The sequence below is a fragment of the Saccopteryx bilineata genome, chromosome 4 (assembly GCF_036850765.1).
Source record: "Saccopteryx bilineata isolate mSacBil1 chromosome 4, mSacBil1_pri_phased_curated, whole genome shotgun sequence".
Classification (NCBI taxonomy): Eukaryota; Metazoa; Chordata; class Mammalia; order Chiroptera; family Emballonuridae; genus Saccopteryx; species Saccopteryx bilineata.
In genome coordinates, this window is record NC_089493.1 from 191,770,944 (window position 1) to 191,840,750 (window position 69,807).

Here is a 69,807-nt window from a genome sequence, read left to right on the forward strand (position 1 = left end):
TTGGAAATTAAGAGTCCTAATTGCTCGTGCTTTGCTGTGGTATGTTCTCTAGTAGTTTCTTAATACGATTGAAGTATCCTGAGTCTTTGAATATATGAAAAACATTTTTATTTTTATTTTTGCCATAAAATTCAATGCTACCTTATAAGCCAAGTCTAGAATTTTTCAGTTGTGTACTTTCTTTGGCCTAGTGTTTTCCCATTTTCATGTATTTTTGTATATGATTTTTTGAGAGGTAATTAAGGTAGTTTTATTGCAAGTGTTCTGAGATTTTATGATATGTGTCAGTCTTGTCCTGATCCTTGGCTAGACTGATTCTGTTCTCCAGAGACTTCTAATTTGGGGCCATTTTCTTGGGAGGACTTCAGTCTCCTGCTTTTAACTCCCGTTCATTCTTAGGTCTTCTGTTTGATTCTCTTAGATGTTTCCTCATTCCTTTTTAAACTTCAGGAGAGAGACTTTATTTTTCTATCTTCAAATTTGTGTTGCTTTAATTTTTTAACTTCCAAATGCTCTTTCTTGGTTCTTAGGGGGGTGTAGAGTCAAGTCTGAAGAAACTTCTCTCTTCCTATGCACTTGATTTCGTTATTCCTTCACCTTCTCTGCCTCTTTATTTTTTATCTTATGTTGATTAGGAAGAGGGCACTTGTGAACTGGGCTATGTAGTTGCAGATCTATTTTGATGTGGTCTGCAGACATTAGCCTTTTAATCTGCAAGGCGGTTTTCCAGAGTAACCTCGTGGAGGGTGGGGAAAGGCTGGCGTGGGAATCCGTAGTCTCATCCCAGTGGCCAGGGGTCTGGTGCCTCGTCCATTATTACTGCAGGTTGTAGTTCTCTTCGCTGATGGTTCCGTTCCCTCCAGGACAGTGTCCTTACAGCTTCTCTACACCTTTATTTTAATGAAGGTTCACAGTGTTTGCTTCACTGGACAGTAGTACTTCCATTTTAAAAGACAGTTTATATACTTTAAAAAGATCGCGTACATTAAATGTGATAGGACAATCCCTAGTAAAACACCAAGCCTACCTGCACGGTCATTTAAAAAGGTACCGATTGTCAGAGCCACAGATCTGTGTTCAAGCTGAGTCATTCCTTCCCTAGATGTGTCTCACCGTGTGTGTATGGTAGATGATTTCTAGTATCCGTGACCGAACATGTTCTCAAGTGCTTGCAGTAAAATGTCTTAACCGAAATGTAGGTCTAACTATTTTAGTGTTTGAGTTGCTTTGCATAGATGTTAAACCTTACTATTGGTTTAGCTGATGGAAATGCAGGACCACTCACCATTCTGAGGGAGAGCGGTTAGGCCTTACTGCGTGTCCTGTTCGTGCTCATTTAAAAAACCTAATCAGGTCTATTTTTGAAAACGAGTTCCAGGTAGGATTTTTTTTTTGAACAGCAGAAATTAAAGATTTCCCTGTGCCTCAAAAGTTATTAGACATCAGCCAGGTAAGTGAGGCTGATCTGAAAATTGAACTAGGTTTGTGACTTTGAAAACACCTTTAAAAACTGACTCCGCACAGTGCGAACTGTTAACGGGACACTGGCCATACTTTTGTCAGTATCGGTTTAATTGCTAAAAGCAAATATTAAGGTACTTGTTATGGAAACTCCTAAATGTTTTTGTATATAATTAAAGAAAGAATTTTTGAAGTTTTCTAAGAGCAATAAGAAAAATCTTTTCCCTTTGTTACTAGCATTACTCTTGATTAATAATAGAAGCTGTAAGAGAAGTTGGTTATTCTCAAATTTGGGGATTCACTGTACTTTACATTTACTACACGTAATGGAGTTAAGGTGGGTCTGCAGTTTGCCCTTCAATACTTGCTGGTTGGGCCAACTGTATGTCCCTTAAGCCAGTCTGCTGAACAGGAATGTTTCTTAATGGTTTAGCCCTTAGCAAGTTCATTTGTTATTCTGTAGGCATTTAAAAATTCTCACTGCTTTTCATTTGTACCTAATTTTGGGAAGTATTTTTTATTTTTCTGAAGTGAGGAGCAGGGGAGGCAGACAGACTCCAGCATGCTCCTGATGGAGATCCACCCGGCATGCCCACCAGGGGGCGATGCTCTGCCCATCTGGCCTGTTGCTCCATTGCAATTGAAGCCATTCTAGCACCTGAGGCAGAGACCATGGAGCCACCCATAGCGCCTGGGCCAACTTTGCTCCAGCGGAGCCTTGGCTACAAAGGGGGGGGGGGGAGACACAAAAAGCAGATGGTTGTTTCTCCTGTGTGCCCTGACTGGGAATTGAACCTGGGACTTCCAAATGCTGGGCCGATGCTCTACCGCTGAGACAACCGACCAGGGCCTATATTCTTTTACCAATTTTCAGAATGGTAGATTCATGTCCTAGCAACCTTTGAGTAGTGACTTTTAAGTATCCTGAATTCAGGTGTTTATGTGTTTATATTTCAGTCCCTTGTATTTTGTGGGCAATGGAATCCCCTTCAAGGTTGTTCCTACTTGATGTCAAGCATCTTGTCTTCAAAGAGGAGTGTTTAGAGGCAGTCTGGGTGAGAGTGCTCACTGATTTGGAACTGATGGATAGCCGAATCAGACCCTTTGGGACAGAGCCGAGGTGAACCGGAAGAGCCCTGAGAAGGTAGGGGTGCACTTGGGGCCCGGCTGCCGGAAGCTTCCGTTCATTTGACGCTGGTCACGTAAGGTTAGGTCATGGCTGAGCACGCGCCAGATCTGTCACCTTCCGCCTCAACCAAGGATGGAATAAGGCCACTTGGGGAGAGCAGATGGGGCTGTGTACACTGGATCATGCAAATGATGGGGAACGTTTATAGCTTGCAGAAGCTATTGTGTGCTTGTGACAACTAGCTTAGTGAGGTGAGAGAAACTAATCAAAGACTGGTCTGGGCTCTGGTGATCACAGGGTTAAAGGTGGTTCAGAAAAGGGACGGAGCCCTCCCAGCCAGCTCTCACCAAAGATGCTCCCTGTTCCCTCTCACCTTGGCAGTCAGGGTTCTGTGTTCATGCTGTGAGCTTTCGAGAGCTGATTTTGAGAAAATTTTAGAGCCTCATCCATGAAGGATGTCTTTTTTTTTTTTATTAAACTGCTGGATCCTATTGGAGATTTGAAGGCTGTGTTTGTCTTCTGTTCTTAGGTTGGAGGTCCTTTCCCATCCTTTCTTTACAGCGTTTGTTGTAAGTCTGCAGATGACCTGGCGTTTGTGGAGTCTTGAGATTGGAGAGCAGAAAACAAGAGTCAGATGGCAGTGCTGTTGGTTTACTTCCGCTTCAACATGAGACAAAGAAGCATCCGAATGTTCAGATATATACTGTGCTGCAAAGTTCTCAGTGCTTAGGATGAGGCCGTAAGCAAAGCAGGCGACTGCCCTGCAGGGCTGAGGGCACTGGGCTGGCGGGCTGCGGAAGGACTCCCTCGCCAGCCGAGAGCTGGGGCTGAAACGCAGGGCCGCTGGCTCCGGCACCAGGCTGCCCAGCCTACCCAGCCTTCGCCTGGACTGTCACTAGCTGGCTCACTGACCTCCCTGCAGCCGCTGCTGCACCTGTAGATTTTTGAAAACTGGATGTTGACCTTTAGATTCAAAGCCTTTGATAGACAAGTTGCCAGACAAATTGGTATCTCCACAGTGTTGATCACTGCTCTGCAGTAAAAAGGAACAACTACAGGCACCGGCAGACAAAACATGCTGAGCTAAGTGACCCAAATGCAAGAAAGAGCACGCACTGTGGTTCCATTCACGGAACTAACATCGAGAGCCAAATGAATGGGAACCCGGGACCAGGGATGGGTGAGGGGAGGCCCCTGGAGGGGTGTTCGCATAAACATCTGTCAAACTCCAAGGGCACTTCAAACATGCATATACACTTTTGTGTGTGTGTAAACAGTACCTTTTTAAAAGCCTTTGCCGGTCACCTGTGGGCCTGTGAGGGCCTTCCGAAGGATGATCAAGCCTGTTCGCCCTCCTGCCCCGGCCTGTCACCCAGGCTTTCTCTGCTTGCAGGCCCTTGACATCTTTTACCTGTGGTCTTTATTCCTTTGCACGGCTGGCTCTGCTTATTGGCTGTCTTCTCTAGTGGTGGTGAAGTGGTTCTTAGAGCCAGGGACCTTGTCCATCCTCACCCATGGCCTCATGCACAGTAGGATCTCAAGAAATGGTGATTGAATTACTGAGAAATGACAAGTAGTAGCACATAGTAAGGGCTACTGGAACATGTCATTCAGACAGGGAAGACATTTACATGCATGTGCATGTTAAATAGGTATGTGGAAACTGTTTGAGGGTGTGACTGATGGGAAAAGGAAGAATGTAAAAGGACTGAATTTGGAGTCAAAAGACAGATTCTGGTTCAAAACCTTTTCAACTGTCGATTGAGAATGACCCTGCCTTCCTGCTTCATGAAGTGAAGAAAATAGTATGAAAATAGCCCGGAAGCCATGATAAGCGTTATGAACAGCTAAAAACCATTGGAGCCCTCATTGTGTGCCTGGCTGACTATTCAGTAACTCGCAGATGAGTTGTTAATGTCCTTTGTAGATAGGAAGCAGTCTCAGACTTGCTGGAGTTCATCAGTAAATGTTAGAGGCAATAATACTCAAGTCTAGTGGTCAGTCTTATTTGAGAGAGTCTTATTTGGGAGATGCCCAAATATACTATATCTGAGCATTGAAAAAAAATTGCAAGGATTTTAGAACAGTTATATACAGAGAATATAGTTATATACCTATTCCCTTCAAGAGTAACAGGGAACAGGATAGAAAACTTGAACTATGATTCATAGCAGACACTTCCAGCATGCCACTCGGCCAAAACCACCTCTTGCTGGGTCTGTCAGTTCGTCACATCAAGCAAAGGACCAGGATGGTGGCGATGACGCAGGCCCCTGTGAGGCATTTCTGTCCATCTCTGTGTGGTTGGTCATTGTACCTATCTTGGGATAGGTTTGTTTTTCTCCAGGACTTGAGACTTAACCAGTAACTGCAAGTCCAGTTCTGGCAATGAGAATGCCTAAGAAAATTCACAGCACACAAGAATTTTCCCCATCATTTGGTGGCGAGTTTTGAAAAGGTTTCCTGTACTTGTGCCCAGGGCAAAACAGACTATCTGTTTAAGATAGTGTCAGCTTGGAAAGGGAACTTAAAATAGCTTGCAGAGGGGCCTAGTATTTGGGACAATTGTTCCTATTTCATATTCCATGACTACGAAATAACAGTTTCGATAACACCTACCTCAGTTTACACTCGTGAAATGGGAACACCAACCACAGGCAATGACACAAGGAGGTTTTAAACCCAGCGTGGATCCCTGGGTTTTGTTTTTGAGCTTGTTCTCCAGTTTCTTTTCTACTATGAACTTGTCCCCTTAGCGTCGGACCAAAAAGGGGAACCTGGCGGTTATGGGCTCTAGAGTGAGAAAGTTGCTTGTGAAAGGAACATAACATTTTGAGGTTGGTGGGAAGGAGTAATGCTTCTGAAGGGGCAGAGGCAGTGAGAACAGATGTCCTCAGAAGGGACCTGGTTAAAGGAGTCAAACTGCTTAGCATGCAAAGGGAAGCAAATCTCAGCCCCGAGGCCAGAAGAGGGCCTGGAGTGGTCGCTGACCAGAGTCCTGCTGGCTCTTCCCGGTTGCTAGCCAGTCCGGGCTGGGGTTGCAGTGAAGCCTCGTGACCGCTAGATGGCAGCCGTGCGTTTCCAAAGCTGGCTCGCCAACCCGTGAGCCTAGCTGGGATCCTGAGTACCCAACCCTGAGCCCCGGTGGGGAGAGTAAGAGACATCCTGGAGATCCCTCCCCCTCAACCTCACAAGGTTTTCTGCACTTGTATCCAATTCAGAGAAGGAGATTGGAAGGGGATTACTTAGTGGGGCCAGCTGTCCGAGAAGGCAGCTGGGCTACGCCAGGTCCTGAGTGTACTCACAGGGCGGGTGAAAGCAACCCCCGTTAAGTGGAGCCGCCCCGGGGGCTGGACCTGGCCCGCCCCCTCCTGGCTCCCCTACTCAAGCGCTGGTGGGTGTGAGTGAGTGCAGGGAGCGAATGTGGGCAAGTGAGGATAGGATGTTCCGCACCTAGTTACGTTCTTGGGGACCACCGCCCGCCCAATTCGGGTGGCGTTTGCGCCGCGGCGCGGGTCATTGCTCCCTGGCGCAGAGCTCCGACGGCTTCCAGCGCTTACCAGCTCCAGCCTCGCGGGGCTCTACCCGTTCGGAGCTGCCGGTCCCGTCACCGAGAGTCTGAGCACCTCCCTCCAACCGGAGCCGCCAGGAGAAGGAGGAGGAGGCAGTGGAGAGGCCGCGGCAGGCAGGCAAGCAGGCAGGGCCGCCTTTGATGTGGGCGCGGCGCACCCAGGCGAGCTGAGCGCCCGTCCGGCCGCACCCCGAGGGGGGAGCCCCCGGGCCCCGCATCCTCATTGTGCCGGCTCGGGCCCGGGCCCGCCCCCGGCCCCCCGCCCCCTCGCCGCCCGCGCGTAGAAAACGCCCCGGCCGCCGCCAGTGGTGGGAGGCGGCGATGCGCACGGCCGGAGAGACACGGAGGAGGAGACATGAGCCGGCGGGCGCCCAGACGGAGCGGCCGTGACGCGTTCGTGCTGCAGCCGCGCTCCCCGGCCCCGGAGCGCTGACCCCTGGCCCGGCACAGCCCCGCACCTCTGCGGGAGAGCGAGCCCTAGGTTCCAGCTCCGCCCCGCATGCTGCCCCCGGAGTGAGCCGGGCAGCCAGCCTACCGCGGACGCCCGGACGGCCGGCAGTGAGCAAGCCTCCCCGCACCGGCCGGGCGCTTCCTGCACAGCGGCGGCCGCCCCGCAGCGCCCGCGCCAGCCCGGAGGGCGCAGCGCTCGGGAGGAGCCGCGCGGGGCGCTGATGCCGCAGGGCGCGCCGCGGAGCGCCCCGGAGCAGCAGAGTCTGCAGCAGCAGCAGCCGGCGAGGAGAGAGCAGCAGCAGCGGCGGCGGCGGCGGCGGCGGCGGCGGAGGCGCCCGGTCCCGGCCGCGCGGAGCGGACATGTGCAGGCTGGGCTAGGAGCCGTCGCCTCCTCCCCTCCCAGCGATGTATTCAGCGCCCTCCGCCTGCACTTGCCTGTAAGCGCTCGCATGCGGGGCTGCCCACCCTGCCTGGCCGTCTGTCCGTGTGCCCCTGGCTCTGTCTGCCCATCTGACTTTCCGACTGCCTGTCTGTCCGCGCGCCCCCCTCTTTGACGTCCTACTGACCACCTCTCCATCTCTCACCCGCAGGTGTTTACACTTCCTGCTGCTGTGCTTCCAGGTACAGGTAAGGTGGGCTCCTGACTGTGACCTCCCCCCGCCCCTGCCTGGCGGTGCACGCCGCGCCCCCTCCCTGTGCCCCACCCCTCCTGGGCGCCGAGCCCACTGCACCTGTTCCCAGGGCGCAGAAGGGCGGCTCCGCGCGCCCTGCGCCGGCGGGGGGACCCGCCGAGGAACAGGGGCTCTGCCGCGGGGCGCGTGCTGGCGCGGCCCCTGTCGGCCTCTGCTGGAGGAGATCCCCGGAGCCCGCGGGCTCAGCCGCTGCAATGTGCTGGCTCCAAGTCCCCTGCCCGCAGCATGTGAGCAGTTGGGACCGAGGGATTTTCTCTGTCAGCCGTCCCTGGACATCCCCGTTTGCTCTTCCAAACAAAAAAGGCTTCTTTCAAGCCGAGTGGATTTTAAGTCCAAGGAGAACTAGCTTCAGTTGTAAATTACTCTGTGGTTTCAAAGGCGTTTGCAGCGTCGTGAGAGACTGAGAGAGGAGCGGGACTAGGGGGGATTGGGCTGAGGGAGCGGGGCAGGGCGCCGGGGTCGACGGGCTGTTCCCCGCGAGGCCGCTCCGAACCAGCCGGGCTCGGGCTCCGCACACCCTGGCCGTAGGTGGTGCAGCCCTCGGCTGGTTCCCCTCCTCGGTCCTCGCTCACTCGCTCGCTCGCTCGCTCTCCGTGAATCAGAAGAGGGCTTGGCGCTCAGCCTGGAAAGCACTTGCTAAAATCTGATCTGTTACTTCAGCAGCTTTCAGACTCGGGAAGGTCTTGGCACGCAGACAGTTGGAACACTCCGGCTTCCAAAGCCGTGGAAATGAAGGAAAAGGGGGGGGGGTGGAGAGAAGAGGGAAAGAGGGAGCCGACTTCAGCCCCGATTAGAACCAGACCAGGGCTGCCTCAGCACGGTGGTGGTGGGTGGGGGGCGCACAAAGGGAACAGGACTAGGAAGTGCCAGCTGCCCTAGCCCCCCACCCACCTCGAGTTGCAAGAGAGGGACCCTAGGAGGAGCTGGACTGGGGCCAAAAGAGATGATCCGCCCTGCGCTGTCTGGGTTGAAGGCAGGTGTCCTCACAAGGTTAGGAAGGATGCTTGTGCTTTAGACTTCTGGGTTCCGCAGCGCTGGGGAGGGCCTTGAGCAGGAAAATGGTGCTCCTTCCAGTTCCCAGGACCAGGAGTGCCCGTGTGTTGAGTGCTGTTGATACTCAGCGTCCTCTTGCAGTGTTTGGTGGCCTTGGTCATGGTGGTGGTTCTGCTGTCTCCCTCCCCTCCCACTTCTGAGACAGGATTGTTGGCATCCGGTTGGGCCCTGAGCTGGGGACAGCTAGTTGGGGGCTGGAGGCTGGAAGGATGGATGGATGGATGGATGGACGGACGGATGGATGGACAGACTGATGGGTTCTTCCCTCCTGTTGGCCAGGCTGGGATCCCCAGTGACTCCTTGAATCAATACAACTGGAGTCAGTAACTTAAGACTGGCTGTTTGCCAAAGCAGATGTGACCCTGTGTGGTGGCGGAGGTGGGGGTGGAGGAATGGCTGGTGTCAGAGAGAGAGGCCAGTGCCAGGCCCGGCCTGCCTGCTTTGCAGCCGAATCTCTAAGCAGAGGGCAGGCCCCGGGGTCACTCCAGAGGGTCTGCTTGTCCAACCTGGGCAAGAGCTCTTTCCCCGAGTGCTGAGGACAAGGAAGCAGGCACGCAAGTAGAGAGATGGCTTTGGACTTTGTTACCCACACTTCCTGATGGCGGCTCCCTCTGGGTCCCTGCAGTGGGGCCCAGGAGGGGTTGCTGTGTGGTCTTTGTGTTCTCTGGAGGAGCGTGAGGGAGGAACCTGGCCTCTGCATCCCACCTCCACCTCCTTGGCCAGCGCTAGAGCCAGCCTCTCGGGTAGGAGCTGGGTGGTCTGTCTGGGTTAGGTCCATCTGGGTTAGGGCTTCGAGCAGGTGAGGGAACCCCCTCTCCTCCCTCCCCCTTCCTTTGCAGCCTTTCCCCATTCAAACTGGACTGGGGTTTTAAACCCACACACCCTTAGTGGGGGAGGAGAGTCCCTGAAACATTGCACCCAGATAATATCCAAGAGAGGGTTCCCAGCTCTCCACAGATTTTCAAAGGCACCCAAGATTCCTAAAAAATAAACACTGCCGTAGGGTGTTAGGACAGGGTTGGCAAGCTTGTGCCCCATTCACACTCTAGGGACGAAGGTGGAGTGGCCGCGAGAGGTAGAGCTGAGGGGCGGGGCCTGGCGTTGGTTGTGGCCGTGGGCAGCCTGCTGCCTGCAGCAGCCGTTGGGCAGACCAGATGCAGGAAGAGCTGCTCCTCTCTGGGCGGGGTGCTTCCAGGGTGGTAGTGAGAGGTTGCTCACAGTGGTCAGGTGGCTCAATCCGGGGACTCGGCCTGAGCCCCAGCTTCAGCTCTCCCTGTCTGTAGACCCCTGTGGGACAGCGGTGGCCCTGAGGCTGAAGTGACACGTGATAGGTGTGCGAGAAGTGTCGCAAGTCCTCCTCCACCCAGGAGGGCACGTGGCTGTGCTGGGAACCGGGTCCCCCTATGCACTTCCCTTCCCACCTCCATGTTTTGGAGGATGGCTCCAGACTGAGCAGTGGAGTTTCTGGGCCCCTCCCCTCTTCCCATCCGTCAGCCACCGGGTCCAGGATGGGCCCCCAGTCCCCGGCCACATATCCCTGAGCACAGCCAACGCCAGACACTGCCTTGCCCGCCCCCACCAGGCGAGCCCCGCCCCCCCTGTCGGCCACCCGGGGAAGCGGGAAGCCCGGGATTTAATCAAATCCTTTCTCCGCAAGACCTGGGACACCGCGGACAGCTCAAATCGGAAGAATTTTAAAAATTTCCAAGGGGAGCAAGCGGCGTGACCAGTAAATTGCTTTTCTGCACTTGGCTGAGCGCTGACAATGACACCGGGCTGGGCCTTTCACGCAGCTCGGCGGGCACCTGCCCGACATTGTTCCCGCCGCCAGGCTCGGCTAGGTCCTGGACTTCCCGAGACTGGCGGGCCGGGTAGGGGGCCTCCGCGGCCACCGCCCTCCCGCCGCGCCGCTTCCTCTCTCCCCACGCCCACCGGCCCACCGCGTGCTCAGGTTTGGAGGCTTCCTTCCCCGCCCCTCATCCTCACCCCCCACCCCGCCCCCGGCCTGGCCTGGCCCGTGAGCATCACAGCCTCCCTCCAAGCCGGCCAGGGCCGTCCTCTGGGACGCGAGGAGGGTGGGGGCCGCCCTGCTGGATAAGCCCTTTGAGTTTCTTAACGCCCTGGTATCATCTGTCCGGACGTGGGTCCAGGCAGATCCTCATTCAGGGAGCGGGCTTCCTGTGAGCCCTGCAGACAGGACTGGTCCCTCGCCGGCCTGCAGGGCTGGCTCCCTGTCTCCAGGGGAGATAGATGCCTGACAAACAAGAGCTTTCTTTGATCCCGGGCTGTGAAGTGTGGTGAGGCAGGTGTACGTACCCTCCTGCCTAACTCGGGTGGGAGAACCCACCCGCCCAGGTCCAACGCGCAGCTTGCAAGGATTTCCCAGTGCCTCGCACATCGGGGGCCTGTTTCCCTTTCCCTCCTGAAGTGTGAGAAAGGGTAACGTGCCTTCTTCAACAGATGGGGAAACTGAGGCACAGAGCCGGGAAAGGACTTGTTCAAGGCCGTGGCTGACTCAAGACTCTGGATTCAAGATCTTGTATCCCCCCCCCCCCCACACACACACATACACACTATATACTGGGCAGACGTTTTCAGAAAGGATAGGGAAATTCTTCAGAAAGAACCCTGGTGGGGAAACGGACTTCCAGGGGGCATGCTAGGGGTGAGTGCTCCCAGTGGGTCCCGTGGGAGGGGCTGAGCAGAGCCCGGGTGGGCGTCCCCATCGTGGAGCGCACCTGACTGGAGTGTGCAGGCTCCGCTCCTCCTGGAATGTTCTGGTCCGAGAGGGTCTCAGAGCCAGCGCCGTGGGTATTTTGTGGGGGTTGGAGGAGTTCCCCCAGTGTGGAGGGGGAAGAGGAACCCTGCTAGCATTCCCGCCAGCCACCTGGGAATGTCACTGTCACCTGCTCTGAGATAAGAAGGCGAATTTAAAAAATTTCTTGTGGTTGGCATGGCCAGTGTCAGCAGGCTCGGGGCTGTGTGTCACTGTGTCACTGGCTGCGGCGCTGCCTCCACTGTGTCTTGGGCAGCTCTGGGGGGGGGCGGTGTAGGGTCCCCAGAGGGAGATGCAGGGGCAGGCAGCGGGCTTCCTGTCCTCGGCAGGGCCCTTTGGTCCTGACCTTGTCCTCTAGGAAGAGCATTGTGGCTGTGGGAATCTGAGTGCTAACATGCCGGCAGCCCCCACCCGGGATGGCATGCTCCCTCTGGGACAGGCCGGCGCTTTCTGACAGCCTCTAGGACAGGGGTCCCCAAACTTTTTACACAGGGGGCCAGTTCACTGTCCCTCAGACCATTGGAGGGCTGCCAAATACAGTGCTCCTCTCACTGACCACCAATGAAAGAGGTGCCCCTTCCAGAAGTGCAGTGGGGGCTGGATAAATGGCCTCGGGGCCGCATTGCGGCCCGCGGGCCGTAGTTTGGGGACCCCTGCTCTAGGATATACCTCACAATGGACTGGGGTGAGGGAATCCCACAGATGTAGACAATGAGGCACAGAGGCACGAAATGACCTGCCTTTTGGTCGCGAAGCAAGAGGAGGCAGAGCAGGCTTGTTAAATAGCAGTCTGAGAGCCCTGGAGTCTGCCAGCCTGGCTCAAACTGTTGCTCGACCTTGTCTTTGCTGTGTGACCTTGGACAGGTTAATTAACCTCTCTGGGTCTCAGCTTCTGCACGTGTAAGATAGGAAGAAAACAGCCAACAAAGCAGTCCCTGAGGGGATGGAGCAGAGGGAGTCAGGCCCCTGACCTCTTATCTGTCTTTTCAGACGGAGCCCTGTGCCTCTCGCTCTGGGAGGACTCCCTTGCAACCAGCCCCTGTCTGTGTGGATAGCTCCTCTGCTGGGGCACTGCCAGCTCCTGGTGACAGGGAGAGGGGAGGCGTTGGCTGTTTCCTTTCTGAGGGCAGAAGCTGGCTGACAAACCGCTTGCTGTGTGCTCCATATTTTGTGCTGGGTGGGTCTGTCCCCAGTCGCAAGGACATGACAGAACACTCAAGGAAGGGCAGCGCCAGGCCCCGGCCAATGTGGGTGGAGGCCTACTGTCCACACTTGGGGCCTGAGAGTGGGCATTTGCTCTGGAATGTCAGTGGCTAAGCGGGCCTCTCCGGCTTCAGTCGGGCTTGCTGGGAGGGGCTGAGGTGTCTGCGTGTCATTTGCTCAGACATCAAACGACACAAGGGCTCGGGCCCACTTACAGTACTGCCGTGCTAAGGGTAAGCCTCCTGGGGGCCACAGAGCAGGAGAGCTCTCGGGACCCCAGGGATTCTGGCTCGTTGGATGACCTCCCTCTCCGTGCCTCAGCTTACCCACGTGGGTATTAGCGAGGTGAGCTAGATGGCTTCTGTGGTGCTTGAATGCATGGGCGTTGGCATGGGAAAACCTAGGTTTGAATCGTGTCTGTGTTGCTGAGCGGCTATGCAGCAAATATCTTAACCTTCAGCCCTCCCCACCTCGGTTTTCCCCACCTGGAAAATGGGGTAATGAGAGAGAGGTACCTACTTGTAAGGGTTATTGTGAGGGTTGAATGGGATGATGTCCCCAGAGTAGCTAGCGCCATGGCTGGCCCTCAGTAAATAACTAAGAGCAGTGGCTCAGTCCGGTCTATGTGGGGTATATGACAGGCCGCAGGGCACTGGAGAAAGCTAGGAAGGCCATGCTCCTGTGTCAGGGACATCAGGCCTCTTTGTCTGAGCCTTTGGATTCGATCCTCTCTGCACTACTCGCAAGCTGTTGTGGCCTTGGACAAGATCCTTAGCCTCTCTGAGTTTCTGCCTCCTCATCGTGTGGGTAGACTGCTGAAGACACTCAGGGTGCTTCTCCGCATGAGCACTCAGCAAACATCTGTGGGTTGCCTGTTATATGGCTGGCCCCGGACTGGGTTTTGAGGGGGATGAAGAAGACACGCAAGACTGGGAAGGAGGGTTGGCACTTTGGGCAGCTTCCCTTACCACTCCCCTACCTCCCCCCTCAGCCCACCTCTGCCTTGGAACCCATTAGCACCGGGTCACTGTCCTGTGAACTGTGCGTTCTCCGCTGGGGCTCAGAGGGATGCATAGGAGCTCAGGCTCAGGACGAACACCTGTCACACCCGCTCGGCCCTTGGCGGGGAGCAGTAGCCGTGTGTTGAGGGGATTGCTGGGGTCTGTGTGGCTCACCTTCCACGTGGGCATCTGGAGAGAACCTCCCTCTTGGGGTTGCCGTGAGGGTGAGTTGTGGTCACCTGGGGGATGACTTGGCGTGGTTCCCGGTGCGTTCTAAGTGTGAAGTAAATGGGAGCTGCAATTGCGCAGGGGACTTGGGAGTTTCTGGGGCTGGCTTGCCCGCCAGCTCCCGGCTCCTGGAAGTCAGGGGAGGCCTGCTGCATCCCGCGGGCCTCTGGCCCCTGGCATAGAGCTGGCATGCAGGGGGGAGGGAGCAGCTCCTCTGGGGGCTGGGGGCCTGGAGTGAGCAAACCCCTCCTGCCCATCCTGGTGCCAGGTGTGCGGGACAGGGCGTTCAGGGCCTCTCCTTGCCCCTGGGGACTTGAGAGTAATTTGACAGATCTGTGCAGGGGGACAGGGGCTCGAGGAAACTCTGATTAAGGGCTCCCAAACCAGATGCTGGGGCAAGAGGATCTGGCCAGGGATGGTGCCCCATTTGAATCTTGAAATAGGAGGAAGCCGGTGAAGCCGTGTGTATGTGTGTGCATGTCACAGCCATTGCAGGCACACAGAACATCGACACACAGAGCAGGGGACATCCTGATGTGCTCAGGGGACTCCCAGCGGGCTGGGGTCTCCAGAGTGTCAAGTTCAGGAAAAAAGCCTTGGTGGGCATTGAATGCCGAAATAAAGGGCTTATGTATGAGCTTGTGGGTGTGAGTGACTGTTCTCCTCATCCAAGAGCTTTAAGGGAGAGGGAGTTGAAACAAGGGGGCAAGAGGAAGAGTAGAAAGAAGGAGCTGGTGTCCTGCTCCCGCCCCAGGCCGGCTCCAGAGCTGGCCGCAGCGGCACCCATATTGACGATCTGTACAGAGAAGCCTGATATATGGGGAGAGGGAGCTCCGGTCAGCAGTTGTAGGTGGCAGCGCCCCCTCCACCCCCGTGCTGATGGCTCAGCCCTGCCAATCAATACATTGATAGCCCTGGGAGCTTAATGGACAGGCTGGGGGTGGGGAAGGGCGCTGTGCAGTATCACTCTGTCCTGGCTGGGGTGGGTGTGGGGACTGTAACAGGAGAGAGGGGAGAGGTCTGGGGCTGAGCATTGGGTGGGGACCTCCACCGGGGCCCAGCTCCGACTCAGGAGTGGGCCCTGCCTCCCTCTTCTTTCTGTCCAGGGATGCCGGCTAGGGCAGAATTCGTGGGCTTGAGAGCCAGAGATGGGTTCAGATCTTAGCTCGGTCACTTTCTGTATGGCTTGGGTGAGTCCCGGGGCCTCTCTGTCTCCCTTTGTCCCCGGGGTGGTCATCACCAGACCTGCCCAGGGCCCAGGTCGTTTGAGGAGGTAGGAGACGTGCCTGAAAAGTGCTTAGCTCGGGCCTGGCACCGAGCAGGCGCCCACTAACTGGGAGCCAGCATCAGCCTCTTTCCCCACGATAATAACAACCCATGGAGCCCCGCGGCTGGCAGCCACTCCCGGGCCTGCGTCCAGGCCGCTTGTTCTCGAGGAAGACTGTGGGGAGCTGCGTTTCGGGCTGGGGAGCGGGGCTGACTCCATTGGGGACCACTCCTGGAGTATGGGGTATGGGTCTCAGGTTCGAATCCAGAGTTGGAAGAAGGCCTCGCAGGGACGGCTGGCACAGCTGCCACCAGAGGAGGCTGGCGGTGGTGGAATGTGGCCGTAAGTCTGTGGGCTGCCCCTCTGGGGACCAGGGAGATCCTCCCTTTCTGGGCAGGCTGCCTGGAGACAGGGGCATGGCTTGTGTGAGGCCTCAGGAATGGGGACCAGGACGGGAGGGGGCAGTCTGACCCCAGCCTCCTCTCCTGGGTGGGGGAGGCTGCTCATTGCCTTCTGCCACAGTCCCTGCTCCAGGGGTGGCTTGTGGCCAGAACCTGTGCCATCCCGAACAGGGGAAGAGAACTGGGTGAAGGAGAGAAGCAGATGGAGGCTGGTGAGGGGGAACTGGTAAGCATCTTGGTTTCTGGACCAGGTGGAGGAGGGGCCTGGATTTGAACCTTGATTCCTTTTCCCACCAGTTCTGACTTTGGACAAGCGATGTAACCTCTCAGAGCCCCAGCTGCCTCATCTGTAAAATGGGAACAATAATCATTCCAACTCATAGGGCATTTACCTAACGTGGTTCTTGACACAGAGGACATGCTCAGAAGTGGCTGTTTAGGAAACCAAACGAAAGAAAGCATAAAAGGAAAAGGTTGTGGTATTGCTCCTAGTTTAACCTTTTTTTCCGAGATTAATATTATAAAGAATTCCCATTCTGCCGATGAGAAAACTGAGGGTTACAGAAATCAAAGAAGTTGGTGATTTGGGGTGGGGTCAGGAAGCACCGGAGGTCGATGCTGCCCATTGGGTTGTTAGAGGGGTGAGTGTCCGTGGGTGATGGGTGATGTAGCAGATACCTGTGGGAGGAGGGACTGTGCCTGGGAAGAAGCAGGAAGTCCCAGACGTGCCTTCAGAGCCACGAGTAGGTGGGCGATGCCGAACTCTTCAGGGTAGCTGTGTTGTCCTGGTGGGAGGGGGGAGCTGGCTTGCTGTCTGGAAGCTGGCACTGGCTGGGGGCTCACCCCAGCCTCTCTCCACCTCACAGTAGGTCCCTATCCAGGAGCCTCCGGGAAGAGGCTTAGGAGGTAGGCAGAGGCTCGATCGGAAAGACCGTTCCCACCTGGGGTCGCTGTCCTGTGGGTGGTGGGGGGGCCAGGTGGAGTTCGGACAGGAAAACAGCCTCCTGGTTCATAGAGAGCTGTACTGAGGGGGGTGAGACTGCAGGTGGAGGCGTGGCCCGGTCCCACTCAGCCCCGTATCCCTGTGGGGACAGGGTGGGGCAGCGCTCGGGGGAGAGTTGAACCCGCAGGGCTCTTGTTGCCTCTGGGCAGTTCCTGGATCAGGGAGTTAATATTTCAACCCCCCTCGACAACTATACACCTGCAAGGTTCCGCAGCGGAGTGCCCTGCTGCCGGGCTGGCAGGAAAGGAGGAGGGAGAATGTTCCTGACCCGGCTGCTCTGTGTGAGCCCGCAGGCAGGCCTGGGAGCTCTGAGGGGCCTCGGAGGTCCAATCTGGGCAGTGGGCTCTCACGGGCGCCCCCTCGGTGAGTGGTTGAGGGAGTTAGACAAGCTGCCCTGTCTGCAGGCTTCTTAGCAGAGTGCCTGGAGCAGAGGAAGTTTGGCATGGGTGGCTTTTCAAAGAGCCCTGTCCTCACTGGGTCGGGCACTCTCCCTGTCTGGGCGGGACGTGGGGGCTGATTTTGGTCTAGCCGCAGTCGCTGAGCAAACATTTGCGGGGTACCTCCGGGAGCAGAGCCAGAGATCCAGTATGGGCGAGACGAGCTGGACGCCGGGGACAGTAAGCCACTACAGTGGTGTCCAGTGGCCCTCGCCCCGCCTGGGGTGGGCCGGGCAGGGGAGGCTTCCCGAGGAGCTGCCTGAGGTCAGGTGTCAGGTAGGCCGAGACGGCAGGGTTCCCTGGGCAGAGGAGCCGGCCCGCCCGCCTGTGAAAAGGCTTGGAGCCCCAGAAGTCTTCCCCAGGAAGCCCCGGGGCCTCCTGCCTCTTCAGGAGTCAGGACTCCGTGTCTGGGTCAGAGGCCACCTCGCTGCCTCCCCTGGGACTGATGGGCCCACGGAGTGTGGCCGGAATGGTGGAAGCCGGCCAAGATGGATGGTTCCTCCCACATCCTGGGGAAGGGCCACCGGATAGCCCTCGCTGACCCTGGGTCACCGCGCTGCTCCGTCCAGTGCACCAGGGAGAAAATCGTTAACGGGAGGCTGGCTTCTGGGGCAGGGCAGCTTCCCTCGGGGACCTGGGGTGAGGAGATTGGTTTGACCTCTGGTCGATAAGGTCTCCCGTGAGCAGGAGGAGAGTTGGAGGCCAGGGAGCGAGGTCAGAGGCCTGCCCCTGGGGGAGGGCACAGGGCCAGGCCAGCTAGGGAAGTCACTCCAGGGAGGTCGAGGGCCATGGGTAGGAGGTCTTCAGGACACATGCCCACCAGGATTGGTCCTCAGGGGGCACTGGAGTTCTTTCCTCCCTGAGCGTCAGGATATGAAATGTTCAGATCCTGGCTGTAGATGGTGGTGGTGGTGGTGGTGGGGGCTGGCCACGAGTGTAGCAGGTGTGTGCATGCGGTGTGCCAGCGGCCAGGCTCCACGTTGCCGGAGTGTGTGAGTCCGAGCAACCGACTTACCTTTTCTGAGCCTCAGTTTCTACATCTGTTAAATGGACGCAATAAGCGTTCCCACATTGTAGGGTTGTAGCCTCTTTCCAAACTAACCTATGATTTGCTTGTGGCCCCACGAGGCTTCCGTTCACAAGGCTTCCCCGAGAACCCCTCCCAGGGCGTCCGACATTCTCAGTGGTTTCCTCTGCTGGGCACTTCCTTGGCACTGGGCGCTGTGCCGGGACTTTATATGTTTAACTCCAGCGCCCAGGGGGTGGGTGCCATTATTATTAGCCTTGTTTTATAGGTGAAAACACTGAGGCCTGGAGAGGGTGGTACCTTGCTTGGGGTCCCTTACCTGGGGAGTGGCACACTCTGGGTCCTGCTCCTGACGGCCCTGGTGGGGCAGTCAGGGCCCAGCAAGGTGGGGCCAAAAGCCAGGCTTTGGGGCCGTTGCCTGCTTTGTGACTGACCTTGTCCATTCAGCTTCGGAGCCTCAGTTTTCTCAGCTGTAATGTGGGTTCCGCCCTGAGGATGGTAGTGAAGGGTAAATAATGTGGTTCAGCTCAAGTGCTTCTGGGACCCAGGCTGGGCAGGGGGGGATTAGATTAAGATGAGTGGGGGGCCGAGACCCTGGGCTGGGCGTGGAGTGTAGCCCTGAGGGTAACACGGTCCCTGACTTTTGCAGCTCCCAGCTGAGGGGTCAGACAGGTGCAGCCTGGGTCCCAAGAGCTCTGCCATGGGCTGAGTGGGCTCTGCTTTTGTGGGACTGACGTCCTCTGTGTCCAGCATTGTGCCAGACCTTGTGGGCACAGGGAATAAACCTAGAACACTGTCTGGGCTTTAAGAATTGTTCAGCTTTATGGTTAAGATGAGGTGGGACAGACATATAATTGGCAAGGCATAGAAAACGCTAATTTAATATTAAATGGAACGAAAGGCCTCCTGATCTTTTCAATGTTCATTTTTTCATTTCTTCATTCATTCATTCAACAGATGTTTGAGTTTCTACTGTGCTTTGTGCTGGGAATATATTAGCAAATGACAAAGAGACAGCTCCAGCTTTCATGGTGCTGCCTGTCTAGTCGGAGGGGGAGAGAGACGGAAACCAGATAAACAGATGTTATGTCAGGTGGAGAAATGTTAGAAAGAAAAACAAAGGATGGCTGAGAGATGGATAGTGACAGAGGAGGGGCCTGCCTCAGAAAAGTGGTCAAGGAAGGCTTGTCTCAGGATGTGATACTTGAGCAGAGACTCAAATGAAGTAGAGGAGCCAGCGTGTAAAAATCTGGGAAAGAGCATGGAAGCCGTGGGAGAAACAAGTGCAAAGGCCCTGAGGCAGGTAGGTGTGCACTGCTCTCAGTGTGAAATGCTCAGAGGCAGGATGAGGCAGCCAGGGTCACTGGTGGGAAGGAAGCGGGAGGAGATGAAGGTGGAAAGCAGTCAGGGGCTCCTCCTGCAGTGCCTTGAGGCCACGGTGGGGTTTTTATCTAAAGGTGATGAGGAGCCCTGCAGTACGTGGAGAGGAGGACCACAGGAGGTGACGGGGGTTTGCAGGAGGCCGGTGAGGAGGTGGGTGCGAGTTGTCTGGGTGAGAGGCTGTGCTCAGTGAAGGGAAGCTGGAGAAGTAAGTGTTGGTATAGTCAGGGGCGGCTTCCTGGAGGACGTGTTCGGTCATGAACTGAATGAAGCTCTAGGGATGCAGAGTGAAGGCTTCTCCAACAGGAGACAGGGTGTGAGCAGACGCGTGGTGGTCCATGAGGACCCTGAGGAGCACGGGAGGGGACTCCTTAGCATCAGGCCCCGTAGGAGAGATGACGGTGAACTCTGGCCCGTTCTTTCCCAGGATGAGACTTGCCAGGCCTCCCGCCTCCTCACCGAGCCCCAAACAGCAGTGCCGGGCTCCCTCTCCCTCTCCCTCTCCCACCTCCATATCGATTTGGGGACTTTTCTGCCCACTTGCTCACTTGATCCTCACGGCCGCCCTGGCATGGAGCCAGGGCCGAGGCCGTCCTCTTCCGTTTCACTGGGAAGGAATCCGAGACAGAACGAATCCCGAGCTCAAGGTCGCGAGAGGAACCTCTGCCCCGCGCTTCTTGTTCCAACTTGGGGCCGCGGAGGAAAGAGCGTGAGCTTTGTTGCCAGTAGACCTAGGCCTCATTTCTTGCCATTTCCTGGCTAGGCAACCTGGAGCAACTTGTGTCACTCACCCGGCTGAGCCTCATCTGTGAAATGGGGGTGGTGACAGGGCAGTTACGGTGCATGCTGAGGCCTGGCCCAGAGCTGGCGTAGAAGAAGCCCTGGCACGCAGGGGACCCCGGACGGCCGGGGAGGTGGGGGGCTCACCGTCGCTCCTCTCTCCGTCTAGGTGCTGGCGGCCGAGGAGAACGTGGACTTCCGGATCCACGTGGAGAACCAGACACGGGCTCGGGACGATGTGAGCCGTAAGCAGCTGCGGCTGTACCAGCTCTACAGCCGGACCAGCGGGAAGCACATCCAGGTCCTGGGCCGCAGGATCAGCGCCCGTGGCGAGGACGGGGACAAGTATGGTAGGTGACGGCCCCTCCTCTCTCACCGTGCACACGTTTCCCGGCCTCAGAGATCTCGGGTTCAAATCCCAGCTCTGTCAGGTCCTGGCTGTGTGATCTTGCGCCTGACGCGGAGCCTTTCCGCGCCTCAGTTTTCTCACCTGTGAAATGGGGGCGCGGTGGCGCAGCCCCGAGAGCCCCGTAGGGAGCACTGACTTAAGACGTGAAGGAAAGGTGCTTTTGCTGGTAAACGTCCCATAAATGGCAGTTGTCTGGCTATCAGTGGCTTGCTTGGGGACGGCCTAAACCAGGTGGCTGTGCCCCATGGCATTGCATTGCTTCGCCAGCCCCACCTTCAGGGGCTCAGATGGGTGGGAGCCTCTGAGTAATCATTTCTGGATGTCGCTGGTGGTGGTGAGGATCGGCCTGGTGTGTGAGTGTGTTTGTGTGTTTGTGTGAGCATGTGAGTGTGTGAGCTTCTGAGCTTGAACTTGTGTACCTGAGTCATGGAGACAGTACCTTAGGCCACCATCCTCTTGACCTGGCTTACAACCAGGAATTGTGTATTTGAGAACTATCACCTGCCTTTGCAGAAGGGCTGGGAGGATGAGACACCCCGACTCTCTTCTCTGCCCAAGCCGCCAGCGCACAGAGACCCTTAGCCTTGAGCGACACAGGCGGGACTCCGCCTTCCCAGGGCTGGGAGCGGACTTGGGGACGGATGCTGAGCGGATACTGACCACCCCCTGCCATCCCTGCCTTCTCAGGCCCGCCTGGGTCTGGGAGCTGTTAGGTCTGGGAGGCAGGGGCGGGGGCTGGGGGCCTGCCAGCCCCTGCTTTTTTTCTGGGATGATGCCCCGCCCGCCCCTGCCCATTGCAGTCAAGACGTGACAACAAGACAAATAATTTCTTGGACCTTTTATCTTGGACACCATTTATTTTCCCTCCGCCCCAGGGCAGAACTGACCTCATTGGTAGGGCCCAAGTGTGGCAGCTGCACTGTCACTGGGGGCTGGGCCAGGCCGGGCCAGGCCATGCAGGGCTGGGCCACCCCGGCTCCGCGTCCCCAAGCCAGCTGCCTCCCTCCCTTCTCCCTGCGCCATCGCTCCTTCCGCCTCCATTCCTCTTCCTCCCTCTTCCCCTCCATCCTTTCTCAGTCAGCTGCTCTTCCTCTCATCTGGGTCCCTCTCTCTTTCTCTCTCTCTCTGTCAGTTCTGCCTCCTTCCCTGGACCACAGTTCTCGGTGCCCAGGTCCCCACCTCTGCCAGGCCCTCTGCTGGCCGCCTCTCGGGTCTGGGGCCTCCGTCCCTCCATGCCCCCCCCCTCCCGACGTCTGGCTGTGCTGGGCAGACCCAGGTGGTGCTTTTCCCTGGGATCTGCTGTCCAGTTGCTGCCAGGGAAGGGGCAGCTGGCTGGCTCGGGCGGGAGGGAGGTGCCCTCCTGGGGCGTCCCCGGAGCTCTTACCGGCCCCTCCAGGCTGGGAGAGTACAGGGGGGTCAGACGCTGGTCTGAACCATCTGTCCGCGCCCAGAGACAGGAGGCAGGAACCCTGGAGGGAGAGGATCCCGGCCAATGGTGGGGCGCCCTCCCCCCCCCCCGTTCTGGAAGCCACTTGCCCTCAGTTTCCTCTGCCTGAACTAGAGACTTGGGGTCTTACCTGCTGTGTGACCTCAGGCACGCCCTTTGCCTTCTCTGGGCCTGTGTTTCCCTTCTGGACAACTCAGGGCGTGGCCCAGGGCAGCCCCTCTTACACATTAACCTGCACGGGACTTCGAGGGCTCTCGTTAAAGGGCTGACGTTGGTTTAGCGGGTCCAGGTGGGGCTGAGCTCTCCACGTTTCTCACCGCGGCGCTCAGATGGTACTGACGGTTGGCACTTTGAGTACCCGGGGACTGGCCATCTTGGCTTCCCCTCCAGCTCGACGCACTCTAGATTTAATCATTCTCTCTCAAGGAATATGTTTGTTTCTCTCTCCCAACCCCCCCTCCAGCCCCCGGCACCCGGGGCAGCGTGGGGCCTGGTTGGCACTGCGGCCACTCCATTTAACTGTCACATTAGAAATACAGATGAAGGGACAGGACCCCATCTGTGAACCCTGGGAGAGGAAGTAAGACAATGGAGCCAATTGAGGCTTCCAATCTAGATAATCAATACAAATATTATTGGGAGGGTGATTTATGTGGCCAAGCCATGCTAGGAGGGCGGGGATGTGTCAGGAGCCTGCCCTGCCTGTGGGGGAGGGGCAGCTGGTAGTCCCTGGAGGGTCCCAGAACTGGCTCCCTCCTTCTCAGGGCTTGGTCCGTTTGAGTGAACGATGGCCATCAGAGTATAGTCTGGGAGTCTCAGCGAACACCAAGTATAAACAGAACCCCCGTTAGGGCCCGGAGTCCGGAATCCCACAAACACGCAGCATCTCAGGTTCCACGGGCAGGCACGAGGTGCAGGCCCACCTGGGTGTGCCTGCCTCAGGGCAGCGAGCCGTCCGGTGACATCTGCTTAGAGTCAGCGGGGCTTCTGTACCATGCTGTTCTGCAAGGGGCTCTCCCTGCGGCCCCTAACCCTGCATGCAGCGCTCTGAGGACCCTGAGTATGGACTGCTGCTGGAGCGAGGGGCTCTCTCAGCTGTGGAGAGGGTTCCAGAGGGAGAAGGATGCTGGCCGGAGGGCTGGAGGCTTAGGTGGGTTGTAGGTTACCTGGGGTGGGGGTGGGGGGGCCACTCTGCCCACCTGGGATTATTCTATCAGCTCTTCCCCTTCCGGTCCTGGTTCCTGGCCGCCTCTGTCCTGTGGGCAGTTGCCATTTCCAAGGAAACAGCACGGGACCAGGAGGCCAGTTGCTGGCCTGCCGCTGAGCAGCTCGTAGAGCTTGGGGCAGCACGTCTGGTTCTGGGCTTCAGTTCTCCACGGGTCCGGCCAGGATGAGGAGGCCCCAGTCCACCTGCCTCTAAGCTCCTGCTCTTAGGCCGGGACACGGAGGCGGCAGGAACAGGGGCTGCAGGTGACAGGCCTCGCGTCTTCAAGGGGCACAGCCTGGGCTCTGGCACTGGGATGGTGGTGTGGGGGCAATCCGCTCTTATAATTCTTCTGATTGGGTATTCCTGCCCGCTTTCTTCTGAGCAGAGGGCTATTCTGCTTGATAAAACTTTAAAAAAAATAACCCATAAAAACAAAACCCCAGGTTTTGCCATCAGCCAGCTTCCCAGGCCTGGCAGCGCCCAGGTGGCCCGAGCCAGCCCACTGGAGGCCTGTGCTCAGCAAGGAGGGGGTCTTTGGAGGGATTGAGCGTGTAGGCTCCACCTGGAGACCCGGGCTGGAGACCCGGGGCTGAGTCAGCCTCTGACCCGTTGGCTCCTCTGCAGAGTGGGCAACTGGACCCAGAGAATGTCCTGAGACCGAAGATTCTGTCATTATTAAAGCCAGACTATTAATAACGAGCATGTGCACTCATCGCTGCGGTGCTGGGTGCAGGGGAGCCGTCCTGGGCTCTGGCTGAGGTCCCCCTCTCAGGAGCTGGGTCCTGGGACTTCCGGAAGAAACCCGCCTCTGTCCCCTAAGTGGGCGCAGGCCTGTCAGCTGTGGGTAGATGAGCTTCTCTGTGATTCCAAGTGGCAGAGAATCTGCATACCCTCCCTGCTGTCTCAGGCCATGAGGAAGCATCTTTGGGGCCTCTTGTTGGGTGTGGTTGGGTCTCCTCCCAGTTCACCCTGGGGTCCCTCCCTCCCCTGGCACAGTTACTGAGGCTCGGGGGGGACACATGGTGGAGTAGGACACACCTGGTCCCACCCCTCCAGGAGCTCCTGGGCCAGAGCCCACCTACTCCCAGGTGGAGTAGGACACACCTGGTCCCACCCCTCCAGGAGCTCCTGGGCCAGAGCCCACCTACTCCTAGGTGGAGTAGGACATACCTGGTCCCACCCCTCCAGGAGCTCCCGGGCCAGAGCCCAGGCTAGGCTCCTTTCTTGGGGCCGACTCAGAGTAGGAAGAGCCTCGGTCCCCGAGTTGCTGTGTGACCCGGGGCCCTTCCTGTCCTCGCCCCGTGCCTGGGCTCCCTCACCGTGAACGGGGCCGGGGCGTGGGGGCCGGGGCATGCAGCCAGCGTGTGGCTTCCTAGAGGCCGTGACACCTTAGTCGTGCTGGGGGTTCCCGAGGTGCCTCTACTCCCAGGGTCCCCTGGAGTCCACCCGCCCCGCCGGTCCGCCTTCCTGAGCCTCTGCTCACCCTGCCCCGGCGGGAATGTGAGCTGCTTGAGAGCAGTGACCTCTGTGCATGTCCCCACGTCCAGGACAAGGACGCCCCTCCTCCCTTAAGGGTTGCTGGATGAGTGAATAAAACAATTATGAGGCAACTCAAAGCATCCTCAGGGCTGGCTCGCGTGGCTCTGCAGGAAGGTCTGGGGGCTGTGCCGGGCTTTGGCTGAGCTGGTGACGAGAGTGGCAGGGGTGCTCCCGTCCCCATCACCCTCATTCTGGCACCTGCTGGCGGGCGGTTTGAGCAAGGAGCGAGGAGCGAGGAGCGAGGTGCCTTGGGCGCGCTGGGGTGGCCGAGGCCACGGAGACCCCTGTTCTCAGAGCCTGCCCCCACCGCTCATTCTCCACACAGCGGTCCCCGTGTGAGACCGTGTCTCCTCTCACTTGGAACGAAATCCAGGTCCTGGCGGCCTGTCTCCTGATGGCTGCTCCGACCCCGGGCTCTCCGCCCTGTCCACGCTCACGCTGCTGCAGCCCCAGGGCCTTTGCCTGGGCTGTCCCCCTGACCTGAGAACGTGCTCCCCCCTCCCCCGATGGCCTCATGGCTTCTGTCCAGCTGTCCCCTTGTCAGAGGGTTCCCGCCTCCGTCCCCTCCTGGGTGTGTTTTCCTAGCGCTTCTTGCCACCTGACATTCTGTTACGTGGTCAGTTATTCCCTCTCTGTCTCTCCTGTGACAGTGCAGACTCCTTGAGGGTAGGCCTTTTGTCTGGGTTGTTCACCGCTGTGTCCCCAGGCGCAGAGCCAACCATAAACAGGTGGGCAATATCCGCGTGAGCCGGTGAGTGCCCGGGTGAGCCCCGTGTGCTTCTGGGAGCGCCAAGGGCGCTGTGCTTGGCTCACAGTAGGTCTTCCCTCCACCCTCCCGGCCAGTCAGCCTCTTCCTGTGCTCCAGACTCAGCTTTGCTCGGGGCTTGCTCTCCCAGCTGGGGGTGGGCACTTCTGTCTCAGTCTCAACCCCTGCCTTCTGAGCTCATGTCCCACAAATTCTGTCCCCAGAGGACTAGCCACCCACACCTCGCTGACTCCATAGCTGAAATGGCCACACTAGAGTTACAAGCAAGGATTAAATATAGCTCCGAATCGATTCTATTGATTCTTTCCCTCTTCCTTTCCGGCGAGCCCACGTGGCCAGCCCGCCAAACACCTTGGGGACTTCAAGAGAAGGAGGACCAGGGCACCTCTGGAGAAAGGCACACGCACGCACAGTCAGTGATGCGGAAACGTCTCCAGACCGGGGTTCCTTCTCCCCCACCCCAGCTCTCCCCACCTGGTCCACCTGCAGAGAGGAGGAAGGGAGCACCAGTTCGGTACCACCTCCCACTGCCTTTGTGGCAAGGACGTCTCCTCACTGGAGGATGGCACCTGGAGGGTGGCCAGCAGCACTGTCAGCATTGGGATGGTCTCGGCCAGTGGCAGCCGGGCCGTGCGGGGGGGCCCTGCCCGGCCTCTCACTGGCTCCTAGCCCCCCCCCCCCCCCCGCATGCTCACAGGTCTTGGGGGGGCGGGGCTTTGTGTTCTCAGCTCCCTCTCTCCCGGTCCTATCTCCCGTGTGCTCTTTGTACGGGTCCCTCCAGTTCTCCAGCTGCCGGCTGCTTCTCTGTGTCCTTCCCGGCTGTTTCCGACCCTTCAGACCAAAGTCTTCAAAGCGAGGTCCGGGATCACCTCCTGTGAGGCCCTCTTAGGGACTCACACTGGAACCAGCCCATCAGTCAATCAGGGTGACCTCTCTGTTCCGGGCCGTCACCGGCCTGCCGCACGCCTGTCCTGCTCTGCCTGGCTCAGACTCTGTCTCGGACTAGCTCTGGAGTCACTCAGATGCTGCCCCTACTATGTGACTTTGGCAAATAACTTAACTGTGTAGCCTCAGTTTTGTTTTTGTTTTTTTTCATTTGTAAAATGGGCATCACAGTGCCAACCTCATAGGGTTGTTGTGAGGGGCTAGTGAGACAGTCCCCCTTCGGACTCCAAGCACAGCGCGGGGCTGGCGGGGGGCCAATGCTCAGATAGGTATTCGTGCTATGTTTTACGTGCCCCGTGCGTTTGTTTTTTTATTTTACAGAAAGGGCTTTCTTGCCAGTCCCTTTTCCTTCTACTCTCTTCCCTTGTGTGCTTTCCTCTCTGCAGAAGGGACCGGCTCCTTCGAGCTCCTGGCCCCCAGCCAGAGGCAGGTGCTCAGCCCTGGCTCTGTGCTGAGCCCGGTGAGACCTGTTCTGTGGACTTCCTCTCGGGGCTCTGTACTTACTTCCCATCGGGTTCGTGAGCCTCTTCTTCCCTTGACCAGATCTGAAGCCATTTCTGCCTCTCTGGCTGTGGTTTGGAGCTGTGGGTGTTCCCGAGGGCCCCCCATCTTCCTGTATTAGCTTGAAGGTGTCTTTCTGAGAGCCACCCTAGGGGGACCCCTCCTCCCTCAAGGGCATTTGGAAGTGGAGCCGGGAAGGATGGGCCCTGACCTTTGACTCTGTGAGCTTCTCTGACCACAGCCCTCTATCAGGAGAATGTGAGGTCAAAGCCAAGGCCTTCCCTGAGCGCCCTCAGTGTTCCCTCTCCCCTGTCCCTGCCAGAGGCACTGGTGTGGGGAGGAGGGCGGGGCCGGGGAGATGGTGGAGACCATTCTGGGTTAGCCTGCCCTGACTGGAATCCTCCCTGGGTTTTAACTCCATCACTGTGTGACCTTGGGACTCAGTTTTCTGTCCTATAAAATGGGGACAATAATAGTTCTGACCTCATGAGATTGTTGTAAGGATTAAGTGAAATCAGGCATATAAGGTGTTTTTTTGTTTGTTTTAGTTTTTCTAAGATTTTACTTATTCATTTTAGAGAGGAGAGAGAGAGAGAAGGGGGAAGGGGCAGGAAGCATCAACTCCCATATGTGCCTTGACCAGGCAAGCTCAGGGTTTCGAACCCGCGACCTCAGTGTTCCAGATTGACGCTCTATCCACTGCGCCACCACAGGCCAGGCACATGTAAGGTATTTAGAACAGTGCCCAGCACATCGTAAGCTGTAAATAAATGTAAGTTACGAATACTCCTTAGAAGGGTGGAACTGAAAGAGGGTCACCTCGTCCTGGCCCAGAGAGGGACAGGGTTTTCCCCTCTGTTACACAGCAAGTCAAAATGTGCGATAGTAACCTACGGCTTGGGATGGTGGGTGAGAGATCAGAGCCTAGGGAGCGGCAGGAGTGACCCTCCCAGTGGGGAGCAGAGCGGTGAGGGGCTGTAACTGTGGACTCAGCACTGGGTCAAACCTCTGCCCTTCTTTGACCGGCTGTGTGCCTGGGGCAAGTGTCTTCACCTCCCCGAATCTCGTTTTCTGTAATGTTATGCAGGCCTCCCTCACAAGGCCATTTCTGCAGTTAGTGAAATTTACTGATGGGGCCCTTTACTGTGAGCCAGGGATGGGCTAGTGCTGGAAATCCCAGTGGTGAGCAAAACAGATTCGATCCTGCTCTCATGCAAGTTACCTTCCGGTGAACAAACAGGCAACAAAAAAGGTAGCAAATAGGACAATTTGGAGAAGAGCTCTGAGGACAATGGAGCAGGGGGTGGCTAGTGCTGGACAGGAAGGCTGGTATGACATTGGGCAGCATGGCCAGGTAGGGCCTCTCTGAGGAGGTGACATTTGAGTGGCAACTTAAGAGATGAGAAACCACTCAAGGGAAGCTCTGGGCAAAGCACTCTGTAGGGAGAGGGAATGGCAAGTGCAAAGGCCCTGAGGCACGGGCGTGTGCTGGAGTGGGACAGCTAGGAAGGCTGTGGGCAAGGGTTGGCGGCGGGGATGGTCGGCAGGCACCAGATCACGTGCCCATATGGGTCCCTGTAAAGAGGCTGGCTATTCAGTGGGTCAGAGAGCCCTAGGAGGCTTTCAGCGAGGATCGCTCTGGCTGACGCGTAGGGGGAGAATAGTGAGAGGCCAGAGTGGCAGAGGGAGGAGGTTGTTGAATTGTGAAGACCAGAGGAGCAGCCAGGGTGATGAGGAGGTCTAATGAGGAGTGGAGTGAGATAATGTCATCGCCTCCTGCAGCCCGGCCTGGTCCAGCCTGAGCACAGAGCTGGGCAGGGCTGAGGTGCCCAGGTGCCAGCTGCCTCTGGTGGCCTAGGTCTTGGGTCATGGAGTGGGGGGCAGTGTGATGCTGAGGACCAGGCCGGCTCTGGGGGAATCTTGGCCTGGGTGGGTGGGGTCTCTCTCTCTCTCTCTCTCTCTCTCTCTCTCTCTTTCTGAGAACTGCTGCTGCTATTACTCCCCAAAGACTTTACATAATTCTGGCCAGGCTCCCTCTTCATTACGTCATGCGCTGAGTGGAGTCTAGGTCACTCCATGGCCCGCTGCGGTCGGGGGAGAACAGACTTCTGGCTCCCTTGGCACGGAGGCAGGCGCAGACCCTCCCCACGCTGGGGTGGGGGTGGCGGCTCGTGGGGGCGGAGAAACAGCCCGGCCCCAGTCCCAGGCCCTTTGGGTGCTGCTCAGAGAAGGCCAGGGCTTCCTGTGGCGGGCTGCGGCTGCTGAGCGGTGGAGGGGTGTGCTCTGAGCCGTGTCCCTGGGAGCTGGGGGTCCTCCCCCGGAGCTGGGGGTCCTTCCCGGGAGCTCGGGCTCCAGCAGAAAAGCAGGCAGACCTGATGTCAGCCCTTCCCCTTCCTGCCATGCTGCTCCTCTGAAGCTCGGCATCTTGCACTATACAGCAGGGACAAAGATACTTAGGCTTGTGGAGTGTGACTTCAGTGAGCTCACAGGGGACCAGATCGGGCACTGTCCCCCCCCAGCCCTGAGGCCACATCTCGTTCTTACAGCATCCCATCCCTACCCCTGTCCTAGATCCTGCCCCCAATTTCAGGGACTCAGGATAGAGTCGAGCCCCCACTTGGATAGGTAAGGACGCTGAGGCTCACGGGGGTGTAGAAGTCACAGAGCCCAGGATAGCAACACCAGAAATGGAATCAGACTTCTTAAGTCCCAGCCCAAGGCCTTTTCTGGGTGGGGTGTCCGCAGCCCTGGAGGGTGCTGAGGAATTGAGGTCAGAGGGCACCCAGGCCTCAGAGGCAGGCTCTGCTCCACGCTGGCCCTTCAACACACACATCTGATGTTGTCCGCTGGGTATGATTTGCTTTTAGGAAAACAGTTTGGTTTCACAGTTGTTAGCAGACTTGAACAACAGGTCCCAAGCTTCCCTACCCTGCCCTGAGAACAGGCGCTAGGCTCTTGCCGGCACTATATTCTGTGTAATCCTCAGATTAGCTGAGTTAAAGATCATGGATGATATACCCCATTTTACAGGTGAGGAAACTAAGGCCCAAGGGCATACAGTTGTGCCAGGGATTCAAACCCAGATCTGTGCACTCCCAAGCTCTCACCTATCCTGACATGTGCTACATCCTTCTGAAGTTCCTGGCGTTGCAGACCCTCTTGACCCCACGACCCCATGCCCGAAGGGTCGTGAGCCATGAGGGGAGGTGGAGAGCGAGTCCTAGAGTTGTGGGGAAGTTGGGCCCTGGGTTCCCAGGGACTGAACTCTAAGGGAGAGTTACAGGGCAGTTGAAATAAGGGGAGCAGGGAGGATGGGGGTTTGTAACCTCTATCTTGCTGTTGGTTAATGTTCTTGACTCAGTGTTTACTAGAGATGGGGGAGGGTGAAGAGAAGAATGTGCCCTCCCCCTTGTTTCTAGAGTTACTAAATTCTTGTTAGATCTTTAAATTTTATGTAATTCTTCTTTTTTTTCCGTGGAAAGGTGGGGTATCATATTTTAATTAGCAGTGGTGTCAAAGGAGGGCTAGATTAATTATTGGAAATCCTGCATTCCAGATGGTTTTAATTTTCACAGCAGGGCACCAGGGTATATATTTTTAAAAATTTTTTTTAAATTAAAATCATACCTAGTGTATTTAGGGGCACTGAGGTCTGCTCTTTGTGGCTCCAAGGATACTGTATTTAGGGCTATGATTTTTGTTATGGAGAAGCAAGTCCCTTGTCACCGAAATTAAAGTTTTGTGGCTGAGGGAGGGGCAGGTGCTAGGAAGCAAAGGGTCAGGAAGGGAAGGGTGAGAATGGGCAAAGAAGGCAGGGTGTGGGGATTCAAGACCAGAGAAGAGAGAGCGCTCCGGGAGTGTGCGTGGCCTTCCAAAGTCACACAGGACCCCACTCGGGAGAAAATGGGGATGAGCAGAGGGACAGGGAGGGGTCTGGACACCACATGCCTAATCATGGGACAGTCTTCCTTTGACCATTTGACGTCCTTGTTCATCCAGGGATTTGGGAGATCAGCTCTGGACACCTCCATCCTGAGGACCATGGGTGGGTTAGCGTGAGGTCTCGGACCCAGGACCAGGGGCTATTCCATCCTGATTGGGACTTCTGGGCTCCAGGAAGTTCGTTCCCTTTCAGCCTTGGTGACCTTGACTGAGGAAAATGACATTCTGGAGGTAGCCTCCCCTTCCTGAGCCTTCCTCACTTCAAGTGGCAAAGGCGGGGACGAGGGAGGGGACACGAGTACATTTCCCAAACATTTGCCCTGGAGGAAGAGGCCTCTGATATCCCCCAAGGCAGGTTGTGTGCACGTGTTTGCATGTGTGTGGGCGCGCAAGAGTGTGTGTGCCCGTAAGAACTCGCGTGCATTTGTCTGGGCCCTTATTCCAGAGACGGCTCCTTGTCCGAGGTTATCTGCGTGGCTCTCCGCCCCGCTTTGGGGAAAGGAGTTGAGGGGCTACGGGAGGTGGGTGCTGAAGGGAGGGGAAGAGACCCTGGTAGTTAGCCACAAGGGGCAGAACTGCCCTCTGGCTGGAGCCATCTGGGTCCCAAGTTGCGTCAAGAGAGGCTGAGGGTTGGGGAACAGGTGGGGACTGCTTCCCCCTCCCTGCTTGGGGCAGGTGCTCTAATGGGACCTGGCAGAGGCCTATCCCATGCCCGATTTGGGGGAAGTGGGGGTCCAGGACAGGGTCAGGGATTGTGTCACTGAATCTTTAGGCCAAACCATTGCCCTGGTAAAAAAGCATGTCTTTTTCTGCTTCTGCCTTTCGAAGCCCAGCTCCTAGTGGAGACAGACACCTTCGGAAGTCAAGTCCGGATCAAGGGCAAGGAGACGGAATTCTACCTGTGTATGAACCGGAAAGGCAAGCTTGTGGGGAAGGTGAGTGATGGTCGGTCTGGAATGCCAGGGAACCTGGGCACTGCCCCTTCGGCAGCTCTGGGTAGCTGGGGCAGTGTGTCCATGCCAGGGCCATCCATGACAGCCCCAAATGGCAAACAGGCGGGGGGGGGGGAGTGTGTATGTGACATTCCCACTGTGGTCCCCCTTTCTTCTCTGCCCGGCTCCTGCAGCCCGTGACTGTAACTTTGGGAGAACACAGGGCCCCTGATCTCTCCTGGTGACGTGGAGCTCAGGCTGGCTCAGGAGGGAGGCCCCAGGGAGTGGGGGCTCCCCGCCTGCGCCTGCGTGTACCTGATGTCTGGGAACAGGGAAGCAGCCGGCGGAGGGCCGGGCTGCTGCGTTGTTTTAACAATCGCCAGGCTCCGGAACCCAGCCGCCTCGTCAGCGCTGGGCCTCACGGTTCTAGCGTTTCAGGAAGATTTTATTACTTTGGAACGGGCAAGAGAGCTGCATGTAACAAATTAGGGCAGGGGAGGGGGTGCGGTTGGGTGGACCCGCATGCCAGGGGCTCTGAGCCTCCACGGATGCCGCTTCTCGGCGTCCCCCCTCTTTTCCCGGTGTGCTTGTTTGTGAAGATCACACCCTCACTTATCCTTGGGTGTTCCAGCGGAAGGTGTTACTGGCAGTACCTCCGTGTTGGATCATGCCTGCCACCCCTTCTTTCTGCAGGGACCCTCCTTACCCCCAGATCCAACTTGGATAACCCCTGGGGGGGGTGTCTTCTGCTGGTCCCAGATTCCAAGGAGGATGGTGTCTCCTGCTTGGCTGATTTATTTACATTTATTACACCTTGTTTAGGGGGTTAACCCAGTCTTGTTTAAACCATGTGTTTGATTTCCTGACTCTCCCAACTCCTCCCTCTTTCCATCCACCATATGGGAGTGGCTCGGGACAGTGCAATAGGCCAGGGACCCGAGCCCGCGGATTGTTGTTAATAATGACGTTACTACCAGCCTCCGTTAATTGAGCATCTACTTGCTGCCAGACACTGAGCAAAACAAAACAAAACAAAACAAAAAAACCCCCGAAAAACGCTCCCCAAAAGGAGGTGGGTGCCACTGCCATTCCCATTTCACAGATGCGCAAGCGCAGGCGTGGCGGTGGCGGGCTCTTGTCCCGGGTCCCACCCTAGAGTGGCGGGATACAGAGCCCAGCTCGGCAGGCACAGCTGTGCTGCCCACACCAACTGCAGCTTCTCGGGGCAAACAAAATAATAGTAACCGCGTCGCGCGGCTCCGGGGGATGACGAGTGGTTTCAATTAGTGATTCACTTCCCGCATCCGGAGGCCGGCGGCCGGCGGAGGGGTCCGGGACAGGGGCGGCGGCGGTGGGCGCAGGTCCCCTGGCCTGGCCGTGCGTTTCCTGTGGCGGCGCGGCCGCCCCGCGTCAGGCGCTTTGTTCTCCTGCCCGCCCGGGCCGGCTCCCAGGCCCAACCTGCTCGCAGTTGTAGGCTCGGCCCCTCCTTTTGCTCTGTTGGAAGGAGGGGCGCACGGCAGGCAGCCTGCCGTGCCCAGTGCCCGCGAGCCCCTCCCTCCCGTCTGCGCGGTTCCCGGCATCTTGACCCCAGGAGGGCCGTGGTGGGGTCAAAAGAGCAGCCCCGTCCCCTCGGGCCGTTCCCCGCCGCCCGCCGCCCGCCCGCCGGCTGGCCGCTGAGTCACCGCTTCCACAGGAGCCGGCTCCGATTTCCTGCCCCCTCGCCCTCTCTCCCGTCATTAATATTGGGGACGGTTCAGCTGGAGGCGAGGCAGGCGCAGCGCAGTCCAGGGAGGACCGCCCCCTCGCTGCGGCTCTCCCACCGTCCCCTTCCAGGCTTCCGACTGTTAGGCTGGCCCCGTGGGGGTGGGGGCTCCAAGGGCGTCCCCAAATGCACCTGTCCCGACTTTGCCAGGAGGAGGTCCCCCTGTTGGCATGTGCCCGTCGCAGTACCCCTCACTCTCCTGGCTCCTGCTGGGCCCTTGGGTAGCTGTTTGGCTCTCACAGGCTCCCTGGCCAATCAGGCCTGGGGTCCTGGATTATTCCTTGTCCCCAACTCCTGTCTCTGTTCTGGCCTCTTACCTCCGCAGGGACTGTGGCCTCAGCTGGGTTCCCTCCCGGGTTTAGGCTGCAGCTCCAGACCTGTCCCCACGCCCGGCCTCCTTCAGCTCTGGAAAGCACAAGGGATCAGGTCTCCTCTGCCCTGCGCCCCCAGCCCTCCTCAGAACCTGCCCCTGTGTCCTCAGCACTTGGGGAGAAAGGCCATACTCCTTGGCGGCTGCTCCCTGGCCTCAGACACATGCTACATGGCACCGCCAGCCTCCACTCCCCGGAGGTTTTGTACATGCCAGACCCTCTGCCCCCCTCCCTCTGCCCTGCATCCCTGCTCGTTACCCCGTCGCCCACCCCCCTGGGAGCCCACAGCCCCTTCCCTACAGTCTTCTGTTGCTGGTCTGCTCACGGGGGTCGTCACTGTCTGTCCTCTGACCTACGTTCCCCACTAGAGTGGGAGCTCATTGAGGGCTCATTCTGGATCTTTCCCCTGTGTTCTGTTTGACTTGCCCTAAAGTGTGCCAGGGTACCACAGAAATGGAAATACGGTTATTGCTTTCTGAGGACTGACTCTTAACCTGCGGCCACAATTCTGCACATCAGGCCAGGGAGTCAAAGTGCCTGTAAAATGGGAACAGTAATGCTGGCACTTAGAGACACTTGTTAAATGTTAGTTCCCTTCCACTTTGAAGCCAGAGGACTAAGTCACTCCTTTACCTGTGGGCACCTTGGGCCTCAGCTTAGGCTCGGGCTCCATTGGAGTGGCTTCATAAGACAGCTTTCTCAGGCGGTCTTGACCCTAGGTGCCAACGTGGCCACCGCTGGGCACATCACTGAGCCCCCAACTGAGGCTTTTTAGGTGCTCCAGGCCCTTGGCTGCAGCTCCTCCCTCTGCTGCCTTGTACCAGTCACGTGCCCCGCCCGGGGCTCCTGCTTGCTCAGGCAGCTCCTCTCCCTCTCTCTGGACTCACATCCGACTGGCCCACGAGGTACTGCTCCCTCTCATTCCATAAATAGTTGAGTGTGATACGCTATGTACTAGGCAATTTTTCCCCATTTCTGGAGACTCAGATGGGTTTGTTCCTCATCTGTCCCCTCCTGTGTGATTACTGGTGAGTCCTCTCTGGGGCCTCAGACCCTTCCGGGGTGGGGGTGTCCCTGCCCGCCACCATATCTTTGTGAAGACTGCTTTGGTTGTAAGTGATTGAAACCCAACTCAAAATGCCTTAAGCAAAAAAGGAAAATTCTGCCTGTGTAACTGAAGACGTCCAGAGGGTCGTTCTAGTTGCAAGTAAGACAGGAGGGGCCAGATGATGTCATCAGGATTCAGCCTTCACATTGAATGGAAGGAATAGACTCCCGTTTGGATAGAAGGAGGTTGGAGGTGGTAGTAGGAGGAGATGATTCCAAATCATTGAAGTTCTGGGATGTGATGTTGGCTCGCTCTCTAAATCTTGCTGATCTGTCTGCTTATCTGCACCAGGGGTGTCAGCATTGCTGGGGGTGAGCCCCATCCACAGGTACTTTCAGATCTCCGCAGCTGATAGGGTCCCAGAGCTCATCGAGAGCAGGGGCAAGGGTTGAGCCCAGGTGTGGAGGCCTGTGGCCTGTGTTGGTGTCTTATCCTCTGTGTCTGAGTTCTTGCTGGGGGATTTGTGAGCACAATAGGGCCCCAAGGCTCCTCCCAGGGGCTCCTGAACTCTGGGCTATTGAAAATTTCAGCCCGAAATCCAGCTCTCCAATGCTCTCAGTCAGCGATTTTCAACCAATGTGCCACAAGACTTTTTTAAAACGTGCAATACCTGACTATTTAGTCAGGGGCATTGACCTCTTTTCCCTCAGATTGTCAAAGTAAAAAAAAAAAAAAAAAAAGAAGACAACAGCCAACACAACAATAGCCATCTGGTGTGCATAAATCAAAATTATGCCTAATTATTTTTTGTCAGATCAGCAAAAAGTATGATACGTATTTTTTGGTGTGCGGCAGAATTTTAGTAATTAGTTTATGTGTGCCATGAGATGAAAAAGGTTGAAAATCGCTGCTCTAAGTAAACCCAGACGTGTGTGAACATGTTTGCAAGGCACTGTGCTGGCCCTTGCACACTCAAGAGCTTGCTGCATGCCGAGGTGGCCCTGGCAGGTGCGGGGCTTGGTGGCCCCTGCCCACGCTGCCATACCCATTCTCCCTGTGCGTGTGTCTGGAACTGGACAGGGACAAGTGAGCTGCTGTGGCAAATGCAGGTCCAGATCCTGGCTCTGCCACTGACCTTGGGTAAGCTCCGTGACCTTGGGTAAGCCCTTTTGCCTCTTGGACTCCATTTTCCTCTCCCGGGTAGCGTCCACCTCGGTGAGTTCAGACAATGAAATGGAATGATGTATGTGGAGATACCTGGCCTGTGGTTGGCGATGAATAAATGCCGAATGAACGAGTAGGGAGGTCACGTGGGCCAGGCACAGCGCGCTAGCCCTCTGCTGGCTCTGTCCCCTTCTCAGCATGTCCCCAGGTAGGGCTTCTCCTTGCTCAGAACTGTCTGGGGGATGTTAGTAAGGGATCAGGGGGCAGAGTTTGTTTTCTTGTAGGGGAAAACCCTTCCCAGTGTCACCCCCGCCATTCTGATCCCAGCAGAACTCACAACCATTTGGTCACAAATGCTCTGGGCACCCCCATCTTGGGTTAACGTCTGTGCTGAGCCCTGAGGACAACTGAGAAGCAGTCCTGACCTCCTGACGCTCTCGGGCTGCTGAGGAGGCAGGCAGATACGCTCTGTTGGGAGGTGGAAGGAGAAATGAATTCCAAGGGGGTCTAGAAGATGGAGTATGTGAATCCAATAAAGCTTGATGCTTGAATGGCATCTTGAAGGAAGAGGAGGAAGTAAATACCCAGGGAAGTAGATGGCAGTCAGGGAAGGCTTCCTGGAGGAGACAGTTACTGAACTGAGCCTTGACATGTGAACGCAGTTTTCCAGGCAGGTATTCTAGAGTGAAGAAACAGCATGGTGTGGCCTTTGTTCCATTTGCTCTGACTGTTCCATCAAGACCAGCCAAGGGATCTGGACTCAGGTTGGATAGGCAGCTTCCAGAATTATCCATGGGGAACCCAGTGTCCAGAGACCACTCCCCTCGACCCCCGTTGTACATGTCCTCTGGCTTCCCTCACTGCTCACCCCGCCCATTCTGTTCCTTGGGTCCTGCATCTGTCTCCTAGACCCTCCCCCTGCCTGCTCCACAGCCTCCTCGAAAGATCTCGTCCTCCGGAGAATGTTTTCTTGCCCTGCCTGTCCCTTTCTGCAAAGTTCAGCACTTTGCAGAGCCCAAGCTTGCCCTCCGCTCAAAGGTGAACGTTCCTGGAAGCTCCAGCCGGTTTTCCACTTCAAACAAAAGGCTGGAGCTCGCACCTCAGTCTCCACACACGGCCAGACCGCTGGGCTTCCAACTTGGCTGGGCAGCCGTCCGTAACGAGGAGTGGGCCCGGCCTAAATTTGGAGATGTTCGTTGGAAACTCCAGGGCTGCTAATTCAGGCCTTCCAACTTTGCGTGTCTCCCACTCTTCCACATCCAACGAGTTGGCTGTCTCTGGGCAGAGACTCCAAGCCCCGCTGATCACCACCTTTTATTCAGACCAGACCCATAGAGGAGAGTCAGAGCGTCTGAACCACCTGGTCTTCAGCAATAATTCAGCAGGCTCCTACTGTGCGCCAGGCTACGAGCGTCCTTCGTCATCACAACATTTCTGTGATACAGGGTCGCTGTCCCTGTTTGGTAAGGCACGGACCCGAGGTTTAGAGAGTGGAATGAACTCACCTGAGGTCACACAGGAGGCCTTAGAATTGACTCAGCTCCTGAGTCTGAAACTAGCGCTCCCTGCCGGGCATGGGCTCCCAGGGAGCTCACGCATGCCCAGGAGCCTGAAGTCTCCAAAGCAAGGGCACAGGCTGCGGGGTTTGGCCCTGAGCAAACTCTTATTTTGGGAAGCGCCCACCCCTCTTCACACCAAATGTGAAAACGCACCACATCCCATGTTAAAAGTAACTTATATTTAACTATAGAACAGTGGAGTTGAGCGGCAGTTGAGTAGCTGACGTCGTGTTAGGCTTTCTGCACATCTGTTGGGACTCCTTTCTGTTGCGAGTGCCAGCACACAGTCTCCACTGGTTCAAAGGACATGATGTATTTATTATTGGCCTACCTAACAGTGATGGAACCGGAGCTTCGGATGCAGCTCGGTTCAGAAGGTAAAGGATGTGACCAGGACTTGGTTTCTCTTATTCGCCTGCTTCTTCCAGGCTGGCTTCGTTGTCAGACAGAATGGCTGCGCATGCTTCAGCCTTACGCGTTCCCCAAGTTTAGGACAGCCTATGTTTTTAGGCATTGCTTATACAAAGGTCTCAAGGAACGCCGATTGGATGGCTCAGGTCACATGTCCAGCCCTGCACCAATCACAGGAAATCATATTTTGATTGGCTACGTCTGGGTTTCTTGCTCTCACAGGGTTGAGGTGGGAGCTCCTGGCTACAGGGTGGAGAGCGGGGAAGGGATGGATTCCTGAATGTTCACGGGACTCTGTTACCTAATTGGAAGAGGGGGAAGGATACAGGGGTCAAGCCAAGTTCACTTTGCAGATCCGGAAATTACTGAGGCCAAAGCTTGGTTAGTCCCTCTCCTGTGCTGCCCTAAGCCTCAGCCCCCTGCCCATGCTCTCTCCAGTAGCTGTGCCCCTCTCACCCGCCCTGCCCCTTCTCACCGCCTTCTCCTCTCTCCACCTGCAGCCTGATGGGACCAGTAAGGAGTGTGTGTTCATTGAGAAGGTTCTGGAGAACAACTACACGGCCCTGATGTCAGCCAAGTACTCCGGCTGGTACGTGGGCTTCACCAAGAAGGGGCGGCCGAGGAAGGGCCCCAAGACCCGGGAGAACCAGCAGGACGTGCACTTCATGAAGCGCTACCCCAAGGGGCAGGCAGAGCTGCAGAAGCCCTTCAAGTACACCACGGTGACCAAGAGGTCCCGGCGGATACGGCCCACGCACCCCGGCTAGGCGCCACCCGGCCCGTGCCCACATTCACAGAGAACTGCACCAGAGGAATATTTTTACATGAAAAATAAGGAAGAAGCTCTATTTTTGTACATTGTGTTTCCAAGAAGACAAAAACTGAACTAAGACTCTTGGGGGAGGGGGCACAATAAGGATTTAATTGTTGACTTGAAACCCCCTATGACAAAGACTCACGCAAAGGGACTGTTTTGTCAACGCACAGGTGCTTGTCTCTCTCTCAGAACAGACAACTCTCAACTCGTCCCCAGAGGAGGACTCGAATGAGGAAAACGACACTCTGAGAAACCAAAGTCCTTTTTCCCAAAGGTTCTAAGAGCAAAAGCAAAAAAACAAAAACAAAAACAAAAAAAACATAAAAAAAAATAAAACGCAAAAAAAAAGGTAGTACCCCCTTCCCAAGGGACTCCCCCCCCCTCGCCCAATCTCCTGTCCCCGCCCCAAACTCCAACAAAAATCACTCTCTGGTTTGCAGTCATTTATTTATTGTCCACTGCAAGCTGTCCCGAGACACCGCGCAGGGAAGGCGTGCCCCTCGGAATTCTCGGCGCCTCGACCTCTGACGACAGACGGCCTCGTCCAATCACGGTGACCCTGCCTTGCTCGCAGTCTGCAGGATGCTGCTATCGACCTTCCGTGACTCACGTGACCTAGCACACCAATGATAAGGGAATATTTTAAAACCAGCTATATTATATATATTATATATATAAGCTATTTATTTCACCTCTCTGTATATTGCAGTTTCATGAACCAAGTATTACTGCCTCAACCATTAAAAACAATCGACAAATTATTTAAAAAAACCTTGAGGCATTGAGTGGTGGCTGGGGGTGGGTGTGGGGGGCGGGACAAGGCGGCCCCTTTTGTTTCTTTTTTCTTGGTCTGTGGTCTTTGCAGCTGATTGCTGGGACCTTGCTCATTCATTCATTCCTCCATTCACTCACTAATTCATTCAACCATGCTCTGCTCCAGGCACTGAGAATGCAGCTTGAAACACAGCAAATGGCAGTCTGGCCTTCAGAGAGATTACATTCTAATGAATCATTGATTTGACAGTTGATTCAGTTATACGATCACAAACATGTATTCTCACACACATTTACTTGGCATCTCTTAGGTGCTGAGGCTGTCTATTCAAGGCACTGGGGATTTATCAAAGAACACAAGGGGAAAACATCCCAGCCACAGGGAAGGTCACTTATAGTAATTCATTGCTTCATTCATTGATTTATGGATTCACTTATTCAATAATATTTACTAAGCCCTCACTAAGTGTGAGGCACTCCTCGAGGTACTGGGAATTCATCAGAGAACCAAACAAACTAAAAAAACCACGTCCCATGGAGCGTGCAGTCTAGGGATTAGTGATTAGGTCATTCTTGGCATCCACAATGGCCTTTGCCGGGCACAGGGTGAACAAGGCAATGATGGCCCCTGCTCTCCTCCATCCGGTGGCGGAGGAGGTCAGAGGACCCGGGTCAGGCGGGGACCTGGTGTTTCTCTCTTTAAGAGTGCCAGGGGTCTGTCTGGCCTCCTTGACTTCCAGGACCCGTTCTTCTAGGTCTTCTTTCCCCAGGGCAGGGCTGCTCCAGGATGTCAGGGATGACCCGGTGATTACGTCTGAGATCCTTGGTGGTCATAGTAATGATTGTGGTGGTGGTTTATTGAGCACCTGTTATGTGTTAGTTCCGTTCACTCTCTGTTAATTTTACTTAACATAAACGATAGCCCTGTGAGATGGGTATGAACTCTATTTGGCACTGGAAATGAAATGACTGGCCCCAAACAATGCAGGTTAGAAAACCACGGATCCAGAATTCCATCAGTGGTTCATTCATTCATCCGGTAGATACGTGTTGACTCTGTGCCAGATGCTATTCCAGGGGCTGAGGATACAGCCATGACCCGAGCTTCTGCCCTCATGGAAGTACATCCCCTTGGGGAAGGGCAATAAGAAACCAACTAGTTATAAAATATATTGTCAAGTAGCAGTAAATCGTAAGGAAAAGTAAACGAGGATGAGGGGATAGAGGATAATGAGGCCTTTATCTTAGGTAGGGTGGTCAGAGGAGGCCTCTGGAAGGGGCAGCCATGCAAATGCTGTGGGGAAGAGCATTCCAGGCAGAGGGAACAGAGAGTGATAAGGCCTGCCAGCCCGTCATGGAATAAGGAGGGGCCAGTGGGACCACGGCAGAGTGAATGGAGGCAGGGGCAGAGTTTTGGAGGGGGCCAGAGTGTGACTAGAGCTTTTATTTGGAGTGAGATGGGTCTTCCACCTTAAAGGGATCTCTCTGTGGAGAAGTGCAGGCGGATGTGAGGCCTGGGCTCTTGCCCTGACCTTGGTATCTGCCCACTCCCTCTACCCATCATCTGGCCTCCATTCTCTGCCCACAGACTGCCAGCACCTCCTGCACCCAACACCTTGTCTTTGTCCCACCCAGGGGCCATGGGCCTTGGTGATGTTCATGTCCCTCTAGAGAATTCCTGACTTTGGAAGACGTGGGACTAGTTTTTGTTTGGATGGAACTTTCTGGACATCTCCCGAGCTATGGGAAACATGCTAATGATAAGCACAGTGGGCTGGTGGGAAGGTTCCCACCCACAGGTGATGTCGTCTTAGGACACTTGCTTTGGGGGAGGGGCAAGTGCGGGCTTCCAGGGTCCAGCTGAGGAGGGAGCCTCAGTAGTAACAGCCACCACGTTCGGAGCACCCACTGTGTACCAAGCATGATCTCATCGAATCCTCCCAACTAGCCTTCTGGGGAGGCATTTTTAGCCCCACTTCATAAAATAGACCCAGAGCTGTGGAGTCACTTGCCTGAGGTCACACAGCTGGTAAATAGAGGAGCTGGGATTTGAACCCAGATCTGTTTGTCCCTAGAGCTGTGGCTTGACCTACACGGGGATGCTTGGAGCTCTCGGCATCTGGTCCAGGGTTTTCCTCTTTCCCTCCATCCCCCGATCCTGCCTCGGGGCCCATCATCTCCCAACCCACCAGAGGGAGGAGGCAGGTGTGCCCCATTCCCAGGGGCCTCATGACAGCCCTTTCCCCCTGGGGACCCTCCCCTGGATGTCAGTGTCACAGAGAATACAGGGATCTGGGACCTAAGTCACCCGAGTTTGTTTTTTGGTTGGGGCATTTTGCCAGCTATGTGACCTTGGGCATAATATCATATCTTTTCTGTGTATGGCATTTCTCATCAGTCCGACTGTTCTTACGTTGCGGGGCCGAGGTTCTGCTCAAGAGGGACAGCGGAGCAGATCACTGGGGATGATTCCTGCCCAGTGGGAGCTGGAAGGGACCCACAGTGTTTTATTGTTTTCTCCCTCCCTCTCTCTTCACCCCCATCCTTTAGAGAGGTAGCAACCGGGCCCCAGATGGGGGGAGTGACTTGCTCCAGCGCGCACCATGAGTTAATGACAGAGCCCATCAGATGACCAATGACTAGTGATGATAGTGATAATGATGGGGGGAGTGTGCGGCAAAAGGAGTGAGTCAGGGTCTTCCATGGAGTTCAGCGGCCAGGAAGCCACTTCAGTGGCCAGCCAGGTCCCTCTCAGCACCCTTCCCAAATTTGCTTCTCTGACCCAAAGAAGCAGAGGGCAGGAGAAGAGGGCTGAAGTCTCCTGGTCCCAGACCCCCTGCCCCAACCCCTGGTGATGCCATGACGAGTGCAGAAATGAGCTGACAGGCTCTTGCCCTGGTATTTCAAAGGGCCAGCAGGCAAGAGGGTGACTGGCCCCTGCATCCAGGAGAGCCATGGGTTTGGGTGGGTGGGAGGACATAACAGCTCAGAGAGGCTGCATCTGGGAGGTTCCTGCCAACCAGGTGAGCTGTAGGGTGGGGGCGGAAAGCCCAGGTTGCGTGCAGGAGGTGAGGGAGGTGCCCTCCCGGCTGCCTGCCCAGCTGGAGCCTAACAAGGACGGCCTGGGATGCCTGGGGCTTGAAAGCCCCATAAACAGGCAGAACCCTCCCTCCGCAGCCGGGCAGCAGGATTGGGGCTCCCAAAGAAACAATAGTGAATTAGGTGTTAAAGATGTGAAGGCGGCTCCCCAACCATGCAATTAGGTAGTGGGTCTGTTACAAACATTAGGCGGCGAGTTGGGGACCAGATGGCGGCAGGGCTCACCCTTGCCTGCCGCCCTGTCCCGAACTGCCTGGCTTCCTGGCTGAGGTTTCCAGCTCTGGAAGGAGGGGAGGCGGCAGGTAGGCCTGGTGTGTGGCCCCCTGCAGAGCAGGCCAGTAATTAATCAGGCATTCCTCCCCTCCCTCGGGTAGCTTCACGACCTAATTAGCACTTGCTAGAGTTTCTGCCCAGCCCCACGGCTCGTGGAGGGGGCAGCTCCAGCCGCTGGGGCTGACCACTCTGCAGCTGCAGTCCCCGGTCACCCTCTGGGGCCGGTCCGAGGTGCTGGCTGATTTTTAAGAGTGTCACAGACTTAAGACTCACTCGCCTGCCCCAGGTGGGGTTAATTGTCATCCGTTGAGCGCCGGCTTTGCGTGGGCATTTCCCTCGACTCTCCTATTTAATTCTCTCCACAATCCTCCGAGATGGTTATTGTTATTTGTCCTCCCAGTGAGGAAACTGAGGCTCAGAGAAGGGAGGTCGCTCACTCAAGTTCATCTGACTCCCCAAATCCTGCACATGACTCTTACCCCTCAAAGCAGCCTCCCCCACCCCAGGGAGTTTGTGTCACCCCTGTCTTACACAAAGACAGAAGATTGGAGAGGCAAAGTGACCCACTCCAAGTCACGCCATTACTGACCAGCGAAGCCGGGATTTGAAAGGAAGTTTATTTATTGCGTTCTAGAATTTTACCTCTCCAGTCCTCCCAACACCTCCACTATGTCCCTGTGTTGTTCTGGATTCTTTGGGCTACAAGTGACAGAAACACTTGAAAACTGACTTGAGCCAATAAAGAAATGTATTAGAATGACAATATCAAGGTTTGGGAAAAAGCATTCTGGGAAGAAAATGCCAGTCTGGGTGACTCGGGTTGTGCCACGCGGTCACGGTCGCCATTCACAGGGAGGAGAGCACAGCGGCTGCTTTTCTCTCCATCCGTTCCTGGTGGCGGTCCCCGCGGAGTACCTCGCAAGATCCGATCCGAGGTGGAGGAGGTGAAGGGTCCCGGAGGGCCTTCCTCCGGGCCATCTTCTGGTAAAACATCTTGCATCAGAGGGAAGTCAGTGTCTTCTATTTTCTTAAACATGTATTCAGACTTGTAGGGGAACTATTTTCACTTCAAGTTTACAAAAAAAGAAGAAAAGGTCAGTGGTTCCTATGAACCCAGTTCCTCACTGGGGTGTACGCTTCTTGTTTACTCACTCTCAGTGTGAAGTTATTAGATTTAGATGAACTGAATTGCGCATGACATGGATTCTACTGAAAAGGTCAAATTTAAAAAAATTTTTTAGAGGGTTCATGAGCAAAAAAGTGTGAAGACCCCAATCTAGTCCATCTGTGCATCTGTACTCTGCACCCCCCTCACACACACACACACACACACACACACACACACACACACACACACGGCCAGTCTCTGGCCGGATACTCCACCCTGGACCATGGCCGCTGGCCTGCCTTCCCCAGCCGCGGGCACGGAGCTGCCTCAATGTGGTGGGGTGTGGGGGACCCCAAGAGGCTCACAGCTGAGTGCTGTGACCGACAAGAGAAGCGTGTGCAGCCGGAAGCTCTGAATGCACAGAAGGCGAAGGGACTCACTGGTAGAGGGCGAGAGGCCAGGGGACTCTGGAAAGCTGCGTGGAGTTTGAACTGCAAGGAGAAAGTGGGGAAGGGCAGCGCAGGTCGAAGGAACAGCAGGCGCGGAAGCAGAGAGGAACGAGAAGATACGAGGTCTGCAGAGGTCGGCCCGGCTGGAGCTGGGAAGCCCGAGGTGCCGCGATGGAAGATGACGCCTCCGTGGGAGGGGAGAGGGCCGAGACGGTCAAGGCTGCGGCTTTCACAGTCGCCCGTTTTTGCGTGACACTTCCGCACTGTGCACGTCTGTTCCTGTTCACACAGCCCTGCCCTGCACACGCATGTTGGTCACACTCCAACGCTCAGCCAGGTGCATACACCAGCACTAGAATAGTGACATTTTCTGGTGCCTACTTCGTACCGGCTCCCTGGGGGTAAAGCTGTGGACCTGGCAGTCTTAGTGCCCACAAATCTTACAGCGGAGACAGTTACCAATCATACTGTGACAAGGGATACAATGGGCAAGAATAGTACAAACGGAAGTCAGAGAGGGCTTCCTGGAGGAAGAGTCATGGGAGCCAAGCAAGACCTGAAAAAATGAGGCAATCGGAACAGAAGGAGGTGGGAGGGGTGGAGCATTGTAGGCAGAAGCCACAGCAGACACAAAGACCCCACTGGGGGAGTCCATAGCCTCCAGAAGAACACAGACGGGCCAGGGGATGATTTCTGATCTCAACAGAGGAGCGGCCATGTCTTTGGCCAGAGTGGGGGAGGAGATGCGTGTAGGGGTTTCCGTTTTGCTCGGGAGGCAGGGGCTGCTTTCGGGTCAGGTGTGGTTTCGTTCCTCATCAGCTTTCCCCTCATGGTTTCAGCGGCCATTGAGGATGGTGGCCTGCCTCCGTGGCTCTCAACCAGGGTGCTTTTGTCCCCAGGAGATACTTGGCAGTGTGTGGAGATACTTCCGGTTGTCACACCCGGGTATCCCCATGGTTTCTCGTGGACAGAATGCAGGGATGCTGCCGGACTGCTCGCAGTGTGCAGGACAGCCCCTCACACCCAAGAACTGTCTGGTCCAAACTGTGAACTTAGCTCAGTTCTTTCTGGAGGATGGCAAAATGGTGGTTCTCTAATTCTGTCATTTCTTCTGCATGTATTGACCGAGATTCTTCTACAAACAAGGACTCCTCTCCCCACTAACTATTCACCCCCCTTCTGCCTGGAGACAATTCATACAAAATAGAAAAGTGCCAGATTCTTCATTTACCCATTTTCGGAATAATTAACCTGCATCTTTCTAAGATCAATACTTTTTTTTTTTAATGTATAATCATGGAAATTTTAAAAAATGTATTTAAGGTCTTTCAGTCCATGGCAACAACTCCATTTTAAGGTGAAGTCCTTTCGACTTTGGCCGGTGAGGAGTCCTTCTGGTAGTCCTTCCGGTAGTCCTTCTGGTAGTCCTTGTTATCATCCCGGTATTCGGGTGGCTTCTTTGCTTTCTGGTGTGACAAGCTATCCCTGCTTCATCTGGTACCTTTCCCAGTCCCCCGGACGTGGGACCAGCTCTTTGTCCCGGAGCCTGGTTTGTGCCATAAATCTCTTCGCAGGTGCCTGGGACGTAGTAAGTGCTCATTGAATGTGGCAGTGATTCTGAGGACAGAAAGGAACTCCTCCAAGGTGCTTTCTTTCCCCAGACCCCTCATAGATTCTGACATTTGCTGTCTGTGCCTCCAGATGCTTCTGGATGGGGCCTGGTGGGTTCAGGATGGCCAGGGGAGGGCTGCATATAGCGGCTTTGCTGGGCAGGGGGAGCTGCCAGCCAAGCGAGCACCAGCCCATGAGAAAGAAGCCAGGTTAAGGACACAGAAGAGAGGAGCAATTAGTCAATTCAGGAGTCAAGGCCTTGCTTTTGTTTCCATTGTCCATTTTAATCCTTCCATCACCTTTGACCTAAGCCTTGGGGCAATTAGTGCCCGCTGGTAAAGTGGTGGTGGGTTTGAACTTCTGCCTCCACCCCCCTCCCCACCACCCCCTACACCCAGGCTGAGTCAATACCTTTGTATTCTATTACAGGTAATTGAGGTAAAAGGGTTTATTTAAGCTAACAAAGGACTATTTCCCACAATAGAGCCTCCAACCCAGTTAGTGAATTGGCTCTTCCAGGACGCCTATGTTTTGTCTGCAACCAAAGCCTGTATTTGATTGACTGCTTTGTTTGTCCTCTTCTCTCTCTCCTCCCAGCTCCTGTCTCCCCCTGCCCCGCCCCTTCGCCCTCACCATTCAGTGCAGTAAATTTGGTGGAGCTGGCACGCACAAGGCACGCCTTAGATCCCATACATTCCGGCCCATAGCAGAAGGCATAGTGACAAAGACAGATGCACAGACAGGTAAATTACAAGTTATACTGTGGTGTGATATGGGCAAAGTAATGCAACAAGTCTAGACGAAGGAGACGGATGCTATGGAGTGGTCTCGGTGCAGAAGAGTCTGGAAGGGCAGACAAGACTAGAGAGACATTTGAACCTGAACCATCAGACATGAGGCTTTCATGGACCAGAGAGGGGTTTTATCCATGTGGCCTGAAGAATAGTTATTTAAAAGAATGTGACACACCTCTTACTACAGAACACAGTTTTATTATTTTTTTATTTATTTATTATTATTTTATTTTAGTGAGAGAGAGAGAAAGGAAGGGAGAGAGATAGGAAGCATCAACTCATAGTTGTGGCACCTTGAGTTGTTCATTGATTGCTTTCTCATATGTGCCTTGATGGGAGTGAGAGGGTGGGGGTGGGGGCTCCAGCCAAGCCAGTGACCCCTTGCTCAAGCCACTGACCTAAGACTTCAAAGCAGTGACCTTTGGGCTCAAGCCAGCGATTGTGGGGTCATGTTTATGATCCCACGCTCAAGCTGGTGACCTCAGGGTTTTAAACCTGGGCCCTTAGCATCCCAGGCCTACACTCTATCCACTGTGCCACCGCCTGGTCAGGCCAGAACACAGATTTGATTCAGGTTCCCTGCTTCCCTATGGGGTCATGTACTTTAGAGATGCCTTATGTTATCCACATCCTCAGACTTGAGTCTCCGTTCTTCAAAGTCAGTCATGCTAATTGCATTCCCCTTGCTAGTGACTGGCTTAAGAAGGGGCATGTGGACTATATTCTGGTCAGTGAGCTATAAGGGGAAGTCTGTGAGTGATGGTGGTGGGTCGGTATGTTTCCAAGGAAGTTTCTTAACTCAGAAAGACACAAGAGAGTCATGACCTCTTTTCTGAGTCTGAAATTTGTTCAGGATGTGATGGCTGGAGCTGTCGTAGCCCTCTTGCAGCCACGAGGAGAACTAGCTGCTGCACTTAGGATGGAAGAGCAAAGAGAGAGAAAGAAGCTGGGTCCTTGATGCCATTGTTCAGCTGCCACATTTAAGCCATATGGAGGCCTTCCTGCCTTGAGACGTGTCATTGTCTGAAATAACACAAATTTCTTTTATTTAAGTCTCTTCCAGTTGAATTTTCTGTTATATGTGGCCGAAAGCTTCCCAACTGGTACAGAAGAGGAGGTAGAAACTAACGAGCCATGAGGAGTTGGGACATAGCCCAGACAAAGCAGCTGGGAAGTAAGACATGGTCACGGGGCGGGGAGGGTAGCCAGTGTACGAACCGCCCGGTCCTGAGAGCTGAGGTCGGATAGGGTCCCCTGTCTCTGCCTCCTCCCGTCCCTCTATTCCCTGGAGGGGCTTCTTCACTCAGTCCCCTCTCCAAATGTACCTGTCAGGGAGATGCACCCTCAGCCTGCGTATAAATTGTTTATTGAGTAGTCATTCTGTGCCAGGCCCTGTCCTGGGCTGATACGAAGAAGATACGGTCCCCTCTGAACAGAGCTCCCAGTCCAGAGACAGAGACAAAAACATTAACCGATGTTTCTAAACATGTGATCAGTTTCAGGTGAGAGAGTTTGAGATGGTTCATGAGCTCATATTTATTTTTTATTTTAACAGCTTTGAGTTTATTTTGACCATCGATTTCTATATACAGTATAGGGCAGAAATATCCAATTTCCTTTTCAAAATTTAAGCAAAGAAAAAGAGCTAATTTAAGGAAAATTCGTTGGTAATATTATAGGTGGCACATGGTAACGATCGCGCCGTGGGCCCGTGCACAGGTGCGTGCGAGGGGTATGTCTGTGTGCTCGGTCTTTCTCTCAGTCGTAGGAGAACAGGCTCCTTTTCGTTCAGGAACTACTGTTTCTATGGTTTCTCTGGAGACGCCATGTTCCTGGAGGATCTTCCATACTCCCACCACATTCCACCGGTCCAGGGCTTTCCCTCAGGATGAGGCTTGGGAACCATTGTCTTGTTCCTTCCTTTGACCAAGTTCACGAACCTGGAGTTGCAGGAGACAGGCAAAGAGAAGGAGAAGCAGGAGACACAGTCGACTCTTGTTACTATAAAACACTTTATAGTTTGTTCTATAAAGTGGCCACAAACTCATTAGTGATTACTAAAACATTTTTACTATTCTTTTTTTTTTTTTTGTATTTTTGTATTTTTCTGAAGCTGGAAACTGGGAGAGACAGTCAGATAGAATCCCGTATGTGCCCGACCGGGATCCACCCGGCACGCCCACCAGGGGCGATGCTCTGCCCACCAGGGGGCGATGCTCTGCCCCTCCGGGGCGTCGCTCTGTCGCAACCAGAGCCACTCTAGCGCCTGGGGCAGAGGCCAAGGAGCCATCCTCAGTGCCCAGGCCATTTTTGCTCCAATGGAGCCTCGGCTGCGGGAGGGGAAGAGAGAGACAGAGAGGAAGGAGGGGGGGTGGAGAAGCAAATGGGTGCTTCTATGTGCCCTGGCTGGGAATCAAACCCGGGTCCCCCGCACGCCAGGCCGACGCTCTACCGCTGAGCCAACCGGGCAGGGCCTAAAACACTATTCTTAGGAGACATACAGGCCTAGGCTCCTGTGAGCCCCCGGCCCTGACATTTTCACCAACTGATCAACCCACAGATTTGTTTTATCTGTGTCTCTGTTTAGAGATGCCTCATGTGATACATAGTTGATGATTAACACTGCATTCGCGGCCCGCGGAGCTATAACGCACACCTGCGCGATGCTCAGCTAACACAGGTTTTCCCACGAGGCCCAGCCCAGCCCAGCACAGCACAGCCCTCGTGAGCTTAGGAGCAACAACAGGCAGCACTTCACTGCTACATTTAGGGACCCCATTTCAACAGAAAAACCGCCCACAAAAAAGAAACATGAACATGAGAAGAGCATGGCACTGAATATACTACAGAGAGGACACTTGTTTCCCTTTTTTGGAGTAACTCAACGCTGCCTTCCAGGACCTCAGCTGGGGACACGTGAGTAGGCTGACTCAGACGTTTCGCCACTCTGTGCGTGTCCGCGGTAACTGTGGGGATTCCACAAGTGTTGACTTGGGGTTGCAAGGACATTTTAGCAAGTCGGCAAATTCACAAGTTCAGAATCCATGAAGAAAATAAGAATCAGCGGTAGATAGATTAGAGAGAGACAGCGAAGGCTGGCGTGGCGCTGGCGGGGTTGGAATCACAGGCTCTGGCTGCTTCCCTGCCCTTCTCGTGGTTTATTGAATTTTGGTTTGATTATATGACATATTTCGAGGTCCTTTCTACCCCCCCACCTCCTTCTGTTTTACTCCGAGCTGATTCCATTGGAGTTCTGTTGCTTGCAACCGAATGAGTTCTGACTTAATATATAGAAAGCCTTTGGCACGCAGTAGGTCCTCCGTAAATGGGGGGGGGGGGGAGGTCCCTTCCTTCCTTCCTTTATGGAATGCAGGGTTGGCTAAAGGTGACCCAAGGAATGTATGTCATAGGGAGAGGCCGTGGTAAGGAGAAGGTGGGCTTTAAAAACAGAAAAACAGGGAGCCACACAGTTCAAACTCTTCCCTTCACCCTTAGCCGTGTTCCCGCACAGATGGAAAAGTCACTGAATTACAAACCCAGTTGTGAGCTATTTTTGGTGGAGTTGTGGTGTGTGTGTGTGTGTGTGTGTGTGTGTAATGTACGTATTGGGATTCTTGGCCACCGCCTCTGTTTGTATCAGCTGTCAGCAAATCAGAGGCGCCATACATGTTTGTTATAATTCATTACATTAATTAACCACGTTTGAGCCCTGGGCGCAGGCCAGGGGGGACATGAAGGGGAGGGAGTCCTCCACATTGTTGTGTCTGAACCTCCCGGGTCAGAATTTCCACGGTTTGATGGGCTGCCATCGTCTGCACATGTGTCCCCTGACACGCGGACCTTGATGAAATCATCATGTTTACATCTGTGAATATTCTCTGAAGATGATGCCCGTGGCCGGGCGCCAGAGGCAGAGAGCATCCCAGAACTTGGCTCTGGAGGCCCATCCCTGTACCCAAAAGAGTTTGGAATTACCCTGACGTCCGATACCGAGCTGGGCATCCTTCTCTGGCTCGGCCCTCTCTGGCCAGCTCCCCGGGCAGGCTGCCTGGCCCAGGCCTTCTGCAGGACAAATGGCGCAGACCGCCCCGCCCCGCCCAGGAGCCGGTGGGTGGAGCCTTCCTCGCTCTGCGTTGCCCCCGCCCCCGCCCCCACTCCCGCTCCCACTGCGGTGAATGGTGCCATTGCGCCCCAGCTGTGGGTCACTCCTGACTCCTTGGCCACATCCTGTCCGTCTCCACAGCCTGTCTATTTCCCTTTATTACCATCTCTCAGGTCTTTGCATTCCATATCCCTCCTTCCAGAAGGCTTTTCCTAAAACGCAAACGGAAACGTGTTCCTCTCCTGTTGAGATTCCTCCATTGCTTTCCCGTTCACCTCGGTATTCTCTGTGACGCTGGCGAGGCCCTTCCCGCCTGGCCCTGCCAATCATGACTCCTGTCCATCTCCAGACCTCGCCAGCCAGTCTTCCCAGCAGTTCTTCTGAGAAGGTTCTGTGGCCTATGTTTGTTTCTGTTGTAGGCAGCCGAAGACCCTGACTCTTGAATCATCAAAGATGATATTTGTTCTGTATGTCGCATGATGGGCAATGTTGTTTATATTCTTCAACAAAAAATGTCCTGTGTTCTTACCATGGACTCAGTAACAGGGCCACACGTTGGTGTTTAGGTCTATGGTGCTTAGAAACTACATCTCCCCTGACCTGAAGCTAGTACAAAAAAATTTGCCAGTGTCTTGAGTCAACAGATTCTTCTTGTGTTTGAATTAAGTTTTCCGTGACTTTCAGTTTGACGTAGACAATGAATTGCAAATGGTTTTTGGACAAAGACAATGCCTGCCTCATCCTGACCCTGATTATCTGCTAGGCTGGGCTTTTTATTTGCATTACCCAGGCCTGTTACCAACCTTGATAATAAGAGTAATTACCCTCAGCGTATCACTTACTAACAGTTTAGAAAGCACTCTTGTATCCAAGATCTCATTTAAATCTAACAGTCCTGGGAGGTGTGTGTACTTGTGCCCATTTTACAGATGAGAGAACTGAGGTTCAGAGAGTTTGACAGGCTGGCCGAAGGTCACATGGCTAGCGGGAAAGCAGGCTAGTGTTCAAATCCTGTCCTCTGATTCAGAACTTGTACATTTTCTTATATGTGTGTATTCATGAGTTCATTCAAAAACAGCAGAAACGAGCGACTGCCTACTATGTGCAGAGATCTTGCTAGACTTTGGAAACACATCAGTGAATAAGACAGTGTCCCCCTCCTTAAGGAACTTACTGACTAGCAGGAGACACAGATCATGGCAGTGATCTGTGTGGGGGTAGAGGGGCACCCCTTCATTCTGAGCCTGAGGAGCTGGTCAGCAGGCCACCACTGGAGGGGATGGATGAGCCTCCACATTTTCCAGTCTCTTTATCTCCCTGCATCTGATTCCAATTCCAGGTTTGGGTGGGGTGGGAGGCAGGCTGGAACAGATGCAGCAGACTGCGTGCAGTGGGACAGAGACAGTTCACAAGAGGAAACTGGGACACCATTGGGAGGGGGAGCAGGAAAGACAGATGTCTACCATAATGCCGGACACTTGGGCCACTCATTGGATTCTAGGGCTATTGTGTTGGGGTGATGGTCAACTATTTCACAATTTTCGACACTAGTTTTTTGCGCTCTTGAGTTCTTTTGACTTCTTTTGGAACCATCTTCTATGAACAAGAATGTCGCTAAACCTTTCAGGGAGAAGGTGGAGGCTGATGAGGAAGGCCAGTGCATTATTTATTTTCATTTCCTTTTGTTGTCATGTAAAAATACATACTCTAGCCTGACCAGGTGGTGGAGCAGTGGATAGAACGTCAGACTGGGATGCTGAAGACCCAGGTTTGAGACCCTGAGGTCGCCAGCTTGAGCGTGGGCTCATCTGGTTTGAGCAAAAGCTCACCAGCTTGGCCCCAAGGTCACTGGCTCGAGCAAGGGGTTACTCGGTCTGCTGAAGGCCCGCGGTCAAGGCACATATGAGAAAGCAATCAATGAACAACTAAGGTGTCGCAATGCGCAATGAAAAACTAATGATTGATGCTTCTCATCTCTCTATTCCTGTCTGTCTGTCCCTGTCTATCCCTCTCTCTGACTCTCTCTCTGTCTCTGTAAAAAAACAAACAAAAGCCCCCAACATACTCTATATATACCTTTTAGACGCCATCCATGGCAGACATGACTAATCAATCCTGCAGTTCTTTCCCACTGAGCCCAAATAAAACTCCTGAGATCTTATGATCGTGCCTCAGGCAGCCGCTACCAATTGACCAGGGTTGACACATGAGGTGGAACCTACTTGTCAGTCCTGTTTTGGGAACTAGGGGGCCTTGTCCCTTCCTTTTTCTGGGCCTCAGTTTCCCCATATGTTAACTGTGGCCCAAATGAGCGGTAAGGTGTGGCAATGGAAGATCCTGAGTCACTGTGGGGTGGGGGTGGGGTGGCAGGAGAGGAGGAACGCCTCACCTCGTGGGGCAGGCTGTCAGGCTCTGGACGGAGCGCTTCCCTTCCCCTCCTCCTGGGGCCGTCAGGACTGGAGAGCAGGTAGGAATCAGGTCATGCGCTGGGACACAAGCTAAGTATTTCCCTCACAACCTGTGCAGGTCACACTGTTGGGGGACCCCCGAGGCTCCGGGTGTGGATTCACGGAGCAAGCGGCCAGGATGGTCACCATGATTGAGCGCCTACTGTGTACGCCTGCCCCACCTTCACTCCTTAGCACGGTCATCCACGTTAGTGTGCTTGTTCTGATTGACAGGCAGAGGCTGCTGACCGCAGAGGGTCACCACGTGCTCACCTAGGGGCAGAATCCGGGTAAGAGCTCAGGTTCTGTGTCCACAGCCTTCCCCCCCGATTCCACTTGCCTCCAGTAGCAGAGGCCCTAGGTCAGGGGTTGGAAACCTATGGCTTGCCAGCCAGATGTGGCTCTTTTGATGGCTGCATCTGGCTCGCAGACAAATTTTTAATAAAAAAAATAATAACGTTAAAAAATATATAAAACATTCTCATGTATTACAGTCCATTCATTTCCTACCACTCATGTTCATGGTTGTGGGTGGCTGGAGCCAATTACAGCTGTCCTCCGGGACAACACCAAATTTTTATTGGATAATGCGTAAGGTACATGGGTCGTTGTATGGCTGTCACGGAATTACATTTTAAAATATGTGGCGTTCATGGCTCTCTCAGCCAAAAAGTTTCCCGACCCCTGGTCTAGGTGAAGGCTTCATTACCTATGGGGGTTTGCCAAACCCCAGCCCCGTCGCAGGTCCCGCTCCCCTTGGGGTGCTCCTCTGTCTCTGTCCCCAACACCGTCACACTGCTGCTGCTCTGCCCAGATGGTCCCTGGTTCCCTTTGCCCGTCTGTCTGAGCCCTTCGCTTGGCTCCTGTGTCCTCTCTGCCCATCAGCCTGAGCCTGCACCTTCTCTGCAGGGTTGCCCAGGACTGCAGATGTTTCATCCAGATGTGGAGAGATGGTCGGGCCCAAGAACTTATGTGCCCCGTCCCCGTGGCAGGGCGCTGTTGGCTCGAGACTGGCTGGGCTGGAGCAGGAAAGCCCGGTGTCCATGGCTCTGTCTACAAACGGAGGCTGGGGCCTCGCTTGGCTTCTTTGCCTTCCCCGTGTTCATCTCCCTCCCTCTCAGGGAAAGCAGGTCCTTAGTAAACCACCTGCCCTCAGTACTCAGCTGGGTGGCTCTGGGCGATCTGACCTAACATACCTTCTTCCTTCCCTCTATTTCTTAGGAAGTTACTCAATCATGACAGACTGTTACAGAGTTCTTGCACAGCAGTTTTGGATGGGTGAGCTTCCACCGTTCTTTGCACACGCAGTTCTGTCTGCCTGGGGTGCCCTCCCAGGGACCTCCTTCGCTACCACTTCCGTTCCTACTTCCTGGGAAGCTTCCGGGCTCAACCAGATGGGGCTAGCTACCTTCTCCTCTGCCCCACCCCCGATTGCGGCATAGACCTGCTAGATACTCGTCGGCCTGGCTCCCCAACTCCCAGTCTCCCGTGCGGTTAGGCGGGGCGGTGTGACTGGTTTTAGCCAACGGAACATGGGCAAGTGAGGGATGTGATTTCTAGACTAGGCTATAAAATGTTCCACGTGGTCCTTCGTGACGCCTCTCTCTGACTTGTTGGCTGACATCCAGGGGAGGCTTCCAAGGAGGCCTGGATCTCATAATGACCCATGGAGCAGAAGCTCCTGCCCATGTATTGACTGTGCCATGTCTTGAGAAGCCACTGAAACACTGGGGTTATTTGTTGAAGCAGCTGACCATTGAATGCCCTGACTCATACACCCAGCTCCTAATCTATTCATTATAACAATGGTCACTGTTGCATTATGTATAATTGGTTACTTATCAGTCTCACTCAATGGGCCGAAAGCTGGGGACAGCAGATACAAGGTTTATCTGTGCACAGTGCCCAGTAAGACATGGTCCCCTATTTGTTTGGTGGAGGCATGGAAACAATGTTTCAACAGCAAGCATCGCAGCCCAGTCTGCCCGCTCCACAACAGGAGTGGTTGGATTGAAATCCTCTTTTCTATTTTTTTTTTTTTTTGTGCTTGGATCACCTTGGCAAGGTACTTGACCTCTTTTGAACTTAGTTTCCTGATCTGTAAAGTGGTGATCATAGAAGTACCCACATCACAGACTTGTCATGAGGATTAATAGAGGTCATGTATGTTTAGCCAGAGCCTGGCAAACAGTAAACATTCGATAAATGTGACTCTTATTCTCATCGCTGTTGTCATTTCCACTGACGCTGAAACTCAGGGAGGTTGCGTGACTGAGCCCAGATCACTCAGTAAATAGGGCGGAGTCGGCTCTTGCATTCAGACCCTCCTCTTTCTGTCCCGCTTTGACAGAAAGTAGAGAGCTCATCTGTCATCTTGGGCCTTTTCCCTGCATTTCTGGGGGGCAGCCAGTATCCCCAGCAGGAGCGGTGACCCGGGAGCTTTTAACACCTATGGGCATTAAGTTGAGGCAGAGGGCCTGTGTGACTTCTCAGGGGAGAATCTTGCTCTGGGTTGAAAGACCCCCTCATAGCTTGGAACGGGGGCTCCCACCTTGAAGGAGCCAGGCTGTGGCAGGGCCACCCCTTGGGGCAGGGGACTGGCAGGAGCTTACAGAAGAGCCATGGGAACACACAGCTAGTTTCGCCCATTTTCCAGGCCCTCTTTTCTTCCTGGAATCTCAATCTCTCTCTCTCTCTCTCTCTCTCTCTCTCTCTCTCTTCCTCCTCCTCCTTCAGAAGGATACTCAGCAAGTTTTCAGGCAGCTCTGGCAGTCTCTGAGCTTGAATTTCAAGACCCAAGGCCTCTGAGGACAGGAGCCCAGAGGAAGGCATTTAGCTCTGAGACCCAGATGGCAGGAAGCGCTGGGGTTTCCTGAGGGCTGGGGGAGATAGGGCACACCAGGGTTTCCCAGGCTGCTGGGGAGGGACCCCGCTGAAGGCCGGTTCCAGTCCCCCGGGAAGCAAGGGCCTGGACCCAGCTGGAGGGAGAAGGCCCCATGGAATGCTGGGGAGTTCCAGGAAATCCTGGCCCGCCCGGCTCAGGGGCGCGGGCCCCCAGCAGCTGCTGGAGACCCTGCGAGGTGCCCTGCTTCATGCGTGATGAGCCCAGCCCCCTTCCCGGTCCCCTCCGCCCCTTCTGAAACACAGCACACTGTTGTCCACCTCTTTGCCATTCTCCTGGACGGCCCCTTCCTCCCCCTCCCGTACCTGGTGCTCTGCCCTTGCCTGTCTAGATGCCCCCTTGTCTGCGAGGACTGGCAGCTGCCCCGGGCGGCCTTTGCAGCCTCAGGGGGTGCTCTCCCACAGAGAGCAAGTCCTGTCCTGACCCGAAATGGCCTTGAGGGGAGGTCTGCGACTGCTCACCTCTGAGTGCACACACCAGTGAGTGAGTGAATGAATGAATGAATGAATGAACCAGTGAGGGAATGAATGAGTGCATGAACGAATGAACGAATGAACGTGGCTGCCTGAGCTCATGAGGGCACGGGTCCAGGCGTGCGAGGGGGAATGAATGAACTTGTTCCGTGGAAGTGAGTGGGTGAGCGGGGGGCTCTGGGCGGGGTGGGGCCCCTGGGGCAGAGGCCACAGCAGGAAAGGAGGCTTGTACAGGACGGGGCATGCGGACAAGCTGGCCTGCTATCTGGGGAGACCCCACGGCCGCGGGGTCCCTTGTGCCGGCACAGGGCTCTGGCCTTCCCCCGGCTCCTGTCTCCTCAGGCTCCATCCTTGGCCGTGCTCAGTGGAGAACCCTCCCGGCCCCCGCCCTTGGGTTTTCTTGGCAGGATCCTCCTTGGAGGCTGTTTCTCTTGGATGAAGCCTCTCTCTGACCCCTCCTCCCCTCCCCAAGTCCCCATAAAATGTTCAAAGTATTTTCTTTTACTCAATAAAGCAAACAAAGGCGAGGGCAGCCTCGAGGCCCGAATCTGCAGCCCTTGGCTGCGCTCGGCCAAGCTCGCACACCAGCTCCACGCCGGAGTCTCCGGGGACCCTCCCGCGCTCCGCATCACAGACAGAAAAGCGGGGCGCAGAAGGAACAAGGTCGTCCTGCGGAGAGTGCCGGGCAGACGCTTGCCCCGGGGCCGTCTGACTCAGATCTGGGGAGGACCGTCCCCCCAGTCAGTGGTCCCTCTCCACCTCACTCGGATTCCAGGGGCGACAGTGTGGGGAGGCCCCGGGCGGGGTCCTAGGCAGCCTGGGGTGAGGGTCTGCTGCTCTTCCTGTGAGAAGCTACCGTGTGGCTTCTCCGGCCCGCTGAGCTGCCGCTGGGCACAGACAGGCCGGGCCGGGCCGGGCCGGCCGCCGCAGGGGTCCTGAACCCCCCCATGGGCTCCACCAGGACCGGTGGGCGTGCGGGGCGGCGGCCACACGAAGAGGGATGTGAGTGACTGAGCACGGTCTCTGCGTGCCAGGCCTCTGGGAGGACAGCCCCCTAGGGTGGGCCCCACTCTCCCCATGTTACACACGAGGAAAGGAAGACCGGGGAGGTGATGTGACCTGGTCAAGATCAGGCAGGTGGCAAGCTGTGGAACCAGGGTAGGGACGAGCATTTGTCAGACTCCGAAGCCCAGGTTCTAACTCGTTCTCCTAGTTGGGGGCGAGCGTGAGGTCGGTCCGGGCAGGTACCCGTGCAGACGGGGCGGTGTCAGACCCGTAAAGGGCGGTTCGGGGTGAGTGCCCCTGGTCAGTGCCCTCCCGCCATGGAAGGCCAAGCCTGCTGGGCAGATGGGGTTTCCGTTACTACGGGAACGGACTCTCCTTGCTTCATTGGTTTCTCTAGGAGCCTGGCTACTTGGTTCGGTCTTCTGTGGAGATAGATGCTCTCCAGCCTCAGATGCGGGCTGGTCCCCCTTTTGCCTGTGGTGGGTGGGGCCAGCTGCTCAGGAAGGGGGTTCCCTCTGGACAGCCCTGCCCTCCACCTCCCCTTGCATTGCTGGCCCCGGCCGGCCCCCTGGGCCCCGGCTTGAGAACAGACACTCGCCCCTCTGCCAAGCACGGAGTGGGAAGGGAAGGGCCGTGGCAGCCCCAGCCAGGAGTCCCAGCCAGGGAACAGGATCAAGAGCGGATGGGATGACCGGGCTGCGGAGGGGCTGGGACCAGGCACAGGGACCTGGGGCTGGGTGGGGGGACTCAGGCGGGCTGAGGGGAGGGGGTGGCATGGAGGTCAAGGAAGGAACAGGACAGGGGGCGCTTCCTATCCCCACCTCTGCCCGGGTGTGAAAGTCGGGAGTCTTGCAGCAGCCCCTGGGGGTGGCACACAGTAGGAGACAGTTTTGACCCCTGCTCTCTTCTTAAAGGGCCAGACCTCTTAAAGAAACAGGCCGGGCTGGGCGGGGGCCACGGGTGGTCTCAGCCTCTCAGCCCTGAGGTCTGACCTCTCTGAGCCTCCCTGTAGCCAGTGGGGCTGCCCGTCTTAGAGATGCCTTGGTTTCCTGCTTCCTCCTCCTGATGGCACCCAGCTGGGCCTGCCCCATCGAGGTTGGCCACGGGACTGACCTCCCATCTCCCTTCTCCTTTGCATCCAGAGGGCTTTGGTGAGGGGACCAGATTGGAGCTGTGAGTTGGGACCCCAGACTCCTAACCAGAGCCCTCCCCTGACTCAGTTTCCCCTTGGTCTCCCAGGTGCTGGCTGGGATGAGCGCTCCGTGGCTGGCTGTTGTCTGAGGTCTCTCACCCCCCCCCACCCCGAGGTGTCCTTCTGGTGATATCACCTCCGCTCGACCCCAAATTCCCAGGCCCCCCAGAACAACTAACGTTCACGATATGTTTTTCATGCGTCATAAATGGGCATTATATTTCAAGGACCAGAAGGGCTGAGTTCAAATCCCCACTCGGCCCATTCCCAGTGGTGTCCATCTCCCTGCCCCTAAGTGGAGCCACTGGAAACACTCCCTCAGAGGACCGTTTGAAGGATTCGGCGAGTGCAGCTAGCAGGATGAGAACAGGTGCAGGAGGTGGTGGTCAGGCTGCGGGCTCCTGTCCAGCTAGTGCCGGAACCTGCTTGCCTTCTGTCACCACCTGCTCCGGGACGGTGCTCACTGGGAGCTGGAGGCTGGTCACTGCTGGGGTGGGGGCTGGTGCTGGCATCTCCCCACGGTCCTGGGGGCCTGCGGCCTTCTCTGCCTGCGCAGCCTACTCCTCCTTCCCATCAGCCCAATTCCCCGGACACCCAGGGTGATGGACGGCTGCACGGGGCAGACATGGCTCCTAGAGCCTGGCCGACCTTTCCCCTCTGTGAGCCTCACCTTTTCCATCTGTAGGCTGGGAAGATCAGCAGAGACTGTACGAGTCTCAGCTGAGCTATAAAGCGTGAGAAAGCTATTAGGACACACCGTGGGCGAGGCATCCCAGCTCGGAGGACAGGAAGGGGCCCTTCGGAGCGGGGGAAGCGAGCTGGCTGTGTCCACGGCCTGGGTCCTTGGCCTCGGTAGGCAGCTGGGCCTGGACTCCTGCTTGTGGCCGCCCCCTCTCAATGGGCCTTCGGGGATTTCCCTGCTCCAGGCTGACCCCTTCCCTGCTGAGCAGGCTTCTGCCGCCCACCCAGGCACCCGGCACCCGGCCTCTGCTGGACACGGGTGCTTCTGTGTGTCTGTGTGGACGTGGGTGGGGCTGTGGGGTTCCCTCCGGCGCGGGGACGGAGGGGTCCCGAGCGCACGCCGTGCCCCACGCACCGAGCCCCCGCGGAGGCAGCCTGCGCTGCTGGCTCAGCTGTCCTTCCCGGAGCCTCCACAGTGCTGGCTGCCTCCGCGGGACGATTCCCGGCGAATGGTGCTCCCGAGACCGCCGTGGGCCCAGGCTGCGTCACTCCCGCCCTCCCCGAGCCCTGGGACCAGCTGGGCAGCGCTCCAGCCCCGGGAACTCCGCCGGCTGCTGCTTTTTTTCTTCTTCGAAGCTTCGCTCTGTGATTCAATGAAATGTCCTCTGCTCCCCACGGCCGGGCTCGGCCTAGCTGACCTCGTAGGGCAGGGAGCACTGGGCCTGGCATCCTGGTTCTGGTCTGCGTTCTGCCTTGGATACGCTGTGCGACCTCGGAGGGACCCTTCCGCTCCGTGGGGCTGTTCCTTCCTCCATCTGTAGAACGGAGCCGAGGGCGATGGGGAGGGTGCCCCTAGCAGGAGAAGAGGAAGGAGAGCTGCCCTGGCTCCCTCTCTTGCCTGTCGCCTACCTTCGTGGGGAACACCCCTCTTTCTTTGCAGGACATTTACCCAGGGGGCTAACCTGGGCCCCTCCATTGTGTCCTCCCTGCCAAACCAGCTCACAGATCACTGGTCCCAGGTCCAGCTGTCGTGGCCTTGAGTTGAGACTCATCCCCCATCTTCAGAAGGTTCACCTGTGAGATCTGGTCCCCAGTTTCCTCCCTGCGTCACCCTCCTACCCCCAGGCTGAAGGCACCCCTCCTTGTGGGGCTCCACCACTAGAGGGCGCCCACCACTCCCCAAAACATGATTTAAAACACAAAACCAAAATGCTCACCCCAACTAAACTGAGTGATAAAAGCCACGGTTTATTGAGTCCATGTACCAATCACCATAACACCCACCAGGAGGTAGATGGTGCCATCCTTCCCACTGAACAGATGATGAAACAGGCCCAGAGAAGTGAAATGACTGACCCAAGGTCACCCAGCTGGTCAGCGGCAGGGCTTGGACCAGCATCCAAATCCAACCAGTGCTCATCCCAGGCCTGGCCAGAGCTGAGGGCCCAGTGTCCCCAGAGTCGGCCGTTGAGGTAGGGGATGGTGGCTGGGATCGGAACTAGAGGTGGGAAGCTAGGGCTGAGATGGTCCAAGACCACCAAAGAAAATGGTTGCAAACTTTAAAAAAAAAAAGTTCAGCAGGGTCTTTTAATAATTATGCTATTAGGTAGCATCATGTGCTGGGTACAACCCCAGTGTTCTGCACACGTGAGCTCACCTAATATTTAAAACTACCCAACAAGGATGTTTCTAGTGTGATTTCCATTTTACAGATGGGGAAACTGAGGCTCAACGAGGCCAACTGTCTAGCCCAAGCTAACTCATTTGAACCCAGGCCTGTCTGCCTCCAGAACTTGTGACTCTTACTATCTACACTCTGCTGCCTGTTTTCCCCGGAGTCCCAATATTTGAGAAAAGTGGAAGGAAGCAGAGGGGGAGGGGGCGCAGAGGCCTCGAGACTCTCGGGGAGATGGTGGGGAGACTCCTGACTGGATGCCTCCCGCTCGGCGCCCCGGTGCCAGGTCCAGCCCGGGTCCATTTTATTACTTTGTTAGAGTTGACTCTTTACAGTTCTCTGACTTCTGCAGGGACGCTGGAGTAGCTAAGTTTGCCTTCAGCGTGGACAACACACCCTGAAGATGGGGAGAGATGGTGGGTGGGTCAGGCTGGGGCTGTGGGCATGAGAACTAACAGTTGTGCACCTCTGGGCACAGGCCAGGGCTACACATGACCGCGCTGAATCCTCCCAGCAAGCCTGCGGGGCAGGGGCTCTGAGCTTGCACCCCCTTTGTGCAGGTGAGTAACCGAGGCTCACGGTTCAGTTAGAGAGGCAGAGGCAGACCAGGGCACACACCGCAAATGCGCTGGGGCCACAGCCCATATGATACAGGCTGCTTGAGCAAGGTAAGTAGGCGAGGGGTCCAAGTGTAAGGCAATAGGGAACGGTGGGGATTGTGGTGAACTTCAGGGGCACATCTTAGGGTGGTAGCTGCTATCAGCTCTCGGCGCTTGTTGCCACGTGGGTCCAAGCCTCTGACTTTATTATTTTTTTTCCAAAGCAAAATCAGAAATATCGATATTAATATATTTGTGTGAACGCTTCCATTTCCCCCAAATTGGAAAACAAATTTAAGACTTTTTTTTTTTTTTTAATCTGAGGGAAAAGCATAAATCGGAAACATTTCAGATAGTCAGTCTGGGCAGGCCAAAGAAACCTGCAGACGCAACCCAACCTGATGACACGTTGCAAGGGGCCAGCGCAGGCCTGGAGGCAGGGCCCCTCCCTCGGCCTAGGACAGTCCCCCAGGAAAGAAAACCCAACCGGAGGGCAGGGCGACGAGAGACTCGGAAGGAAAAGCAGTCGGAGAGGAGGGCGAGCAGGACAGTGGGGACAGTTTGGCCAGCGGCGTGGAGGAGGCAGCTGCCCGCGGTGAGGCTCTGTGCCTGCACCAGCACTGTCACAGTGCCCGCACTCCCTCTGTCCCTTCTCAGGGAAACTGCCATTTAGCTGGCCCCAAAGTAGGAGTGATGGTTTGGGGGGATAAAGGGAGAGGGAGAGAAGGGACTTCCAAGAAACATTCAAGAGATTCCCTTTGTTGGGATGAAACTCTGGGAGTGTTTCTAGTTTTAAATTGAATTTTGTTCTTCATTAGGAATGTCCCCCGGTCATGGCCAAAGCCCTGGATTCTGGGTGCTTTGGGGAATGAAGGCGAGAGGGCCGTGTCTCTGCTTGGGGAACAGTGCGGGGAGAGGGGTCAGCAGCTGGAGGCTGTTGTAATGGCAGAAGTGACAGAGCAGCTGGCAGTGGAGGGAGAGGCAGGCACCCACCCACCCTGGGTCTCCTCAGAAGCATTCAGGAGGGCCCCACACTTCCTGCAGCCACGTGGCGTGGGGCTGGGGTGACCATGCCTGGGGATTAGAGGGAAGGGTGGCCCCAGCTGGTTTACGGTTCCACATGATGAGATGGCATCTGGCTGACTGCTGGAGGGCTCCAGCCACAGTCTGGTGTCCCAGAGCCCCGGTCCCCATCTGCAAGAAAAGGTGGTTTGACCAAGACGAAGATGGCAAGTCTTCTCATCTCCTGAGTCAGTCCTTCAGCTTTGTGTGAGTAAGAATTTCAGGCCGTGTTGGTTCAGCCAGGAGGAGTGCGGAGATGGATTAGTGATGCCTGCCAAGGATGCAGGACCTAGAACAGCGTCTACTCCTGGCTGGTCGCATGCTCCTTTGTACCCCCAGGGGACAATTCTTGTCTTTGCTCTTTAGTTCTCTTGACCCCTCCCTCCATGACTTCACACATTTCCCCCTCAGAGGGCCTGATTGTCGAGTGTGACCCACCCTCCCCTCTGGGACTTGGTTCCCACATCCGTAAAGGGCTGACAGTGGTCATGATCCCCACCCAGCCCTGTCTTTTGAGATGCTGTAGAGGTAAATCACCCTCTCTGTGAGATGATTCTATTCTTACTAACGCTTGTCTGTGGCCTCGGACTCAATCCCACATTTTAAGTGGTGACTTTAGAATGCCTTTTAAAATCTGGTAGAGCAAAACTTTCCCCACCCTAATCATTCTTTTTTCCTAAAATATTTTATGGCTTTTTTCTTTCTTTTTTTTACAATGACCCTTTCAGGGTCATTTTATTAATTTGCAACAAGAAATAAGATCATTTTTGGTTATTGTAGAATATGATGGAGTCTAATGTGTGGGCTGTAGGGTCCGACAGCTGGGGTTCAAATCCCAGCCACACCCTCCACACCTGTGTGTTTGGGCAAAGATTTAACCTTCCCAGCCTCCACGTGATCATCTGTAAACAGGGCTCACAGTGGCTCCAGCTTTATAAAGTTCTTGGTAAAGATTAAGTGAGATGATTCCCATGCAGTGTTTAGAAATGTGCCTGGCACGCAGCAAGCGTGCAGTAACTAAGAGCCAGTGTTAGTGTCATCTGGTGTGTCCCCACTACCTCTGTCACCTACTCAAACCTGTGGTCCATGTGTGGTGGTGATGAGTGGCCATGGGTGTGGCTTGTTTGCGGGGCACGTGGAGGAGACGGGAGCTGGTGACCGACTCCACACCACACAGCACACGTCTGTGGCCCGGGCTGCCATCAGGGGTGTCAGAATGAATGTTCTACGGTCCGTGGCAGTGTGGGGAGGAGGCGGACACAATGTCCCAATCACTGTGCAGGTTAATAGAAGGTTCTGTCCTTCCGGAGAGAGGGATGACTCACCTCAGGGTGTCGAGCATTGGGAACGCTTCCAGGCGGAGGAAACTGATGGAAAGGCTGAGAGCATTCAAGGATTTGGGTGCAGCCAATGCAGCTGCATGAGGACACAAGTTTGGGGAACTCTGGGCCACACCGTGAGGGCTGTGAGTATCCGGATGAGTGGTTTGGGCTTTCCTCTGAGAGCAACGGGAAGCTAGCAAAAGTCTTAAAATTACCTGGCGAGAGCCATGTTTGAGAAATAAGAACTTGGGGGAGTCCTTTGTAGGGACAGCTTGGGGTGCTCTTTGGCCCTGGTGGGCTCCCCAGCAGTGGGACCCTCTCTTCCACACCAGCTTGGAAAGGTGTGGTGTGGCTTCCCCTCTGCTCTGACTTACTGAAAAGTATCTTCCTCCTTCCTTCCCATCCTCTGTCCCTCCCCTTCCCCCACGCTTTCTCTTGCTCTCGGCCTCCTGTCCCCCCAGCCCGATTACAACACCCTCCGCTCTCTTGGGTCCTGTCGCCTGATCCTAACGAAGCCCCACCATCAAATTCCAGCTTCATTTCCCCTTACGAATGGAACCTCCTGTATCTGGACGCAGAGGACAACTTGGATGGAAGCACAAACAAAAGACATCCGAGCGCCAAAACACAAGTCATCAAGTTCACATTCAGAGGCTCTTCCCACCCAGGGCGCTCACTTGGAGCTTAACTCTTACTCTGCACATGTTCTGGGCTGTTTCTTACCAGGTTTGCAGAGACCACATTTTGAAGCAACCCATTAAAAGTGCATCCTAGAATTTGAATATATCATTAACTGCATTTTACTGCTTTATTTATTATTATTATTTTTTAATTTTTATCATTTTAGAGAAGAGAGAGAGAGAGAAGGGGGGAGGAGCAGGAAGCATCAACTCCTATATGTGCCTTGCTGGGCAGGCCCGGCAACCTCAGCATTCCAGGTCGACGCTTTATCCACTGCGCCACCATAGGTCAGGCCTATTTATTTATTATTATCATGATTATAAGCACGACAGACACACGGTAAATATTCTGAGAAAATGCACAGAGGATTTTTAGGGCTGTGGAATGACCCCGGACAAACCTATAATGCTGGATATGTGTCGTTACACATCTGTGCAAATTCACAGAAGCTCCAGCACTGAGACTGAGCCCCGATGTCAGCTATGGACTTCGGTGAGGATGATGTGGCAATGGAGGTTCGTCAAGGTAACAAAAGCCCCGCCCTGGTGGGGGGGGTGCCGATAATGGAGGAGGCGGAGCTTGTTTGGGGGAACAGGGGTATATGGGAAATCTCTGTATCTTTCACTCCATTTTGCTGTGAACCTAAAATTAAAATGTAGTTTATTGACTTAAGAAAATCATCCCATCTAAAGATCAAGGGCAGCATATACCCTTTTGTAATAACTTATTAAGATATTATATTACACATATGTTATATTATATGTACATTACATTATATATGCTATCTATTATAGGTACATTTCTTAATGCTATGTGCACTGTAGATCTTTCTACAACTTGCTTTTCACCTTATTTTGTCTTAGGTCTCTTTCATCTCTACTAATACTAGATGCAAATTTCTTCAATGAATGAATATTTACCATAATTTATTTAGCTAATCCTCTCTTGACGTTCATTTGTATTAGTTTCAATTTCTTATTATAAACGCCAAAACAAAATTTCTTATTATAAACGCCATAACAAAATTCCTATCTTTGTGTTTGCCCAAGTCTTCCTTCAAGATACATTCTAGATGTGAACTTGCTCAGTTATCTTTCAAAAATCTTGAGTCAATTTACATTCTCACTAACACTGGGGGTGGGGGGGGGCGGCGGACGTTTTCTCATACTCTCAGTACTAATAACCACCTTTACAAATCTTTATCAAAAGAGGAGAACATGGCGTGCAGAAGTCCCGGGTTTGATTCCCGGCCAGGGCACACAGGAGAAGCGCCCATCTGCTTCTCCACCCCTGCCCCCCTCCTTCCTCTCTGTCTCTCTCTTCCCCTCCCGCAGCGAGGCTCCATTGGAGCAAAGATGGCCCGGGCGCTGGGGATGGCTCCTTGGACTCTGCCCCAGGCGCTAGAGTGGCTCTGGTCGTAACAGAGCGACGTCCTGGAGAGGCAGAGCGTTGCCCCCTGGTGGGCGTGCCGGGTGGATCCTGGTCGGTGCATGCGGGAGTCTGTCTGACTGTCTCTCCCCGTTTCTAGCTTCAGAAAAAAAAAAAAGATTTATGAATGTATTTGATATGTAAAATGACATCACTATTGTGTTACCTTGAAAGTTTTAATAAATCCTCTAGACAAATATTAAAAAAAAAAAAAAGAACAATTTCACTTTCTTGTTTACATGGAGAGCTCTATGATTATACATGCGGTAAAGAATGCTTTCACATACTCAGTAGATTGCCTCTAAATGTTGTTTCATATTGTAAATTCCTCTCAGTATCACTGACTTATTGTTGCGTCTCTTCTAAATATCTACCAGAGCTCGACCCAGTGTTTAAGCCCTAGCGAGTAAAGAATGAGTGAAAAAGCCGGCCCATGAAGGGAAGTGCCTATTGCAAGAAGGACTGGAGGCTCCTCCCACGAGCAAGAGCCTGGTGCCAGGTCCCCAAGAACACTCTCCTGCCTAACGTGAGAATGTGGCGCTCGCCATCCACGCACACCAGCACCTGCCCGCTTCAATCACCCGAGTGCCCGTGGATGTCTAATACCCCATTTATGAACTTTGTGTGGACAGGTGAGTTTCCGAGGAATGTATCTGCAGAAACCATAGAGGTGGACACTGGGAGGTGTACTGAGAAAAGAGAAAGGGAATAATAATCCAGGTAAATCCACCGCCTGGTGTCACTCCCCAACAATTGCTGCTAAGTGCGCCCACCCAAGAAGGGGTCACGCCCACTAATGCTCCAGCCAATCAGAATGTCCAGAGTCTGGGCTCATTCAGCCAACCAGAGCTCAGCATTCCTCTGATGGGGCATCCAGTTCACCCAGATAGTGATAGATTTCCACCAATGACAGAACTTGAGGGGCTCAACTGGAGACATGGTTTATGGGTGGAGGGCACATTCCAAGAATTACAGGTCATTGAAAAGTAATGCTCACAGAATTAACATATTCATTAATGCTCTTACACACCAGTCATGTTCAAAATGCTCTCTGAAAAGTTAAGGAGCCTGTCCCAAGGTCACTCAGGGTGCAGGCCCTGCCTCACTGCTTTGCCACCTCTGTGAACTAGTGATTGCCCTCACTGTGCTAGGGACTTCAGACGTGAACTGCACACAAGAACTTTATGGGGGGGGGGAGTGCTATCACCACTTCATTTTACGTACTTCCTGATCACATAATAGTAATAGAAAATCTGAAACCTATCCTAAATATGTCTCCCATTACAAGAGATGTTAACAAAGGCCGAACATGTCAATCTTGATCGTTCATGTCAAGGAAAGCCCCCCAAATAAACAAAAACAAACCCCAAGTGTAGCCCGTGTAATTATTTAACACATGCTCATTGAGTGAATGAGTGGGGAGTGAGACGCTACAAGGAGACCTAACGGAGAGCCACCAAGAGTGACAGGTGACGGACAATGCATAGTAGGGCCTAATAAACGTTTGATGGAGGAAAGGACAGAGGGCTGTGCCGAACTGGAATCCACGGCAGAGGATGCGAAAATGGATTGCAGGACCGTGGGACGTGGGTGCCCCTACGTCCTGCCCTGTCCCCAACCTGCCACATGGTCCTCAGGGAGTTCAGGGTCAGTTCTGGTACCCTGTGGGTGGCCCGAGTCACATAGAGTACTCACACTTACAGGGGCTCCAGCGCTGCTGGTGGGGGTCACACACAGGCCTAGAGTCACGGGCAGGTAGAGCCCCCTCACATAGCTGGTTGTGCTTGTTATCACAGGACACTCATATGTGGACAGCTGTGTGTGCCTGAGTGCGCGGGCGCACCCCCCCCCCTTTCAGGATCTGGTGGAATTCGCAATAAAGGAGTTCCTTCTTTATGTACCTTTTTGTTGTTGATGTTGGTTTGATGGTTCCCTCACCCATCCACGTTTGTGGAGCACCTATAAGCGCACCCACTCTGTGCTGAGCTGGGGGTGGGTGGGCTGTCCTCGGGGACCAGAGGAGAGACCCCCCCCCCAACTCAGGAATCAAGAGGACTCAGGTTGAGGGAGAAAATAAAAAAGTGTTGGTAAACCCCCTGTGTTGCTGGTGGGCCCGTTTGGGAGAGCTTGTCAAGAACACTACGGGGAGCTGGCTCCAGTTCAGACATCTTCCAGGAACACAAAACAACCACATTTTACTAATTATAGCAAAGGAAAACATGCCGCGATTACAGCTAAATTACATTAAGACATAACTGGCTGGCTGGCCGGGGCTCTATCTCTCTGGCTCGGGTTTCAAGCAGGCTGGGTGGCGACATAGGCAGGCTGGCCAGTGCGGCCAGGCCACAAGGGCCCCGCAGCTCCATTCTCTGTGAGGTCGTGACCCTGGCATGACTTTGGGGAGCCCTGGGGTGGGAGGGAGTCCCAGTCCTGGCTTGTGCAATCAGCATCTTTCCTCCCCCAGAAGGGGCTTCCCCGGGGGTCCGGGAGGGAACCAAGTGCTTCCAGGGCGGCTGAGTCATCCAGCCCTGTGCTCTCAGCTCAGGGGCAGGGGACTTCAGGGCTGCAAGGGAGGTCTTGGGACTTTAGCTCTTAAGAAAGTAACTGGAGCGGGTGGTTTTATTAAACCCTCTCTCCTGTTGTGGCCACTGACTCTGGCTCTTCCATCCAGGCAGAGCCTGGTCTGCACCTGCCACAGGGGCTGGGCACCTGTTTGCTGAGGGGAAAGGGAGAAGGTGTCCGCTTACCCCCCCCCCCCGCCCCCGCTGATGTCTGATTCGTGCCTGAGGGAGGAGGGATAAAAAGGAAAGAAGGAGGGAAAGGAGGGAGCAAGGAAGGGAGGGAGGAAGGAAGGGTGGGCAAGGGTCAGGCAGTAATCAGTGTATGACAGACATGTTGGGCACTTGCCAAATGCCAGGCACCATCCATATGCACCTCCTTGAATCTTTACACCAGCCCCGAGGGAGGACAGGGGCCCAGCCTTGGTCCTCCCTGAGCTCCTGAGCAGCTCACGGTGCAGTCCTCGGCAATCACGGCGGTAATTAACTGCATGAGCAAATATGGCCGGGTACCATCACGTCTGCAGGGGGGGCTCTGCAGCTCAGCCTGGCGGGGGTGGGGGGGTGGCAGTGACAACTGTGACATCTATGACATCGCGGGGCTGTTGGCTCCAAAGCCCACCCCTCACCCTGGTGCCCAGGCTGCTCACGTCTGGGTGCTAACGACAGTGCTCATTCCCGTGGCCCCACGGTACCCAGTAATGAGGGTACCACGGTCTCTGGCCTCAAAGTTGTCCCGCTCAGGGCTGACCCAGTGGTACTGTGAGGCCCAGTTCCACCTCCGATTTTGCTAGGCTCTGTTCTCAATACATTCTTTCATCTAACCTGCACACCACAGCCTGGGGAGGGGCAGGCTTTAAAAACCCTCCTGTTTTTAGGGGAAGACCCTAGGT

General features: G+C 55.1%; 1 protein-coding gene across 1 annotated transcript; it reads left to right on the plus strand.

Annotated features, from left to right (window-relative positions):
* Positions 1–6,831: 6,831 nt before the first annotated feature.
* On the plus strand, positions 6,832–39,366 carry FGF18 (fibroblast growth factor 18). Its single transcript, XM_066277564.1, has 5 exons — positions 6,832–7,048; positions 7,202–7,238; positions 20,029–20,209; positions 31,444–31,550; positions 38,363–39,366. Exons 1-5 carry the CDS (start codon positions 7,017–7,019, stop codon positions 38,627–38,629), a joined length of 624 nt encoding a protein of 207 aa, XP_066133661.1. The 5' UTR covers positions 6,832–7,016; the 3' UTR covers positions 38,630–39,366.
* Positions 39,367–69,807: the final 30,441 nt, after the last annotated feature.

Bases quoted from the DNA above. Each gene is read 5' to 3' on its own strand.
- FGF18 (XM_066277564.1), top strand. From the start codon at position 7,017: ATGTATTCAGCGCCCTCCGCCTGCACTTGCCT. The intron at 7,049-7,201 runs GTAAGCGCTCGC...TCTCACCCGCAG, and splicing joins CCCTCCGCCTGCACTTGCCT to GTGTTTACACTTCCTGCTGC. The intron at 31,551-38,362 runs GTGAGTGATGGT...CTCCACCTGCAG, and splicing joins AAGGCAAGCTTGTGGGGAAG to CCTGATGGGACCAGTAAGGA.